Genomic DNA, 59,709 nt, shown 5'->3' with positions numbered 1-59,709 from the left:
TGCTCTGGGAAACCGTAGCCATAGCGAGACATGGCCCTGCTGTACCCTGCCGTGGTGGTTTTAAGCAGTTAACAACTGGATGGCAGGGAAGGGAACAGCTGCTATTTAGATTAGGCAGGGAACCTGCTGAGCCAGCCAGCTCCTTGGCCCCCCCACCTCTGTGATGAACTCTAGCCACACCCATCCCCAGGAGATGCTCTCCTGCCTTAGGGACATCTTCTGCCCACTCACTGAGCCCCCACCCTCCTCTCAGATTCCTGTTGTCCCCTGGATCCTTGAGCCTGGCCCTGAATCTGCATTGTTCCTTGTCCCTCCATGGGCCTCAACGCCATCTCTACCCTGATCATCCAGCTTTTGTTGTGTGCTTGAGTTAGATAAGGCTCCCTTATCACCCCAGGCATCCAGACTTCTGGGTGCACTTCCCCTCTCTGCTTTGGGCTGGTGTTTAACCCTCATCGGGCTGAAGGCAATGGAGGTGCTTCTGGTTACTACCTCTACCAGCACCCTGGAGGAGACCCTAAGCTTCCCTCAGAGGAGCCAAAGAGCCCCTCTCTCAGAAAGTGCTAGAAAGTCCTTTTTGGTGCTGGAGATCCAACCCAGGGCCTCACACACACCAGGTAAGCACTCTGCCACTGAGCCACACCCTAGCCCTGCTCCATCTATTTTTAAAAATTAAAAACAACATAAAAGAGCACGATCCCCCCACCATTATCAAACCACCTGCCACAGATCTAATTCTTTTCTGTTTCCTAATTGTACTTATGTGCAGGTAAGTAACCTGGCTGTGACTGACCAACGAGCTGTTTCCTATTATCTTTGCACAGAAGGTGTGGTATTTCTAATCACTGTTACTGGCTTGCCTCCAGCCCACACAGCTTGGGGTGAGCAAACCTCAGCACTGAGATTCATCCCTAGAGAATGTTCTAGATCCCCCTAGAATAGTCATCCCTCTGTGTGGCCTCCTCTCTCTGTGCTGGTCACTCCCCAGCCATCTCCTGGTTGGCCAAGGAATTGGATCATCTGTGGATAGAGCACTCACTACTGCCGAGCCCAGCTGAGCCTCGGTTCTGTCCTAATTGCATAATGATCCTCATTATAACCACTTCACAGATAGGGAAACTGAGGCTCAGGAAGACAAAGGAACTCTTGGCTTGAATTGATTAGAAAGGGCACTGCAGATTCAGAACCTGGGGGCCGGCCCTCAAGCCTCGTGAGCAGGGCCGAAGGTTTCTCCGATGTTGCCTGCAGATTCGGCTGATCCTGGGATGATGGAGGCTGGTTCAGCACCAACCACAGATAAAGCACCTGTCCCTGGAAGTCCCCATGTGGCAAGAAGCAATGTTCTCCCATTGCAAGAGGTCAAGGTACACAAGCTTCAGCTTTGTTAGCAACCCAGCACATGAGAAAAGAAGAAAAGGGGGATCTTTATGGCCCAAGTTTCTCTTTCCGGGTTCAAATTCTGATGATGCAGCAAGGGGAGCGGGGCGCTCTGCTCCACCCCTGCTGGCAAAGTGTCTGAGACTTGGTTTCCCACCTGTAAGATGGGCATACATGTATCAACCTCGGGGGTTATGTGCTGTTGAACTGCGACCAGCAGACACAGTACTTGGCAGGCATTTCTGGTTAACAGTTTGAAAAGTGGGAGACCCCAGGGCTGCGGTTGTAGCTCAGAGGTAGAATGCTTGCCTAGCATGTGTGAGGCACTAGGTTGGATCCTCAGCCCCACATAAAAAATAAAGGTAAAACTAGCACTTCCTGGAACAATTAAAAAAAAAAAGTGGGGCCCCCACCCCGAAACCTGCCTCCTCTCTGCAGACAAGGCTAGGAACAAATCTGGAGCCATGGTGCTGTGTGCTCTCCTTTAATTGACAGAGAAACTGGAGAGAAAGAGGAGAGTGGGCGAATAAAGGAGGGAACCCACGACCCCTGCAATTGCTCTTGCCTCCTGGTCAGGCCAGACTTTGGGTGACTGCGGATCAGACACCAGCTTGAGGTGGGAGCTCACACCCTGAAGAGAGAGGTTGGGGAGGAAGTGGCCAGAGATCAGCCTTTTTATCCAGAGAAGAGGAAGTACCAGGAGCTCCCATGATCTAAGGCTATTTCTACTATAAATGAGATAACCCCCAGTGCTAAAGTGAAAAATAGATCCACTTGGCATATGTGTACATACACCCCTGACTTGCCACGTATCCCCATTAGAAGGACATTTCCCTGTGTTACCTCAGCTTAGGAGCAGATCTCCCCACTAGTTATAATTCAAGCTACCCACAGGTTCACAATCAAGAAAGGGAAGGACCCCCCCACGCACACACTCTTCCTGGGCAAAATGGCTGCAGGTAGATTGGCTGTCAATCACTCTTAAAAAAAAAAAAAAACCCAATCCTGGTCCTCAGTTTCCACGTGCATGCAGCACACTGGAGTCACCTGTGAAGCTGTCAGGAGTACTGATGTCCACCTCCGAGACTGGTGTCATTGATTAACTTATTAATCCCCCACACCTGAGCCTCTGTACTCTCAAAGCTCTCTGTGTGGTCCAAACGTGCAGCCAACTTTGAGAACTGCTGGCTCTGCATGACTAATACAAACCAGGCTATCTTAGAGGCCATTGGAACTTCCCAAAAGCTTGTTAAATCACAGCTGAGCAGAGTTCTAGGTCTCACGGGCAAAAGAGATGCAAAGTCTTTCCACATTCTGACTTGTTCCTGCTGACACTTTCCCTGCAGAACATTTACAGGGGTCAGCCATACCTATGAGATAGATGAACAATTGTGTCATAGGTGACTAAAACTGGAACTCACCACCTCAGACAGGTCCCCTGGAACCAAGGGCTGAACTGAATTACTCCATTTGAACTAAAAGTTCCAGCAGTGGAAGCCACACAAGAGCCCTGTTAACCTGGACTGCCTGGTGCACCTCCTCCTAGGTGTGCCCTAACTACTGGGAAGTCTTTTGAGTCCAGGGATACAACATGCTCCCTTAGGATGTACTTCCTGTGTGTGCCCGACACTCATGATGCTGCCCTGCCCCTAGAAGACTTCAAGTCGGCTTCAATTTTCTGGCCAGAGTTGAGCTGTGCCTTCCTTGGTCCTTCAGGCCAGGTTAAAAAAAAAATTTAAGCCAGGCACAGTGGTGCATGCCTGTCATCCCAGCATCTTGGTAGGCGGAGGCAGGAGGATCACAAGTTCAAAACCAGCCTCAGTAAAATCGAGGCACTAAGCAACTCAGAGAGACCCTGTTGCTAAATTAAATACAAAATAGGGCTGAGGATATGGCTCAGTGGTTGAGTGCACCTGAATTCAATCCTGGGTACTCCCCACCCCGCCAAAAAAAGGTATGATGGCACACACCTGTAATACCAGCTCACAATAAAAAGGGCTGTTGGTGTAGCTCAGTGGTAGAGTGCTACTGAGTTCAATAGCCAATACAAAAAAAAAAAAAGTTTCCTACAAAAACTAAAGGAGGAAACATCTGGCTGAGACAGAAGGGTTTTTAAGGTTATGAAATTTGTTGTATGGTTATTGGAACTTCCTATAGATCAGCTCTAAAGGAAATAGGTAATTCTTTACTGACTTCATGGTTTTCTTATTTTCTTTAAGTTAAAAAGTAAGGATTGCTTGTGGTTTTAAATTTTGTTCTATATTTTGAATATATAATGCATCCACATGGTCAAGTTCTCTAAAGTGCCAGTCACCTTGATGCATTCTAGTTACTAGTTTCTTTTAGACCTTTCCAGAGACTGTATGCACTAACACAACATATTTATGCAATATTTCCCTTCATGCTTATACAAATGGGAGCATATTGATGTATTGTTCTGCATTTCAAGTTTTTGGAGATCTTGGAGATGTTGGAGATTTTTCTAGCAGCACATGAGTTGGCCTGTTCTTTTCATGGGTGCATAGTAGTTCATTTGTGTAGATGACCCATAATTTATTTAACTAACCTCCTTTCTATAGGCATTTGGGTTGCTTCCACTTTCTCAGTACTGCAAACAAAAATCTTATACATAGATCATTTATCCTCATGTGGGTGTATCTGTAGAACTGAATGCTTTCAAGTGGAAATGTTGGGCTGAAGATCAGCTGCAGTTGTGATTCTGGTAGACAATAATGCTCTGCTCTCCCCACAGGCATCTGTAATTTTTGATAATGTTAATTCTTCGGAAAGGAGCCAGCCTGACATAGCAGCAAATGCTCCTGAGAAAGAGTGAGATCTGACATTGAGTTCCACATCATAGTCACCTGCTCTGTGTCACTGGGAAGTCACCTGTGTTAGGTTCTTTACCTGAAAAGTGAGGGCACACTGTGGCTCTCCCAGGGCTCATCAGTGCCTGGCACAGAGGGTCCAATTCACACCAGTTAAAAGAAGTCAGATTGGCTCACAAAAGTATGGACGTCTGTGGGGAGACCAGGGATGCCCAGCACATGTATCTGCAGGGCAGGTGCCTCTTCCTGAGGTCAGGGGAGATTCTGTCCTCCCTGCCCAGAGCAAGCTGGGAACCCTTTTTGAAAGGAGTCCTGGTAAGTCCTACTTTTGGGAATTCAAGCTTGCTTGCCCACCAGCCTCTGCACCCACTTCCCAGTTCTGAGGAGGAAAGAGCAGCCACCACCCTGCGGGCCATCCCAGGCACTATGTGGGCAGCCCACAGTGCTGAGCTCTAGACCTAACTCATGAAGGCCATTCTGATACTTTTTACCTCCTTTTTGGAGACAGGGAGCAATTGGAAAAATAGCATCCATAGATCTGTAGGAGGAACATCTTTTCTCCTTTGCATCTGAAACTATAAGTTTATCCTACATCTGACTATTTTTTCTTATTGTGTATGTAAACACTTTAAGCAGAAAATAAAAAATTCCAATAAACCCTGTAATCTCTTCTCATGAAGCCATTCTTAGTGCTTGCCAGAGTACATGAGTGTTTTTTTTTTGTTGTTGTTGTTGTTGCATTGACTTTTATTTTTCCTCTGTAACCATCATCTTGTCTCTTCATTTTTAGTACATGAGTGTTTAACACGACACATAGTGATCAGAGCGCCTGTGGATCCGGCTGGGAGCCTGCCTTGTGGTCGTTGCCTGTATCCACCTATCTCAAATATTCCTGCTCATGGCTAAATGATGTTCTGTGTTTGCTTAACCATGTGACTCTCAGGCAACAAACTGATATTAGCAGTGATGCCATCAGGAGCCCTGTTACCCAAGCTGTGTGCTTTTTCTTTCCGATATTCCCCCCAGAGAGGATGAGGGGCTGCCACCTAAATAGCCTGCACTGAGGATAAACAGGGCTCACTGCCACATGCCTTCAGGTCAGATGATGGGGGACCCTGCTGAAGGCCAGAAAGGAGGACATGAAGCAGGGCAGAGGGGACAGGCACTCAACCAAGGCTCTCTGGATTCCTGCCTCAGCTTTATGACCAGTTGAGTGGATGTGGGGGGAGCTGAACCTAGGGAAATACTAGGACGGCTCTAGGATTTGCAGCAACAATCCTATGGAACCAATCTCATTGGAACTGGTGCAGCGAGTCCCTCCTCCAACCCTCACCTGATTCACCACTCCTCATCCTCTCCTTATCCAGGCCCAAAGAACCTAGAGCAGAGCTGGGCTGGCAAGGACAAGCTCGGTATTTCCTTGTTCAACCACCATAGCAATAATATTTTCGTATTTAATAGTGTTATACGTAGGGCTGGAGACATGGCTCAAGCGGTAGCGCGCTCGTCTGGCATGCGTGCGGCCCTCCTCAGCACCACATACAAAGATGTTGTGTCTGCCGAAAACTAAAAAATAAATATTAAAAAAAATTCTCTCTCTAAAAAAAAAAAATAGTGTTAACTGTAAATATTCCAATTTATCAGCAAACAGTTGTATTTAAAAATTCGGGGAAGCAGGCTGAGGCAGGAGGAGATCTCAAGTTTGAGGCCAGCCTGGGCAACTTAGGAAGACCCTTTGTCAAAATAAAAATGTTAAAAAGGCTGGGGAGGTAGTCTACTACTATTACTGGGGATGTAGTATATTACTAGTGAGGTTTCACCTTTTCATATGTTCACTGGCTCTTTAAGTTTCCTCTTCTGTGAATTACCAGCCAGTATGAATTCTGTTAGTTACCAAACAATATGCTTTGCTCAATTTTCTTTTGAGGTATTTTGCCTTTTTGTCAATAATGTATAATACCTGAAGAACTTTGAAAGAAAGGTAACTGTTCCAGGCCCACAGGACCTAACCACTCCCATGAGATAGCCACTAATCACTCTGGAGGGTGGTTCTCCCATGACCAATTACCGTCCACTGGGCCCCACTGCTTAAAGATTCCTCTGTTCTTCAAAATTGTTACACTGGGGACCAAGTTTCCAACACATGAACCTTTGAGGAACAAGCCACCTCCAAACCACAGTTAATGTACATAAAATTGCCCATTTTAATCATTTTGGAGCGTGCAGTTCAGTGATAGTAAGTACATGCAGGGCACTGTGCAATCATTACCACTATCCACTTCCAGAATATTTTCATTGTCCCCAACAAACTCTATATCTTTTAAACAATAACAGCCTGTTTCTTTCCCCCAGCACCTAGTAAAACTGCTCTGCTTTTTAACCCATCTGCCTATTCTAGGGACCTCAAATAAATGGGATCATAACATAGGTCCTTTTGTGTCAGGCTTATTTCACTTAGAGAAGTGTTTTCAAGGCCCGTCCACATTGAAGCATGTGTTAAATCTTCATTCCTTCTTATGGATAGTATTTAAAAAAAAAAAATATATATATATATATATATTATATATATATATATTTATCACAGCCTTTATCCTTTCACCTGTTGATGGATGTTGTTTTCACGTTTTAGCTATTCTGAATAATGCTGCAATGAGCACTGCTGTACTAATATTTGTTTAAGTACTTGTTTTCAATTCTTTGGGATATAGAATTGTCGCAAGAAGTAGAATTGTCAGGGGGCTGGGGATATGGCTCAAGCGGTAGTGCACTCGCCTGGCATGTGTGCTGCTCAGGTTCGATCCTCAGGACCACATACAAAGAAAGATGTTGTGTCTGCCGAAAACTAAAAAAAAAATAAATAAATATTAAAATTCTCTTTCTTAAAAAAAAAAAAGAATTGTCAGACTGTAGGAAAATTGGATCAGATGACAAATCCATCAAAATTTATCTTATTTTACTGCCTGTGTTTTTGGTGTCATATCCTTCCTAGAAATTGTTGCCGAATCCAAGGTCACAAAAATCTTTCCCCTCTTTGAAAAGTTTATTGTTTTAGCTTTTTTTTTTTTTTTTTTTGCTGTGGTACTGGGGATCCAACTCAAGGCCTTATACCATTGTTTTAACTTTCATGGCTTTGATCAATTTTTAATTTATTTTTTGTATACAAAGTAAGGTAAACATTCAGCTTTTTCATATAGATATAGTTTTCCCAGCACTATTTGTTGGAAAAAAATCATTTTCCCCATTGAATTGTATTGACACCTTTGTCAAATATTTTCTGGACTCCCTGTTATATCCCAATTGATCTATATCTCTGTCTTAATGATAGTACTACACTGTTTTGATTATATGGCTTTGCAGTAATTTTGGAATCAAGAATTGAGTCTTTCAACTCTGATCTTTTTCAACATTGTTTTGGCTACTCAGCTCTTGATATTCCATATGAATTTTAGGATGTCAATTTCTGCAAAAACACCATTGATACTTTCAGGGAATTGGATTGAATCTGTAAGTCACTTTGGGTGGTATGTCATCTTAACAATAGTCTTCCAATCCATGAACATGTAATGTATTTACATTTATTTATGTCTTCCCTAATTTCTTTCTGTAATCTTTTGTAGCTTTTAGTGCACAAGTCTTCCACCTCCTTGGTTAGATACATTTTTAAGTATCTTATTATTTTTGATGCCACTGTTGAGTTGAAAAAAAGTTCCTTTCAGCTTGCTCATTGTTAGTGTATAGAACCGGAACTGATTTTTTTTTTTTTTAAAGAGAGAGTGAGAGGAGAGAGAGAGAGAGAGAGAGAGAGAGAGAGAGAGAGAGAGAGAGAGAGAGAGAATTTTTAATATTTATTTTCTAGTTCTCGGCAGACACAACATCTTTGTTGGTATGTGGTGCTGAGGATCGAACCCGGGCCGCACGCATGCCAGGCAAGCGTGCTACCGCTTGAGCCACATCTCCAGCCCCGGAACTGATTTTTGAATGTTGCTTTTGTATGAGGCAACTTTGCTGAATTTCTTAATTCTAACATTTTAAGGAATCTTTAGGATTTTCCACATATTAAAATCATATCATCTGTAAAGAGAGATAATTTTACTTCTTTCTTTACAATTTAGACATCTTATTTCTTTTCTTTGACTAACTGCTCCAGTTAGGACTTCCAGAACTATGTGGAATAGAAGGAGTGAAAGCAGAAGTCCTTGTCTTGTTTCTGAGCTTAGGGGAAAAGCTTTCTGCCTTTCACCACTATAATGTTAGTGGTATATTGTACATATATTGCTTTTATCATGTTAAGGGAGTGTCCTTCTATTTCTAGCTATAGCTTTTTTTATTCTAACTATAGTTTTCTTCCATGAGAATGAACTGAAATTTGTTGTGTTGTAACCAGATGTTGAGGGTGACTCCAGCATGTGGGGATCAGGTGGGGCAATGGGGACTAAGGAGCTATCAACAGAGAGAACCCTTGTTGGAGTGGTAGATGAGGGCCAACCCCAGTTATCCAGAGCCGTGAGACTGTTGGAGAAGGAGAGGAGAGCCACAGAGGTACTGTGCCAGAGGAGGGGCCTAGACCAGCTTCCTCTGTCCTGGACAGGACATCAGGGCCCTCTCATCTACAAGGAGTGAATGAAGAAGCCCAGATGGGGATCAGGCTCAGAGGACTGGTAAAGGGTCAGGGGGAACCCCAGCAAAGAGCTGGAGCAGGTGAGTGCAGGTTAATGCTGTGCACGGAGAGAAAAATGGCAGTGCCAGACTATTCTGAGCTAGGAATTACATTCACAAGATATAAGTTAGCAAAAGAACTGAAGGGAAACAAAGGACAGAGGAGACCAAAGGGTGGGGCCAACCTTTGGCCCAGGTTTCTTTCCTGATATGGAAAATGAACGAGGGCTCCAAAATGAGGTCCAACTTTCCTCCTTGAGAGAATGGCCGAATGTCGAGCGCTGGCCTGGCAGACTCCAGAAGGAACACAGGCAGCAGAGCAGCCAGGCACTACCAGGCAGAACCTCCATGCTTGCCGCTCTCCACCTGCCCCACTCTAGAAGTTCAGCTCACCCTGGCTGCTCCCTCTAACTCCAGAAGGAAGGAAAGAATTAAGATTCCATTCTGATAGTTTTAACTTACAAAAAAAGTTATTTATTAACTCAGGTTTCCTTTTGCTTGCCATAATACATAAGCATGACATAGATGGCCTATAAGTCAGCACGGAGTTGTCAGAAAGCCCCACCAGTCACTGACACTAGAGGTTTGTGACGGCCTTGGACAACAGGACTATAGTTACAGTGTGATTTCAGGCACCATACATGAAGCTGAGCAACCCAGGAGCTCAGCATCCGCCCGGGCTCAGGAACATGAGAATCAAAACTTTACGCAGATGACTGAGGACACCTCCAAAAGAGCACTGCCACACTGCCTCTCCTCCTCACAGAAGCCACAGTTTCTGCACTCAGGGCTTGGAGATCGGAGGCTTGTTCCTTTGGGAGCAGGGCTGGCCCGAAGACCTGCCTGGTCTGGCATCACCCCACGGCCAACCGTAAGAAGGCTGCATACCCAGGTCCCCCTGGAAGCAATTCTGCACACCAACCCAAGGCTGGGCACCATGGTGGCCTTATCAGCTCTTCGTCCTGCCAGCTGGTGTCACTGCTGCTTGTGTGGAAGAGCCTTCCAGGTGGGCGGGAGCTTCCTGTGGATCAGGGTGAGCCCACAGAGAATGAGGAACACTCCTCCCCACCACAGGACTTCCTGGCACTCTCCATACAGCACGTAGCCCAGGAAAGCCTGCGCAGAAGAGATAGGGGTGAGGGACCTGCCCTCCATGGGTAGGCATAACACACTCTCCTTTGGCTGACATTCTCCCTGAAGGTGCCAGCGGCAAAGGTCTAGAGCCAGCATCCTGGGGCTTCGCACCTGGCCGTCACCTTCACCGCTCACTCCATTCACCTCTGACTCCCCAATAGAAGTGGGGTGTCGCCTCACTCACAGCATTAGACCCTAACAGAGAACGTGAGAAAGACCCAGCACAGGCTAGCAGGTGGACCTAACATAGAGATGGTTCCTGGCAGTCACTGACCCATGCTAAGCTACCACAGCCTTCCTCCCAGAACTTTAGGAATGACTGGGCTCAGCTCCGCCCTGTTAACTTCAGACCACCAGAAGGAACCTGGACCCTCCAGGGCTCATTCTCAAATTCATAGACCCCTAGGAGTCAGCTAGGCTACAGAGGGACTTCAGAAAGAAGTCCCCAGCCTGGAAGGAGCACCAAGCCAGGCTATATTCTTATCTAACTTGAGAAGTCCATCATATTTTTTTTTTTTTTTTTAGCTGTAGATTGACACAATATCTTTGTTTTTTACTTTTTTATTTTTGTATGTGGTGTTGAGGATCGAGCCCAGAGCCCAGAGCCTCACGCATGTGAGGCAAGCCCTCAGCCACTGAGGGCTTGCCAACCCGTCCATCATGTTTTTTAAAAATATTTTTTTAGTTGCAGATGAACCCAAAATATTTATTTATTTTTATGTGGTGCTGAGGATCGAACCCAGTGCTTCACACTTGCGAGGCAGGCACTCTACCATTGAGTTATAGCCCCAGCCCCAACCCTTCATATTTAATGGCTCCATGATTAGAGGAATAGCAAAGTGGGGGTCAGCCAGAGCCCAACCTCTGCTTCACATCCTGTCCTTTCCCCTGGGAAAGCAGGGGTCCCTCATGCACAACTCACCCAGAACCCAGGTTTAGTACAAGGGCACCAGACCCTCAGGCTACTCACTGAGCTGAGGATGTTTGAAAAAGTCACTGTGACAGATGCAATGGCTGAAGACATGGAGAAACTGAGGCCCCGACTGAAGAAGGTCCACATCAGGGAATTGGTGCTCGCCATCACAATAATGCCTAAGATGCATAAGCTCATGTTCACCTGTGGGAGAAAGTGTCGCTGCAGCCATGCCCATCCACCTGCAGCTCCCCTTACAGCTCACCCAGGGACATAACTGTGGCAGCCAGACCCCTACTAAGATGGCACCACAGCCCATGGAGACTCAAAACAATCTAGGGCAGATTTTCACTTAACCCTCAGTGGGCAGCAGACCCATCTTCCAGACGGAACAGTCAGAGAAGACTCTTGCTGGCTGTGAAACACTAACCCAGAATTAGTATTTTCCTGTGAACACAGACCTCTCTTACTGGTCCCACAGGAACCAACGCTTGCAGACCACAGGGCCTGGTAGTTATTACTTGGTATGTGCTTATAAGTGTGTGTGTGGGGGAGTCCTTACTTCCCAGGATCAGGTAAGGCACAAATTGGCCATACCTCCCTCCACGAGGCACCCCAATCCCCAAGTTACAAGTTCATTCAGGCCAGCTCCTCAGGGCATTCCTGGGCCTCTTTTGTGCTAAGACTTTACCTGTGCAGGTGTTTTCGGTGCATTCTTGCTTATTCCTTAACTTCATTTTACAGATAAAGAACCAGGGGCACTGCATAACTTGCCTAAAGTGCCTCAGTATGAGAGCCCATAGGATTCAACCCTAGACACTGTAGTTCCACGCTTTTAACCAGGACACAGTCCTGACTGGGGATACACCATCGGAAGTGATGTGAGTCATTCCAAGCATCACTTCAAGGACCTAAAGAATTTTTTCTTTCTTCTTCTTTTTTTTTTTTTTTTAAAGAAAAAACCTTGAGAGAAAAGGGAATCTTTAGAAGCCTCCTATACAAAACCTATATAGACCTTCTTGCTTGGCTGAGAATAAGGAAACTGCCTGCAGACATGCATGCCTCTTCCATGGATTGGGCCTATCTAGACCTCCTACTTATTTCTCTTAGGTTTACCAGAAGCTAAATATTTGAGAAAAGAGTGCCTTTTTTTTTGGTGGTGGTGGTGTTGGGGATTGAACTCAGGGCTTTGTGCATACAAGGCAAGCACTCTACTAACTGAGAGTGCTTCCTTAGAATTTACACAAGGCATCTTATGGTCCAGTGGCAGCCTGCTGACATACAAGGTTATGAAGGCTGGGTGGCAACTGATAAAGACTAAAAAACTTCCCAGTCCACAGAGTCATTTGTTTTACTTTGGACCACTTACCCCAAGAATCACACTCCACAGTACACCAACTGCAAGCGTGGCAGCTCCCACTGACTTAGCCCTAAACAGACGGTGGGGTTTGAGCCCAACTCTGGGTTGGGGATGCAATGAGACTCCTCTATCAAGCAGAGACTGGGGATGGGAGGCGAAGGGGATGCACCTGAGCCCTGGAGGGAGGCTGCTGGGGGGCAGGGTTCTCAGTTCAGGGGAATTTCCAGACGGTTCTTTCCAGTATCCCCGTATGCCTAGGGTACCCCACACGCCCAATTTTCCTGGCAATAGGGTAGACCGGCCAGAACACCCGATAATGACAGAAGAGCGATGGGCAGCGGGTTTCTCACCTTGGAATCGCGTGCAGAGAAAGTCTGAGGCACAGGGGACTTAAAATGAGAGGTGGGAGGTGGCGGTCTCCCCCAGAGCGGAACTAGCCCAACCGCAGGGAAGGTTTTAGACCTGTCAGGAGGAGGCCTCGTCCGCCGTCTCTTACCGCCCGCGCGGGACCCGGGTCGGCGCGACTCGGGAGGAGGCCGCTCCCGCCTGCCCGGCTCACTGCGGCGCCGGCTGCAGGCCCCCCGCCCGCCCCGGAGCCCGCGGCGCCCGCCCGCCGCCCCCCGCCGCCCGCCCCGGGCTGCACCTCGCTGCCGAAGGCCAGCTTAGCGGCGGCGGCGGCCAGGGCCCCGAACGCGCCGGCGCACAGGCAGTTGAACGCGCCCCAGAAGCGGCGCCGCATCGCGCCGGCCTGCAGGTGCGGGGGCACCTCGGCTGGCGTGTCGGGGTAGGCGGTGGCCGACACGGCGCCCCTAGGGGGCTGCGGCTGTGGCTGCGGCAGCGACCGCGCCGCCATGATGCCTGCCACCCGCTGCCCGCCGCCGGCTGTCAGCCGCGCGCCCGCCCGCCGGAGCCCGAGCGCTGAGGACGTGCCCACGTGACGGTCCACGCTCCGGAGGCGGCCACGTGACGTGCTTACGTGAGCCCGTCGTCCGCAGCTCCCGTCTTACGCAGGGTGGTGCCGGGCCCGCAGTGTAGACGCCAGGTCCGGGGCCCGCGTGGCGGCTGTGGGTGCGGAACGACAGCCGCTTGCAACCTGCGGCCTCAACCCCGGCCACACAGCGCTGCCCTGCACCGACCCGCGCAGCGTATTCATGCCCAGTCCTGACTCGTCGGAACCGCGAGTCACCTGCATTCCCACGCCTCCTCCCCGCTCACCTGTTCTTTCTAGGTCCAGACACGTACAGTGAAGAGCTGCTTCGACAGAGGGCGCTGGACGCCTCCGGACTGAGAAAGGAGGCTGGGGTGGAGAGAGGGTGGTGCGCCCTACGTGGGAAGTTAACCTGAGGGTAGGCAGTGAGAAGTCGTCCGTAGTCACTCTGCTCAGATCAACGTCACCTCTGATCTTCTATGCAATTATGTGTCTTTATAATGTCATTTAAAAATTGCATTTTCTTGAAATCATAGAACTGTTGGAATGTATGCTATTTCCACTCTCCAGGAAAATTAGTACTTTTTCTCTATGCATATTTAGTTATATAGAGTACAAATGTTTAAAGTATTTTATATATGGGATCCCCAGCCCACCCCATCCCCCAGCTTCCATGCTGAGAATTGAATCCCTCGCCTCCTCCTGGCATGCTCAGCAGGTGAGGTGAACTACCTCGCCAGCCTGGGACTTTTCTAAAACACAAATTATTTCACAGCACACATAATGTTCAACAGCATTCTGTTCCCTGTTCTGGGAGTTTTCATGGAAGTCTTTGTGTGCCACCTTGCTTCGCCCATAGAGTGGATTGTGGCTCAAATAAAATCATGGATGATCCCTGTAACTCCTATGAGGTACAGACTGTCCCATTTTGCAGATGAGAAAATTGAAGCTCAGAAAAAATAAAGTAAACCCCCGCTCAAAAAATGTTCCCCTTAAAATTCCTTTCTTTGAATCTTCAAGAAATCAAGTGGTGTCTGCCTGATCAAGACTACATAATGTACAAGGGGTTCTCTTAGAACAAACAATGTCTTTTCTAGGGCTAGCAGTTGAGCATCTTCAAGCCACCTGCTCTGAAATTTTCACCAGTCCTGTGGTGGTTCCTCTGGTTGTCTGTCTGTACTAGCCTGCCAGCTCCTTGAGGATAGTTAATTACACATTCAGTTGTTTTCAGATGTCTAAGGCCTAGTGCAGGGCATTGCATTGAAGCTATCTGGAGCTGGACTGAGGCTCTAACGAGCTCCTCCAAGACAGTAGCAGTGCTACTGGTTAAAGGACCACACTGAGGAGCAAAGCTTTAAGTAACTGTTGTTCTAAGTGCACATGGGCATCCTGCAGCATACATGTCTCCTCACAGGACTTTGTCAGGGCAGAAAAATACATGCCTTTTTCTGTTCCTGCTGCAGCACTGGATAGTGCGACCAACTCATCTGTGACCTTTCTACAGATGTTTGAATACACTGTGGACAAACTTACTAAAAAAACGATGCAAGCCAGAATTGCCTCAACTGGGTAAACGAGGGGAATCTCCCATTCCACATTTACTTAAAAAAAATTAAAACAAAACTTAAAGATGGCTTATAAGCAAAAAAATGATCCATTGAGTTCTGGGAAACCCTAGACTCCTCCTCACCTAGAAGAGCCAGATGTCATAATCTAAAAGGGGGCAAAGAGGGAATTTTAAAGCATGAAGCCCCTGGGGTGATGGTGGGGGCTGTGATGACCTGGGCAATGAGTGCCTTCTGCCACCCTTTTTTCTCCAGCCTTGCCTCAGTGTCGTTTCTTTTCATGGTGTCCATTCCTCTGTGCCTGTCTTTTCTTCTGTTCAAACAAATGAGCACATAATCTGGGCCAGGCCCTTCCTGTTCCAAGCATCATAGTAACCTGGATGCGTAAGACCAGATCCCTGTACTCCTTGGGTTCTCAATCCTAACTCCATGTCCTGAGGACTACCTTGTCTTCTTTCCTTGCTATGAGTGATGTTACGGGTTAAATTGTGTCCCCTAAAAAGATAGGTTAAGGTCTTAACTGCTGGTAGCTGTAAGCGTGACTTTATTTGGAAATAGGGTAATTGCACGTGTAATCGCAGTAATCTAATCCAATATGACTGGGTCCTCATAAGAAAAGCGGTGCAGGGGCGTGTGCAGCTTGGTGGTAGGGTGATTATCTAGCATGCATAAGGTCTTGGGTTTGATAAAAGGCGGGGAGCAGTAGGGAGAACCCCATGATATATGTGATACTGTGAATGGAGTGACACTTCTACAAGCAAAGGAATACAAAGGATTGTTGGCAACACCAGGAACTGAGAGAATGGCATGGGGCATATGCTCTTCCGGGCCAACACACCTTGATTTTGGACTTCTGGCCCCAGAACTGTGAGAAAATAAACTGTTGCTTTAAGTCACCCAGTCTGTCATTTGTTATGGCAGCCCTAGCTAACACAGGTGATAAGACCCAAGCCTCTTCACTACCAATGTCAGTACTCTACCTTCTCCCTCCAAGGCAGTTGCTACCTTTTAAATTCCTTTTACATACCCGGCCCTTAGGGATTTACTACTATTCCTTGAGACTTCAAACATACATTAAATTTAAACTTCTTTCTACAGCTTTATTAAGAGGTATAACTCAAAAACTGTAAAATTCACTTATTTCTTTTCTTTTTGGCAGTATTAGTGATTGAACCCAGGGCTTCTTACAGTCTAGGCAAGTGCTCTTCAACTGAGTTATAGCCCCAATTCTTTAAAAAAATTTTTTAAAATGTATGTGTTTGTTGGTACTTTGGATGAACCTAGGGGTTTTCTAACATTGAGCTTCATCCCCAGCACAATTTTTATTTTGAGATAGGGTCTTGATAAGTTGGCTCATGATGGTCATGAATTTGCAGTCCTCCTACCTCAGCTTCCCAAGTGTCTGGGTGTGTATGACCATGCTTGGCAAAATTCACTCAAGTGTACAATTCAATCTTTAGTCATTTAGAGTTGCATAGCCATGTCCACAAACTACATTTCTGCCACTTGAAAAAGTTCCCTCATGGCATACAGTCTTTCATACTCCAAGCCAAGCAACCAATGATCTGCTTCCCATTGTTTTGCATTTTCTGAACATTTCACATAAACTGTGGGGAGCCATTCTCACACGTGATCGGGTGCCTCCCGTTAAGGGTCTGAGGCACTTTGGCAAAAGTCGAAGTTTTTCCCGACCCTTTCCTGATGAGAGAGCCCATCCGTGTGCCTGACCACTGACCCCGGGGACCCAATCACTGACCCTGACCTTGGAGTGCAGCCCCCCCTCAACCTTCATTGGATGGAATTCTCCCCTGAATCTCTTGTTCCCTAATAAAAGGCTAGTCCCCAGCATGCTCTCTCTCTCTCTCTCTCTCTCTCTCTCTCTCTCTCCTGCTAGCCCTGAGTAATTCCTGCTGTCCTGCTGGGCAGTTTAGAGGAGCGAACCAGAGAGGGGAGCCATCTCGGACCTAGCAATAGAAATAAGGTAATTGAGTCTTGTGTTTTTATTTCGATCTCTTCTAACTAACGTTATGCCTAGAACCTCATTAATGAAACCACTGAGCAGGCCGCGTGGTAGAATTTCCTGTAGCCAGTAGAGGGCACTTGGAGACAGCAGAAAACTTGAAGGAATTGGCTCTAATGATGGAAGCACAAGATCAGGTATGTGGGGTTTGCTTTCCTAAGAAGAGATCCAGGGCAGGAGCTGAACCTCCCAACCCCTCTACACCACCACCTGCCAGGAAACAGTTTGTCATGGGTGCACGGTGGGAGGAAATGCCAATGGAGGAGACTCGGCCCCTCACATTCCGGATCCTTTCTAGAGCGTCAGTGGTTTCTGGAGGCTACAGTTGCCTGGGGGTAGGTGGGCAATGCCAGACCGGCAAGGACTCCCTAGGTTGCAGGTCTTCCCACCCGATTCAGGGTTCTTCCCACTCTTCCCACTCAGTCATATCTCAGTTCCATGCTCCTCTGGGGATCCAGAGAGGGCCTCCCTGTGCATGGGCAGTTGAACTGGTCATGGGCACATTTGAATGAGTCCCTCTGCTTTGGGGGCAGGAAGTTGGGAGGCCTGGTTGATGTCCTCCAGGTGAAGTGCAGGGAGGCATGTCTGGCCAAGAAGAACACTTACCCACGGGTGTGGATGGAAGAGAAGAAACATCACAGATTGAGAGGAAACCCCTTGCACACCCTCCTGCCATACCAGGATCAAAGGAAAGCATCTTAAAAAATAGTTTACAAAATGCTCTGTGTTATTAGAGTATTTCCCACCTTTTGAAATTAGCCCACCTAATTAATGCATCTTCCTTTTATACCCCCACCCCAAACATTTGCAAATAAGTTACAGGCATTATGACCCTTTTCCTCCTTAAGATTTAAATTTTTTTGTAGTTGTAGATGGATAGAATGCCTTTATTTTATTTATTTTTATGTGATGCTGAGGATGGAACCCAGTGCCTCATGCATGCTAGGCAGGCACTCGACCACGGAACTACAGCCCCAGCCCTCGCCTTAACATTTAGCCTGTATTTTCCAAGCCCCATAAAGCCCAGCACAGTGATTAAATCCAGGACTAAAATGTTTGTTGAATAGTATCTAGTATACACCATGCTAGGCTAATCTTGCTCTGAAGCCCCGAAGAACTTAAACCAGTGAGGGAAATCTGGACCTGTAGCTTAGATCAGCAACTTGGGGACCAGCAGCTCAGCAACGCATAGCAGATGAGACAAATCCAGGAAAAGGAAGCAAGAGAGGAACCTGGAACATGAAAGGCAAGGCAGAATCCACCAAGGTTTCCATGAGTTTCCAGGGAAGCCATTGGAAGAGGAGATTTCTGAACTCCAGCCAAAGGTTTAGGGACCTCTTTTTAGAAGAGAAAGAACAGAAAAGAGAGGTGTTGTTCTTCCACATCCCAAAATATATAAGCCCACAGTCCTCCTCGGGGCCTCTATTACCTGTGACACTAAGGCCTTGAATAGCTGTAGCCATATCCAACCCCTGCCTCTCCTGGGTGCCTGACCCCCAACAGTGGTGTCTCCTGCCACCCTCAGGCCCCAGAAAAAGCAACTGTACTGTATTCTCAGCTGTTCTGGTGTTCTGCAGAAACTGGAACCGACCAGCCAAAGCAGGTAAAGTTGCAGGGCTCAGGAACCAGGTAAGTAGGCCCCTCAGCCCATCAGCTGTGGTCTAGCCCCTGGTCTCTGTCAGTGGCTGTGCTCTCAAGGATGGAATCCCCACCCACCATAATTGTCCCAGGGATGAAGAGGGAAGGCTCAGCCAGATGACAACAGCCAGCCAAGCCTCGGGGGCTTTACAGACATATATGAGTGGTACTTCTCAACTCTCAGTGATAACTGGTTGGTCATATTTTGCATTTTTATCAATTCATCATGAGTCAATATTTTTATAAAATACCATAACACCAAATTATGAGAAAAAATAAAAGCAAAGGAAACTAAAATATAATATCAAATTTTATTGGATTCAACAGACATTAAATTGCATTTTAAAATATAGGAACAAACATAGGGAAAACTAAAAGCATTATGAAGACAGTACCCATTATTCATTGAAAATGTGCCTAGGGCATTTAGCATGGAGACTCGTTGTTAAATTCAACTTTCATAGTTCGGCAGCTATAACTAACCAAATAGTAAAAAGATAGGTAAGTGGTGATTTTCTGTACTAAACACTGAGACCCGCAATTTGAATGAATACTGTTTTATCAGTATTAAGGTTTATAATATAATAAATGAGTACGATTCTTTTAATTTTTTTTTCAGCTAGCTCAGGTTGATAACTGTCCCATTTACAAGGGATAATGTATAAGCTTCTCAGCTCTCTTTTACTAACACTCCAGATTGAAGCTGATATATCTAATTTCTTGACAAAAAATTTCCAGTGAGGTTTGTTTTCCAATCTATAATTCAGGCTGAAGGCTACACAATGCAAATTTTTATGCCTCCAAGTTAGATATTAATGTAAAGCTTTAAATTTTGAAAGACTTGATGAGAATTAACTTCATGGTAAAAGAAACAAATTAGAAAAATAAATATACACTTACAGTTGCTCAGATTTTTAGGCATTTTTGGCTAAAGATTGCCAAACAAACCTTAAAGCATCACTTGTGGTAATGTGATCATTAGTTAGTGGCTCATGCCACCTGCAACTCAACCCAAGTGTTCCATGACACTTGAGCGGACCCACATGCTTGGTCATGTGCTTGGACTTCATGACAATGTTAATTGTCCAAAATGCATCTGACCATTTACTCTCAATTTCCCTTCTTATCTCATTGTGGACAGTTTGCAGACTGATGTGGGCCCTCAGACCATTCTTCAGGTAGTGCTGGTGTGGGGACTTCTATGGTATAAAGCACCTTTTTGTTAAATTTAATGAATTTCTGGTTAAGTGTTGAAGCTTTTAAAATAATTTGTTATTTTTCCTTCTAGAAAAATCCCCCTCATGGCACAGATCAGTGGGGAGAAGTTGATGCCTTGGGATGGGCCCTTCTTCTCTTACTTAACCTCAAAACAAACATCATCAGTGAACATTTCCCTTGATGATACAGCCACCCCTCATGCAAAGAAACATAAATGCATGGTTTTCTTCAAACAGAAGTCCAGGATCTATAGGAGATGTCCAGGCCACATCTTGTCCTTCTTGACCCTGACTTGATGAACTAGAATCTGTGGTTGCATTGTAGTGTTAACTGTGGAATTGTTTAAGTAGGGGATGGAAGATTGAAAAAGCAAAAGAGAAAATTGAAAAAGCAATGGTACTGATAACCACGGGAATCAGAGCCCTCAATTCTGTAGGACTGGGGGAGCAAAGGAAATATGTGGCATTGTTTAGACAAACAAAAAATCAGGGGAAAATCTAATGATTAAGTTACTGTCTCTTAGCTCTGAATTCGCCATTATATACCCTGCTGAGGCTTCTGTGTCAGGTGCTGCAGATAGGGAGACCCCTGAGGGCAGGAGGAGAAGCAGGAGACCTGTTTCTTCCTGCCTGTGAGCTGTCTCCCTCAGCAGTGCTTCTCCACCCTGGCAACAGCATCGCTCTCCCTCATCCTAGACCTGCCTCAGCACAACACTCCTTCCTCCTGCTCAGGGAGGGAAGTGGAGACGCACCCTCCCCTCAGAGCTCTGGGTTCCCCTGCTCAGGACCCCCTGCTACGGCCTTCTCAGTTTATTTTATTCTAACCTGTTTCCTTTGCTCCCCAAGTCTTACAGAAGTGGGGGCTCTGATTCCTGTGGTTATCAGCACTATGTTTTCCCAACGTTCCCTTTTGCTTTTTCAATCTTCCATCCCCTTCTTAAGCAATTCCCCATATTCCCTCTGTTGAAAAAGAGACAGTCCTTCCTACTGGTTGATAATTGTGATGACATTCCTCCAGCACCTAGTTCAACTTTGTCCTCCATTGGTCGGAATTCTTTGTGAGAGTAATGAAAATTTTCATTTTAGCAAGATCCAAACCATATGTGGCCAGGCCTATTAGATGGGCTTTCCAGGGTCACAAATGCAGTGAAGGAAGGAAACCGTGATGATAAACCATGGTCCTGAGGCCTGTTTAGAAACAAAGACCCCAGCACATTGCTATGATGATGCATATAAACTCTAGAGTAGAGGCAGTCATATCAATTGTGGGGCTAGCACAATCATCCAGGAGATGGATAGTTGGTGGCTCCATCCCAGGTGGTGGTGGAGAAAGAGGTGAAGAGAGGGTTAATTTTTGAAGCGAATCTGACAAAGAGGTTTGCTGAGGATTAGATGGAAAGTTGAGAGGAGTCAAAGATCGTCCCAGGGCTTTTGACCTAAGCAGCTGGAAGGATGGAGTTGCCATCAGTAGAGTTGGGGAAGGTATTAGGTGGATAAAGTTTCAGGAGAAATCCATGAGTTGATGTATGCACAGTTGACTTTGAAATGTCACTAGGTGTCCAAGTGCAAATGATTCCACATCTTTGCTCTTTGACTTGATTTATCACTTCCCACTAGAATGAGGAAGCCTGATGTCAGTCCCTTTCAGCTCTCATTTCAGCATCTCTGGTGCGCAGCACAGTGCCTGGACCACAATCATCTCAGAAAATAGCATTTGAGTGAATGGATGAAAAAAAAAATGTATACCGCAGAGGTTCCAATTGAGGCCAAAGTTTGTCTTATTCAAGCTCCAACTCCACACTTGTTTTCCAGTCAGGAAGAGAATAACCATTTGGTTCTGTAAACTGCAGCGTCTAGTGTTCACTGGAAACCCATCTTCCTAGCTCATCACTTGTAAGTTGAAGTCCTTCTTCCCCAAAGTAGAGAGAAACCTCTCAGAGAGAGACACAGGAGCGTTCTGTCCTTCTTTTATAAGTGTGGCCCAGCCTGGATTCTGCTGGAGACTTATTCAGTCAGAAGACAGGGCTTTGACAACATCTCAGCTCTAGGAGGGGCCGAGGGACTGAGGTGGAGCAGGAGATGCCTCCTCCTGGCTTCTTTCTTTGTGTGTGGATGTGCTGTTTGTGTTGTGCCCCCATCTCCTAGGAAACCTGAGGAACATTCTAGAACAAGTTTTCTGGGAGCTTCCCTCTCTGCTCAAGTTCAAATCCAAGTCATTACAGACTGTCTGTTGGACACTTGTCAGGGGACCACAGCCAGGTGCCTCCTTTGCCTGGTGTCCAGCACAGAATAGGAGGAGCCCTTCTGGACACTCTGTACTTTCACCTTAATTCAGCCAGCTCGGCCTTCTGCACCAGTGTGACTCTATAATGAGCTGCCTATCCAGCACCTGACCTCTGGTGTCACCTTCTTCATGGAGGTTTTCTTAACTCCCCATTTGAGTTTATGACCTGGGCAGTGCTAGGGGAATTGTGAGTTCTGGGTCATTCTGAAAGCAAATGACAGAATCTGTTACCTGTGGGTTGCACTGAGAGAGAGAGAAGCCCAGAAAACTTTCAGGATTCCTGACAACACTTGATAGACCAGCCTTTTGACTTTAATTACTTCAATGAAGGCATATATGTCACTTTCTTTCTAGCTTACACATGTTCAAATTGGAATTTTTCAAAGTGATTAACCAAATAAACCCTAACAGAATGTCATTAAATTCTTCCAGAAGACTCTAGATGAATCTAGAAAAGACATTGAGCTGATCTTGCATCCCCACTCCCCTACCCCAGTCTCTGAAGGTGAGCCTGAGTTTGTAGAATGACCCATCTCAGTTGCCCCTAGAATGGGAAGCTTTCTACTCAGGGCCCTGGGAGCAAGGGTCTGTGGTCACCCTATGCCCCAGATAGTTACCCTTTACTCTTCCTGGATCTCCCAGATCCACATGCTGCAAAGCTCTGTGTGATAAGGGGACAGACCCTGAAAAAGATGAATTGACCCAGTGCTGTCATCCTTGTAACATTTCTGAGTCACCACCTTTGAAGGAAGGACATTCATCTTTGTGATTCACAATGTTCATCTGCAGAGACTCCAACACTCCCCACAAAAACACAAGGCAGGAAGGAGCCAAGGTTCTTGGTGGTGTCTCCCATCCCCTGGCTAATTTCTGACAGCTGTGGTCAAGAGACTTGAATTGGCCTGACTTTTCTTTTTCCTTTGTTGTCAACTTCCAAGGAGTCATAGGTAAAGTTGACAATGGTTTAGCATTTAGATTTATTTATGGTTTGATTTTTTTTAAGCAATTAAGTTACCGGATTAAGTTTGTGCAAAAATGAAGATGCTTATCTATGTAGTATCTACACCGTCAACCAAGGGCAACTGGCTGTGTTAGCCATCCTACCCCTGTCCTAGTGGCCATCTGGCAGGCAGGTGTCCTTGAAGAATAGTATCTGAGTGACTTGTGCTGAAAGGGTAGACAGTGCCCTCCCCACAGCTTTACAGGTAGAAGGTGAATCCAGGAAGTTCAAGGACCACCACTGGGTGCATCTTTGAGAAGTTGAACAGAAGCTATCATGCTGACAAACAACTTCTCTTGGAGGTCCGAGGGAGAGAGGGAACTGGTGATGGGACTAAAGTCCCAACCATAAGCACTGGCTTACGTAAAAAGGAAGGGAGCAGCTCCTGGTGGAAAGGAGCCAGGAAACTAGTCATGAGGACTAAAAAGTCACCATAGGCAGTGACCGTTCTTCCTAGGCCCTCCTTACTGAAACCTGCAGCAAATCCACCCCAGCAATGTTATTTGAGGTGAGGCATGCACAGTTACAGTTGAAACTGTAGAAGGGTCAGGCTCAAGATATGTGAATTCAAAAAGGAATTATCTAGGTTGTTAAAATTAATTTAGGGATGGTCTCATTGTTTGAATGACCTAGAGTTCTTTTGAACTTGTTTTCCTGATAAGACTCATCTCTAAAAGCTCATCAGAGGGGGAAGGATGTACTCTGATTTGGCTCTTTTTTTCTCTGTTGGGAATGACAGAACCATTTTGATGTTTGGAATGTGGGAAGCATTTTACTCTGTACATAAATCATCCTCGAGGCTCCAGGTGGCTCTCTGTATACAACCAGTGAGTCACAGGCAGACAGATGAGCCTCGGTGGGAAGACTTGGGGCATCCTCTGTTTGGGGATTTGTATCCATCTGGTCTGGTCTCTGCTTTGGTCCATCATCCACACTTAGCCACAGTCCTGGGATCCACCATTCTCTCCAGGAAAATTTCATAGGGAGAAATTTTGAAAACAAATTGATTAACCCTTTTTCTTAACAACTGGTGTGATGGGCAAACTGGGAAGACTTGTATTTTAGGCACTTTTGTCTAGAGCCTGCTGTCCCATGTCAGGGGTGGGGGGAGTTTTGAGCACTGAAAAAATTTTATTAATATATTTTAATGTGTTATTTGAAGTATCACTTGGTGATTTTTTAAAATCCAATGTCTTTAAAATGATCCATGTTATTGTATTGTAAATAATTTAGATGATTAAAATGGATTGTTTTAAACAATATTTAGATTATAGTTTTACTTTATTTCAGTGACATGTTTTTTGTTCTAATTCACATAAGAAATGCACGTGATTAGAAACAGTCCATATCTTGTCCTGACAGTGTTCTGTATTTTAGATTTTTATGTGTAGGGAAGAGCCTCTATGTGGCAGACGATTAAGAGTTAAGTTCACACAGTTAAGTCAGTAGTTGGCTGGCCGGATGGACCATTCAGGTGAATTATCTTGGATGCCTAGATCCTTAAAGGTGAAGAAAGTGTGAGATTAAAGCTAGGCCCACAGAAGATGTTGCAGGTCAGTCTATTCAGCATTTATACACATGGAGCCCTTTTACCTGGGGAAATATCTGGAATCATGCAGTCCTTGGCATCTGATCTGGTAGTGAGTGACCCTGTGTGTGCTTATGTGTGATATGTTTTCAGAAGAAAAAACCTGCAAGCCAACTACCTACAGTTTGCCAGCGTAGAAGAGTTTGAATAATCGAGGATTAACTGAATTTAAAACTTACCAAATTCTATATCAGCATCAGAATTCAGGGAGAGGAATAGCAATTGAATATAAGAAAAGTCTGGGGCTCTTTATTGGTAAATGTAAATTAATACATTTTAATCCCTGCACATTAATCGCATCTCAGCCTTTTGACTGAGATCAAGTGTAATACCTCCCCCATCCACTGTAGCACCCAGGAACTTTCTGGTCAGGTTGAGAGAGAGGAAGAATTTAAGTAGAGAAAGCATTAATTCTAAGAAGTCCTGTCCTTCATGTCCCCAAAGTGAGCAGCATGAGATGAACCCACATTACCATTCTCTGAAAAGAACTTGTTTAGAGGGGCAGGGGCTTTGGTGTGTGAAATAGTCTTGGTGACTTCCGGAGTGAACCCTCACCCTGAGCCCCTGCTGCCTGCCAAGAAGAAGGTTTTACGTGTCTCTTGGTTTGGGAATCTCCTCTCTTCCTGCACCCAGGGCTGTCGCAAGCATCCCTTTGCTTCTCTGTGGCAAGCAGGAGGAGCTCTGGCAAGCCCATCCCCAGGTGACTCACTGTCTCTGTGTTGTGTCATCCCAAGGAAGGGAGGTGCAGCAGCGGCCAGGCCATCCATGGTGACACGGGAGAGCTCCCGCATCCAGGCATCCCAGTGGTATTTTGGAGGGGCCGAATCTCCCGCTTTGGCACTTTTGACCCTCGTTGATCTTCCTTGGTCTTCTAAAGCTATCCATTGCTCTGGGGAGTGGTGACTTCTGAATTTTTAGCAGCCTTTTCTTATCCCCAAAACCCATTTGTTTAAGATGGGTTTTGCTTCTGTTGATGCAACTGTATCTCTAAAACATCCTTCTTACCCTACCTGTTGTGATCAAAGATCTAATACTTAATGGGGTGGAGGAGAAAGTGTGCATTTGTGACCTTTTCATTTGATCTTCTGGCCATGTGTTTTGATGGGGGTATATTTCTAATGTTAAATTCAGCCTTGCCTTATTTTTTTTTTTTTTAATGTTCTCTCTCTTTCAACTGTTTTGTCTTAATTCTACCTGTTGACTGCTTTTCCCCCCTCTCCTTCCTGAATAACCCATCATCCCTGATATTTGCGATGGCTTTTCCAGGCCTTCTGTTGCTTCTGTTTCTAGACCTTATCGCAGCAAGAGAATCGTGATTGTTCGGTTGCCTTCTCTTCATAGCTTCGTCCATTTTTGTTTGGCTTGCAGCAATTTCTCGGTTATCTGAGTTCCTGAACCATTTCATTTATTGCTTGAGGAACAAAGATTCATAAAGCCTATTTTAAATGTTTTTTTCCCCCTCTCCCTCCCATTTGCCTGGAGCTCCCAGTGGCTGTGAGGCTGCTTGCCGTACCAGGCGCCACGGGAGCCTCCTTTGACACACAGAGCCCCACCAGACCACAGTTGGGGCATCGCAGTCTTGCCTTGCTCCTCTGGCCCCGCTCACCATTTTTGTGCTTTGGCTTTGTCCTCACTTCCTTCAATGTATGTGCCTCCCATTTTTTTTTTTTTTTGTTTTTTTGGTTATCATTTGTTGTTTGTTTCATCTGGTTCCTGGTTTTCTTTTATGACATAGTCAGCTGTGTGTGGATCTGTAGGGTTTGGGGCACCAATCAGTTATGTTTTGTTTGCCTTTTTCTTTTCTTTTTTTTTGTCAAACCCGAGAGAAAACGTCCCATAAGGAGCTAGAAGTTTCTAGTTCACAGCCTTTGGAATCTTCCTGGCCTTTGACTCCTCATGGCCCCTGAGATCCTAATCCGTTTTCTCCCAGGAGGTCTCTGGGGGGCTGAGCTGCTGCAGGGGCACAGGTGGGTGGGGAGGGTCGGGGGATCATCCCAGGACATCATTGTGCATGCTTTTTGGTGCAGCCTCTTTTTTTTTTTTTCTCTTTTTCTTTTTTTTCCCCTAATGCTTGAGTTATGAATGAGGATGACCTCTACAATCATGATGTCTCATGATTACTTGTTCCTTCACCAGCTTTCTGATGCATGGTCTTAATACCTGTGATTTTACTTTGCTCCAGACCACAATCTTTAGCCGCCTCAACAACCACCTGTTAGAACATTAAAAGGAAATAAATTGAGGATCCCTTGTTGCTCTCTCGACTTCACTTGAAATCAGACATCCTAGAAATGGCAAGAAAGGAGCCAGGGGGAGGTGTCAAGGAGGGAGCAGTGATGCCACTTGCACCACTGTGTGTCAGACACTGTCCTGGAGCTGGGGCACCCCAGAGGGCCCTGATCTCTGGAACTCTTGCCAGGTTGCTGTTGAGGCTGCTGAGATGGCCACCTCCCACCATGTCAATCACAGGTGGACAGTAGTGGAGCCAGCTTCCCGCGCCCCTTTTTGTGTGAGCAGAAAAGGGAGCAGCACAAGCCTTGCCTAACTGCCAGGTGCCAAGTGCCTCTCCCCGCCCGCTCCATCCCCTCCCCTGGGCCGAGTTTTGGCACCTGTTTGCCCATGTAAAGCAACAAAAGAAGAAAGCAGATCCTGACCTCTGTGCAGGAAAACCAAATTTACCCCCAAGACCCATTAGCACCTCCCCCTGGAACTGGATCCACTACTGGCCCAGGAATATGATGAGGAACCCTGGCTGGATTGGGCCGGAAGCTGGGATCCGATGTTCTGCAGACCAGTGCTCAAAAATGTGGTCGTTTTTTGAGGGACCACCTTCCTCACCCAGATCCAGTTAACAAGGTAGCTCATCACTTCTTGCATCTGCTCAGGGCTGTGCTGGAGTTTTGTTTTTATCGTGGTATACTTGGATGCAAGGAATATGTTTTGTTCCCCGATTTAGCGCACCAGCCTGGGAAGTGCATGTCACAGACCAACTCCACCTTAAAAAGTATTTTTTGAGACCCTCAGGCTACTCACTGAGCTGAGGATGTTTGAAAAAGTCACTGTGACAGATGCAATGGCTGAAGACATGGAGAAACTGAGGCCCCGACTGAAGAAGGTCCACATCAGGGAATTGGTGCTCGCCATCACAATAATGCCTAAGATGCATAAGCTCATGTTCACCTGTGGGAGAAAGTGTCGCTGCAGCCATGCCCATCCACCTGCAGCTCCCCTTACAGCTCACCCAGGGACATAACTGTGGCAGCCAGACCCCTACTAAGATGGCACCACAGCCCATGGAGACTCAAAACAATCTAGGGCAGATTTTCACTTAACCCTCAGTGGGCAGCAGACCCATCTTCCAGACGGAACAGTCAGAGAAGACTCTTGCTGGCTGTGAAACACTAACCCAGAATTAGTATTTTCCTGTGAACACAGACCTCTCTTACTGGTCCCACAGGAACCAACGCTTGCAGACCACAGGGCCTGGTAGTTATTACTTGGTATGTGCTTATAAGTGTGTGTGTGGGGGAGTCCTTACTTCCCAGGATCAGGTAAGGCACAAATTGGCCATACCTCCCTCCACGAGGCACCCCAATCCCCAAGTTACAAGTTCATTCAGGCCAGCTCCTCAGGGCATTCCTGGGCCTCTTTTGTGCTAAGACTTTACCTGTGCAGGTGTTTTCGGTGCATTCTTGCTTATTCCTTAACTTCATTTTACAGATAAAGAACCAGGGGCACTGCATAACTTGCCTAAAGTGCCTCAGTATGAGAGCCCATAGGATTCAACCCTAGACACTGTAGTTCCACGCTTTTAACCAGGACACAGTCCTGACTGGGGATACACCATCGGAAGTGATGTGAGTCATTCCAAGCATCACTTCAAGGACCTAAAGAATTTTTTCTTTCTTCTTCTTTTTTTTTTTTTTTTTTAAAGAAAAAACCTTGAGAGAAAAGGGAATCTTTAGAAGCCTCCTATACAAAACCTATATAGACCTCCTTGCTTGGCTGAGAATAAGGAAACTGCCTGCAGACATGCATGCCTCTTCCATGGATTGGGCCTATCTAGACCTCCTACTTATTTCTCTTAGGTTTACCAGAAGCTAAATATTTGAGAAAAGAGTGCCTTTTTTTTTTTGGTGGTGGTGGTGTTGGGGATTGAACTCAGGGCTTTGTGCATACAAGGCAAGCACTCTACTAACTGAGAGTGCTTCCTTAGAATTTACACAAGGCATCTTATGGTCCAGTGGCAGCCTGCTGACATACAAGGTTATGAAGGCTGGGTGGCAACTGATAAAGACTAAAAAACTTCCCAGTCCACAGAGTCATTTGTTTTACTTTGGACCACTTACCCCAAGAATCACACTCCACAGTACACCAACTGCAAGCGTGGCAGCTCCCACTGACTTAGCCCTAAACAGACGGTGGGGTTTGAGCCCAACTCTGGGTTGGGGATGCAATGAGACTCCTCTATCAAGCAGAGACTGGGGATGGGAGGCGAAGGGGATGCACCTGAGCCCTGGAGGGAGGCTGCTGGGGGGCAGGGTTCTCAGTTCAGGGGAATTTCCAGACGGTTCTTTCCAGTATCCCCGTATGCCTAGGGTACCCCACACGCCCAATTTTCCTGGCAATAGGGTAGACCGGCCAGAACACCCGATAATGACAGAAGAGCGATGGGCAGCGGGTTTCTCACCTTGGAATCGCGTGCAGAGAAAGTCTGAGGCACAGGGGACTTAAAATGAGAGGTGGGAGGTGGCGGTCTCCCCCAGAGCGGAACTAGCCCAACCGCAGGGAAGGTTTTAGACCTGTCAGGAGGAGGCCTCGTCCGCCGTCCCTTACCGCCCGCGCGGGACCCGGGTCGGCGCGACTCGGGAGGAGGCCGCTCCCGCCTGCCCGGCTCACTGCGGCGCCGGCTGCAGGCCCCCCGCCCGCCCCGGAGCCCGCGGCGCCCGCCCGCCGCCCCCCGCCGCCCGCCCCGGGCTGCACCTCGCTGCCGAAGGCCAGCTTAGCGGCGGCGGCGGCCAGGGCCCCGAACGCGCCGGCGCACAGGCAGTTGAACGCGCCCCAGAAGCGGCGCCGCATCGCGCCGGCCTGCAGGTGCGGGGGCACCTCGGCTGGCGTGTCGGGGTAGGCGGTGGCCGACACGGCGCCCCTAGGGGGCTGCGGCTGTGGCTGCGGCAGCGACCGCGCCGCCATGATGCCTGCCACCCGCTGCCCGCCGCCGGCTGTCAGCCGCGCGCCCGCCCGCCGGAGCCCGAGCGCTGAGGACGTGCCCACGTGACGGTCCACGCTCCGGAGGCGGCCACGTGACGTGCTTACGTGAGCCCGTCGTCCGCAGCTCCCGTCTTACGCAGGGTGTTGCCGGGCCCGCAGTGTAGACGCCAGGTCCGGGGCCCGCGTGGCGGCTGTGGGTGCGGAACGACAGCCGCTTGCAACCTGCGGCCTCAACCCCGGCCACACAGCGCTGCCCTGCACCGACCCCCGCAGCGTATTCATGCCCAGTCCTGACTCGTCGGAACCGCGAGTCACCTGCATTCCCACGCCTCCTGCCCGCTCACCTGTTCTTTCTAGGTCCAGACACGTACAGTGAAGAGCTGCTTCGACAGAGGGCGCTGGACGCCTCCGGACTGAGAAAGGAGGCTGGGGTGGAGAGAGGGTGGTGCGCCCTACGTGGGAAGTTAACCTGAGGGTAGGCAGTGAGAAGTCGTCCGTAGTCACTCTGCTCAGATCAACGTCACCTCTGATCTTCTATGCAATTATGTGTCTTTATAATGTCATTTAAAAATTGCATTTTCTTGAAATCATAGAACTGTTGGAATGTATGCTATTTCCACTCTCCAGGAAAATTAGTACTTTTTCTCTATGCATATTTAGTTATATAGAGTACAAATGTTTAAAGTATTTTATATATGGGATCCCCAGCCCACCCCATCCCCCAGCTTCCATGCTGAGAATTGAATCCCTCGCCTCCTCCTGGCATGCTCAGCAGGTGAGGTGAACTACCTCGCCAGCCTGGGACTTTTCTAAAACACAAATTATTTCACAGCACACATAATGTTCAACAGCATTCTGTTCCCTGTTCTGGGAGTTTTCATGGAAGTCTTTGTGTGCCACCTTGCTTCGCCCATAGAGTGGATTGTGGCTCAAATAAAATCATGGATGATCCCTGTAACTCCTATGAGGTACAGACTGTCCCATTTTGCAGATGAGAAAATTGAAGCTCAGAAAAAATAAAGTAAACCCCCGCTCAAAAAATGTTCCCCTTAAAATTCCTTTCTTTGAATCTTCAAGAAATCAAGTGGTGTCTGCCTGATCAAGACTACATAATGTACAAGGGGTTCTCTTAGAACAAACAATGTCTTTTCTAGGGCTAGCAGTTGAGCATCTTCAAGCCACCTGCTCTGAAATTTTCACCAGTCCTGTGGTGGTTCCTCTGGTTGTCTGTCTGTACTAGCCTGCCAGCTCCTTGAGGATAGTTAATTACACATTCAGTTGTTTTCAGATGTCTAAGGCCTAGTGCAGGGCATTGCATTGAAGCTATCTGGAGCTGGACTGAGGCTCTAACGAGCTCCTCCAAGACAGTAGCAGTGCTACTGGTTAAAGGACCACACTGAGGAGCAAAGCTTTAAGTAACTGTTGTTCTAAGTGCACATGGGCATCCTGCAGCATACATGTCTCCTCACAGGACTTTGTCAGGGCAGAAAAATACATGCCTTTTTCTGTTCCTGCTGCAGCACTGGATAGTGCGACCAACTCATCTGTGACCTTTCTACAGATGTTTGAATACACTGTGGACAAACTTACTAAAAAAACGATGCAAGCCAGAATTGCCTCAACTGGGTAAACGAGGGGAATCTCCCATTCCACATTTACTTAAAAAAAATTAAAACAAAACTTAAAGATGGCTTATAAGCAAAAAAATGATCCATTGAGTTCTGGGAAACCCTAGACTCCTCCTCACCTAGAAGAGCCAGATGTCATAATCTAAAAGGGGGCAAAGAGGGAATTTTAAAGCATGAAGCCCCTGGGGTGATGGTGGGGGCTGTGATGACCTGGGCAATGAGTGCCTTCTGCCACCCTTTTTTCTCCAGCCTTGCCTCAGTGTCGTTTCTTTTCATGGTGTCCATTCCTCTGTGCCTGTCTTTTCTTCTGTTCAAACAAATGAGCACATAATCTGGGCCAGGCCCTTCCTGTTCCAAGCATCATAGTAACCTGGATGCGTAAGACCAGATCCCTGTACTCCTTGGGTTCTCAATCCTAACTCCATGTCCTGAGGACTACCTTGTCTTCTTTCCTTGCTATGAGTGATGTTACGGGTTAAATTGTGTCCCCTAAAAAGATAGGTTAAGGTCTTAACTGCTGGTAGCTGTAAGCGTGACTTTATTTGGAAATAGGGTAATTGCACGTGTAATCGCAGTAATCTAATCCAATATGACTGGGTCCTCATAAGAAAAGCGGTGCAGGGGCGTGTGCAGCTTGGTGGTAGGGTGATTATCTAGCATGCATAAGGTCTTGGGTTTGATAAAAGGCGGGGAGCAGTAGGGAGAACCCCATGATATATGTGATACTGTGAATGGAGTGACACTTCTACAAGCAAAGGAATACAAAGGATTGTTGGCAACACCAGGAACTGAGAGAATGGCATGGGGCATATGCTCTTCCGGGCCAACACACCTTGATTTTGGACTTCTGGCCCCAGAACTGTGAGAAAATAAACTGTTGCTTTAAGTCACCCAGTCTGTCATTTGTTATGGCAGCCCTAGCTAACACAGGTGATAAGACCCAAGCCTCTTCACTACCAATGTCAGTACTCTACCTTCTCCCTCCAAGGCAGTTGCTACCTTTTAAATTCCTTTTACATACCCGGCCCTTAGGGATTTACTACTATTCCTTGAGACTTCAAACATACATTAAATTTAAACTTCTTTCTACAGCTTTATTAAGAGGTATAACTCAAAAACTGTAAAATTCACTTATTTCTTTTCTTTTTGGCAGTATTAGTGATTGAACCCAGGGCTTCTTACAGTCTAGGCAAGTGCTCTTCAACTGAGTTATAGCCCCAATTCTTTAAAAAAAATTTTTTAAATGTATGTGTTTGTTGGTACTTTGGATGAACCTAGGGGTTTTCTAACATTGAGCTTCATCCCCAGCACAATTTTTATTTTGAGATAGGGTCTTGATAAGTTGGCTCATGATGGTCATGAATTTGCAGTCCTCCTACCTCAGCTTCCCAAGTGTCTGGGTGTGTATGACCATGCTTGGCAAAATTCACTCAAGTGTACAATTCAATCTTTAGTCATTTAGAGTTGCATAGCCATGTCCACAAACTACATTTCTGCCACTTGAAAAAGTTCCCTCATGGCATACAGTCTTTCATACTCCAAGCCAAGCAACCAATGATCTGCTTCCCATTGTTTTGCATTTTCTGAACATTTCACATAAACTGTGGGGAGCCATTCTCACACGTGATCGGGTGCCTCCCGTTAAGGGTCTGAGGCACTTTGGCAAAAGTCGAAGTTTTTCCCGACCCTTTCCTGATGAGAGAGCCCATCCGTGTGCCTGACCACTGACCCCGGGGACCCAATCACTGACCCTGACCTTGGAGTGCAGCCCCCCCTCAACCTTCATTGGATGGAATTCTCCCCTGAATCTCTTGTTCCCTAATAAAAGGCTAGTCCCCAGCATGCTCTCTCTCTCTCTCTCTCTCTCTCTCTCTCTCTCCTGCTAGCCCTGAGTAATTCCTGCTGTCCTGCTGGGCAGTTTAGAGGAGCGAACCAGAGAGGGGAGCCATCTCGGACCTAGCAATAGAAATAAGGTAATTGAGTCTTGTGTTTTTATTTCGATCTCTTCTAACTAACGTTATGCCTAGAACCTCATTAATGAAACCACTGAGCAGGCCGCGTGGTAGAATTTCCTGTAGCCAGTAGAGGGCACTTGGAGACAGCAGAAAACTTGAAGGAATTGGCTCTAATGATGGAAGCACAAGATCAGGTATGTGGGGTTTGCTTTCCTAAGAAGAGATCCAGGGCAGGAGCTGAACCTCCCAACCCCTCTACACCACCACCTGCCAGGAAACAGTTTGTCATGGGTGCACGGTGGGAGGAAATGCCAATGGAGGAGACTCGGCCCCTCACATTCCGGATCCTTTCTAGAGCGTCAGTGGTTTCTGGAGGCTACAGTTGCCTGGGGGTAGGTGGGCAATGCCAGACCGGCAAGGACTCCCTAGGTTGCAGGTCTTCCCACCCGATTCAGGGTTCTTCCCACTCTTCCCACTCAGTCATATCTCAGTTCCATGCTCCTCTGGGGATCCAGAGAGGGCCTCCCTGTGCATGGGCAGTTGAACTGGTCATGGGCACATTTGAATGAGTCCCTCTGCTTTGGGGGCAGGAAGTTGGGAGGCCTGGTTGATGTCCTCCAGGTGAAGTGCAGGGAGGCATGTCTGGCCAAGAAGAACACTTACCCACGGGTGTGGATGGAAGAGAAGAAACATCACAGATTGAGAGGAAACCCCTTGCACACCCTCCTGCCATACCAGGATCAAAGGAAAGCATCTTAAAAAATAGTTTACAAAATGCTCTGTGTTATTAGAGTATTTCCCACCTTTTGAAATTAGCCCACCTAATTAATGCATCTTCCTTTTATACCCCCACCCCAAACATTTGCAAATAAGTTACAGGCATTATGACCCTTTTCCTCCTTAAGATTTAAATTTTTTTGTAGTTGTAGATGGATAGAATGCCTTTATTTTATTTATTTTTATGTGATGCTGAGGATGGAACCCAGTGCCTCATGCATGCTAGGCAGGCACTCGACCACGGAACTACAGCCCCAGCCCTCGCCTTAACATTTAGCCTGTATTTTCCAAGCCCCATAAAGCCCAGCACAGTGATTAAATCCAGGACTAAAATGTTTGTTGAATAGTATCTAGTATACACCATGCTAGGCTAATCTTGCTCTGAAGCCCCGAAGAACTTAAACCAGTGAGGGAAATCTGGACCTGTAGCTTAGATCAGCAACTTGGGGACCAGCAGCTCAGCAACGCATAGCAGATGAGACAAATCCAGGAAAAGGAAGCAAGAGAGGAACCTGGAACATGAAAGGCAAGGCAGAATCCACCAAGGTTTCCATGAGTTTCCAGGGAAGCCATTGGAAGAGGAGATTTCTGAACTCCAGCCAAAGGTTTAGGGACCTCTTTTTAGAAGAGAAAGAACAGAAAAGAGAGGTGTTGTTCTTCCACATCCCAAAATATATAAGCCCACAGTCCTCCTCGGGGCCTCTATTACCTGTGACACTAAGGCCTTGAATAGCTGTAGCCATATCCAACCCCTGCCTCTCCTGGGTGCCTGACCCCCAACAGTGGTGTCTCCTGCCACCCTCAGGCCCCAGAAAAAGCAACTGTACTGTATTCTCAGCTGTTCTGGTGTTCTGCAGAAACTGGAACCGACCAGCCAAAGCAGGTAAAGTTGCAGGGCTCAGGAACCAGGTAAGTAGGCCCCTCAGCCCATCAGCTGTGGTCTAGCCCCTGGTCTCTGTCAGTGGCTGTGCTCTCAAGGATGGAATCCCCACCCACCATAATTGTCCCAGGGATGAAGAGGGAAGGCTCAGCCAGATGACAACAGCCAGCCAAGCCTCGGGGGCTTTACAGACATATATGAGTGGTACTTCTCAACTCTCAGTGATAACTGGTTGGTCATATTTTGCATTTTTATCAATTCATCATGAGTCAATATTTTTATAAAATACCATAACACCAAATTATGAGAAAAAATAAAAGCAAAGGAAACTAAAATATAATATCAAATTTTATTGGATTCAACAGACATTAAATTGCATTTTAAAATATAGGAACAAACATAGGGAAAACTAAAAGCATTATGAAGACAGTACCCATTATTCATTGAAAATGTGCCTAGGGCATTTAGCATGGAGACTCGTTGTTAAATTCAACTTTCATAGTTCGGCAGCTATAACTAACCAAATAGTAAAAAGATAGGTAAGTGGTGATTTTCTGTACTAAACACTGAGACCCGCATTTGAATGAATACTGTTTTATCAGTATTAAGGTTTATAATATAATAAATGAGTACGATTCTTTTAATTTTTTTTTCAGCTAGCTCAGGTTGATAACTGTCCCATTTACAAGGGATAATGTATAAGCTTCTCAGCTCTCTTTTACTAACACTCCAGATTGAAGCTGATATATCTAATTTCTTGACAAAAAATTTCCAGTGAGGTTTGTTTTCCAATCTATAATTCAGGCTGAAGGCTACACAATGCAAATTTTTATGCCTCCAAGTTAGATATTAATGTAAAGCTTTAAATTTTGAAAGACTTGATGAGAATTAACTTCATGGTAAAAGAAACAAATTAGAAAAATAAATATACACTTACAGTTGCTCAGATTTTTAGGCATTTTTGGCTAAAGATTGCCAAACAAACCTTAAAGCATCACTTGTGGTAATGTGATCATTAGTTAGTGGCTCATGCCACCTGCAACTCAACCCAAGTGTTCCATGACACTTGAGCGGACCCACATGCTTGGTCATGTGCTTGGACTTCATGACAATGTTAATTGTCCAAAATGCATCTGACCATTTACTCTCAATTTCCCTTCTTATCTCATTGTGGACAGTTTGCAGACTGATGTGGGCCCTCAGACCATTCTTCAGGTAGTGCTGGTGTGGGGACTTCTATGGTATAAAGCACCTTTTTGTTAAATTTAATGAATTTCTGGTTAAGTGTTGAAGCTTTTAAAATAATTTGTTATTTTTCCTTCTAGAAAAATCCCCCTCATGGCACAGATCAGTGGGGAGAAGTTGATGCCTTGGGATGGGCCCTTCTTCTCTTACTTAACCTCAAAACAAACATCATCAGTGAACATTTCCCTTGATGATACAGCCACCCCTCATGCAAAGAAACATAAATGCATGGTTTTCTTCAAACAGAAGTCCAGGATCTATAGGAGATGTCCAGGCCACATCTTGTCCTTCTTGACCCTGACTTGATGAACTAGAATCTGTGGTTGCATTGTAGTGTTAACTGTGGAATTGTTTAAGTAGGGGATGGAAGATTGAAAAAGCAAAAGAGAAAATTGAAAAAGCAATGGTACTGATAACCACGGGAATCAGAGCCCTCAATTCTGTAGGACTGGGGGAGCAAAGGAAATATGTGGCATTGTTTAGACAAACAAAAAATCAGGGGAAAATCTAATGATTAAGTTACTGTCTCTTAGCTCTGAATTCGCCATTATATACCCTGCTGAGGCTTCTGTGTCAGGTGCTGCAGATAGGGAGACCCCTGAGGGCAGGAGGAGAAGCAGGAGACCTGTTTCTTCCTGCCTGTGAGCTGTCTCCCTCAGCAGTGCTTCTCCACCCTGGCAACAGCATCGCTCTCCCTCATCCTAGACCTGCCTCAGCACAACACTCCTTCCTCCTGCTCAGGGAGGGAAGTGGAGACGCACCCTCCCCTCAGAGCTCTGGGTTCCCCTGCTCAGGACCCCCTGCTACGGCCTTCTCAGTTTATTTTATTCTAACCTGTTTCCTTTGCTCCCCAAGTCTTACAGAAGTGGGGGCTCTGATTCCTGTGGTTATCAGCACTATGTTTTCCCAACGTTCCCTTTTGCTTTTTCAATCTTCCATCCCCTTCTTAAGCAATTCCCCATATTCCCTCTGTTGAAAAAGAGACAGTCCTTCCTACTGGTTGATAATTGTGATGACATTCCTCCAGCACCTAGTTCAACTTTGTCCTCCATTGGTCGGAATTCTTTGTGAGAGTAATGAAAATTTTCATTTTAGCAAGATCCAAACCATATGTGGCCAGGCCTATTAGATGGGCTTTCCAGGGTCACAAATGCAGTGAAGGAAGGAAACCGTGATGATAAACCATGGTCCTGAGGCCTGTTTAGAAACAAAGACCCCAGCACATTGCTATGATGATGCATATAAACTCTAGAGTAGAGGCAGTCATATCAATTGTGGGGCTAGCACAATCATCCAGGAGATGGATAGTTGGTGGCTCCATCCCAGGTGGTGGTGGAGAAAGAGGTGAAGAGAGGGTTAATTTTTGAAGCGAATCTGACAAAGAGGTTTGCTGAGGATTAGATGGAAAGTTGAGAGGAGTCAAAGATCGTCCCAGGGCTTTTGACCTAAGCAGCTGGAAGGATGGAGTTGCCATCAGTAGAGTTGGGGAAGGTATTAGGTGGATAAAGTTTCAGGAGAAATCCATGAGTTGATGTATGCACAGTTGACTTTGAAATGTCACTAGGTGTCCAAGTGCAAATGATTCCACATCTTTGCTCTTTGACTTGATTTATCACTTCCCACTAGAATGAGGAAGCCTGATGTCAGTCCCTTTCAGCTCTCATTTCAGCATCTCTGGTGCGCAGCACAGTGCCTGGACCACAATCATCTCAGAAAATAGCATTTGAGTGAATGGATGAAAAAAAAAATGTATACCGCAGAGGTTCCAATTGAGGCCAAAGTTTGTCTTATTCAAGCTCCAACTCCACACTTGTTTTCCAGTCAGGAAGAGAATAACCATTTGGTTCTGTAAACTGCAGCGTCTAGTGTTCACTGGAAACCCATCTTCCTAGCTCATCACTTGTAAGTTGAAGTCCTTCTTCCCCAAAGTAGAGAGAAACCTCTCAGAGAGAGACACAGGAGCGTTCTGTCCTTCTTTTATAAGTGTGGCCCAGCCTGGATTCTGCTGGAGACTTATTCAGTCAGAAGACAGGGCTTTGACAACATCTCAGCTCTAGGAGGGGCCGAGGGACTGAGGTGGAGCAGGAGATGCCTCCTCCTGGCTTCTTTCTTTGTGTGTGGATGTGCTGTTTGTGTTGTGCCCCCATCTCCTAGGAAACCTGAGGAACATTCTAGAACAAGTTTTCTGGGAGCTTCCCTCTCTGCTCAAGTTCAAATCCAAGTCATTACAGACTGTCTGTTGGACACTTGTCAGGGGACCACAGCCAGGTGCCTCCTTTGCCTGGTGTCCAGCACAGAATAGGAGGAGCCCTTCTGGACACTCTGTACTTTCACCTTAATTCAGCCAGCTCGGCCTTCTGCACCAGTGTGACTCTATAATGAGCTGCCTATCCAGCACCTGACCTCTGGTGTCACCTTCTTCATGGAGGTTTCCTTAACTAAAGATTGCCAAACAAACCTTAAAGCATCACTTGTTGTAAGGTGATCATTAGTTAGTGGCTCATGCCACCTGCAACTCCACCCAAGTGTTCCATGACACTTGAGCGGACCCACATGCTTGGTCATGTGCTTGGACTTCATGACAATGTTAATTGTCCAAAATGCATCTAACCATTTACTCTCAATTTCCCTTCTTATCTCATTGTGGACAGTTTGCAGACTGACATGAGCCCTCAGACCATTCTTCAGGTAGTGCTGGTGTGGGGACTTCCATGGTATAAAGCACCTTTTTGTTAAATATAATGAATTTCTGGTTAAGTGATGAAGCTTTTAAACATAATTTGTTATTTTTTGCTTCTAGAAAAATCCCCCTCATGGCACAGAGCAGTGGGGAGAAGTTGATGCCTTGGGATGGGCCCTTCGTCTCTTATTTAACCTCAAAACAAACATCATCAGTGAACATTTCCACTTGATGATACAGCCACCCCTCATGCAAAGAAACATAAATGCATGGTTTTCTTCAAACAGAAGTCCAGGATCTATAGGAGATGTCCAGGCCACATCTTGTCCTTCTTGACCCTGACTTGATGAACTAGAATCTGTGGTTGCATTGTAGTGTTAACTGTGGAATTGTTTAAGTAGGGGATGGAAGATTGAAAAAGCAAAAGAGAAAATTGAAAAAGCAATGGTACTGATAACCACGGGAATCAGAGCCCTCAATTCTGTAGGACTGGGGGAGCAAAGGAAATATGTGGCATTGTTTAGACAAACAAAAAATCAGGGGAAAATCTAATGATTAAGTTACTGTCTCTTAGCTCTGAATTCGCCATTATATACCCTGCTGAGGCTTCTGTGTCAGGTGCTGCAGATAGGGAGACCCCTGAGGGCAGGAGGAGAAGCAGGAGACCTGTTTCTTCCTGCCTGTGAGCTGTCTCCCTCAGCAGTGCTTCTCCACCCTGGCAACAGCATCGCTCTCCCTCATCCTAGACCTGCCTCAGCACAACACTCCTTCCTCCTGCTCAGGGAGGGAAGTGGAGACGCACCCTCCCCTCAGAGCTCTGGGTTCCCCTGCTCAGGACCCCCTGCTACGGCCTTCTCAGTTTATTTTATTCTAACCTGTTTCCTTTGCTCCCCAAGTCTTACAGAAGTGGGGGCTCTGATTCCTGTGGTTATCAGCACTATGTTTTCCCAACGTTCCCTTTTGCTTTTTCAATCTTCCATCCCCTTCTTAAGCAATTCCCCATATTCCCTCTGTTGAAAAAGAGACAGTCCTTCCTACTGGTTGATAATTGTGATGACATTCCTCCAGCACCTAGTTCAACTTTGTCCTCCATTGGTCGGAATTCTCTGTGAGAGTAATGAAAATTTTCATTTTAGCAAGATCCAAACCATATGTGGCCAGGCCTATTAGATGGGCTTTCCAGGGTCACAAATGCAGTGAAGGAAGGAAACCGTGATGATAAACCATGGTCCTGAGGCCTGTTTAGAAACAAAGACCCCAGCACATTGCTATGATGATGCATATAAACTCTAGAGTAGAGGCAGTCATATCAATTGTGGGGCTAGCACAATCATCCAGGAGATGGATAGTTGGTGGCTCCATCCCAGGTGGTGGTGGAGAAAGAGGTGAAGAGAGGGTTAATTTTTGAAGCGAATCTGACAAAGAGGTTTGCTGAGGATTAGATGGAAAGTTGAGAGGAGTCAAAGATCGTCCCAGGGCTTTTGACCTAAGCAGCTGGAAGGATGGAGTTGCCATCAGTAGAGTTGGGGAAGGTATTAGGTGGATAAAGTTTCAGGAGAAATCCATGAGTTGATGTATGCACAGTTGACTTTGAAATGTCACTAGGTGTCCAAGTGCAAATGATTCCACATCTTTGCTCTTTGACTTGATTTATCACTTCCCACTAGAATGAGGAAGCCTGATGTCAGTCCCTTTCAGCTCTCATTTCAGCATCTCTGGTGCGCAGCACAGTGCCTGGACCACAATCATCTCAGAAAATAGCATTTGAGTGAATGGATGAAAAAAAAAATGTATACTGCAGAGGTTCCAATTGAGGCCAAAGTTTGTCTTATTCAAGCTCCAACTCCACACTTGTTTTCCAGTCAGGAAGAGAATAACCATTTGGTTCTGTAAACTGCAGCGTCTAGTGTTCACTGGAAACCCATCTTCCTAGCTCATCACTTGTAAGTTGAAGTCCTTCTTCCCCAAAGTAGAGAGAAACCTCTCAGAGAGAGACACAGGAGCGTTCTGTCCTTCTTTTATAAGTGTGGCCCAGCCTGGATTCTGCTGGAGACTTATTCAGTCAGAAGACAGGGCTTTGACAACATCTCAGCTCTAGGAGGGGCCGAGGGACTGAGGTGGAGCAGGAGATGCCTCCTCCTGGCTTCTTTCTTTGTGTGTGGATGTGCTGTTTGTGTTGTGCCCCCATCTCCTAGGAAACCTGAAGAACATTCTAGAACAAGTTTTCTGGGAGCTTCCCTCTCTGCTCAAGTTCAAATCCAAGTCATTACAGACTGTCTGTTGGACACTTGTCAGGGGACCACAGCCAGGTGCCTCCTTTGCCTGGTGTCCAGCACAGAATAGGAGGAGCCCTTCTGGACACTCTGTACTTTCACCTTAATTCAGCCAGCTCGGCCTTCTGCACCAGTGTGACTCTATAATGAGCTGCCTATCCAGCACCTGACCTCTGGTGTCACCTTCTTCATGGAGGTTTCCTTAACTAAAGATTGCCAAACAAACCTTAAAGCATCACTTGTTGTAAGGTGATCATTAGTTAGTGGCTCATGCCACCTGCAACTCCACCCAAGTGTTCCATGACACTTGAGCGGACCCACATGCTTGGTCATGTGCTTGGACTTCATGACAATGTTAATTGTCCAAAATGCATCTAACCATTTACTCTCAATTTCCCTTCTTATCTCATTGTGGACAGTTTGCAGACTGACATGAGCCCTCAGACCATTCTTCAGGTAGTGCTGGTGTGGGGACTTCCATGGTATAAAGCACCTTTTTGTTAAATATAATGAATTTCTGGTTAAGTGATGAAGCTTTTAAACATAATTTGTTATTTTTTGCTTCTAGAAAAATCCCCCTCATGGCACAGAGCAGTGGGGAGAAGTTGATGCCTTGGGATGGGCCCTTCGTCTCTTATTTAACCTCAAAACAAACATCATCAGTGAACATTTCCACTTGATGATACAGCCACCCCTCATGCAAAGAAACATAAATGCATGGTTTTCTTCAAACAGAAGTCCAGGATCTATAGGAGATGTCCAGGCCACATCTTGTCCTTCTTGACCCTGACTTGATGAACTAGAATCTGTGGTTGCATTGTAGTGTTAACTGTGGAATTGTTTAAGTAGGGGATGGAAGATTGAAAAAGCAAAAGAGAAAATTGAAAAAGCAATGGTACTGATAACCACGGGAATCAGAGCCCTCAATTCTGTAGGACTGGGGGAGCAAAGGAAATATGTGGCATTGTTTAGACAAACAAAAAATCAGGGGAAAATCTAATGATTAAGTTACTGTCTCTTAGCTCTGAATTCGCCATTATATACCCTGCTGAGGCTTCTGTGTCAGGTGCTGCAGATAGGGAGACCCCTGAGGGCAGGAGGAGAAGCAGGAGACCTGTTTCTTCCTGCCTGTGAGCTGTCTCCCTCAGCAGTGCTTCTCCACCCTGGCAACAGCATCGCTCTCCCTCATCCTAGACCTGCCTCAGCACAACACTCCTTCCTCCTGCTCAGGGAGGGAAGTGGAGACGCACCCTCCCCTCAGAGCTCTGGGTTCCCCTGCTCAGGACCCCCTGCTACGGCCTTCTCAGTTTATTTTATTCTAACCTGTTTCCTTTGCTCCCCAAGTCTTACAGAAGTGGGGGCTCTGATTCCTGTGGTTATCAGCACTATGTTTTCCCAACGTTCCCTTTTGCTTTTTCAATCTTCCATCCCCTTCTTAAGCAATTCCCCATATTCTCTCTGTTGAAAAAAAAAGCCAGTCCTTCCTACTGGTTGATAATTGTGATGACATTCCTCCAGCACCTAGTTCAACTTTGTCCTCTGTTGGTCGGAATTCTTTGTGAGAGTAATGAAAATTTTCATTTTAGCAAGATCCAAACCATATGTGGCCAGGCCTATTAGACGGGCTTTCCAGGGTGGAAAATTCAGAGAAGGAAGGAAATCGTGATGATAAACCATAGCTCTGAGGCCTGTTTAGAAACAAAGATCCTAGCACATTGCTATGATGATGCATATAAACTCTAGAATAGAGGCGGTCATATCAATTGGGGGGCTAGCACAATCATCCAGGAGACGGATAGTTGGTGGCTCCATCCCAGGTGGTGGTGGAGAAAGAGGTGAAGAGAGGGTTAATTCTAAATGCATTTTGAAGCGAATCTGACAAAGAGGTTTGCTGAGGATTAGATGGAAAGTTGAGAGGAGTCAAAGATCGTCCCAGGGCTTTTGACCTAAGCAGCTGGAAGGATGGAGTTGCCATCAGTTGAGTTGGGGAAGGTATTAGGTGGATAAAGTTTCAGGAGAAATCCATGAGTTGAAGTATATGCACAGTTGACTTTGAAATGTCACTAGGTGTCCAAGTGCAAATGATTCCACATCTTTGCTCTTTGACTTGATTTATCACTTCCCACTAGAATGAGGAAGCCTGATGTCAGTCCCTTTCAGCTCTCATTTCAGCATCTCTGGTGCGCAGCACAGTGCCTGGACCACAATCATCTCAGAAAATAGCATTTGAGTGAATGGATGAAAAAAAAAATGTATACTGCAGAGGTTCCTATTGAGGCCAAAGTTTGTCTTATTCAAGCTCCAACTCCACACTTGTTTTCCAGTCAGGAAGAGAATAACCATTTGGTTCTGTAAACTGCAGCGTCTAGTGTTCACTGGAAACCCATCTTCCTAGCTCATCACTTGTTAGTTGAAGTCCTTCTTCCCCAAAGTAGAGAGAAACCTCTCAGAGAGAGACACAGGAGCGTTCTGTCCTTCTTTTATAAGTGTGGCCCAGCCTGGATTCTGCTGGAGACTTATTCAGTCAGAAGACAGGGCTTTGACAACATCTCAGCTCTAGGAGGGGCCGAGGGACTGAGGTGGAGCAGGAGATGCCTCCTCCTGGCTTCTTTCTTTGTGTGTGGATGTGCTGTTTGTGTTGTGCCCCCATCTCCTAGGAAACCTGAGGAACGTTCTAGAACAAGTTCTCTGGGAGCTTCCCTCTCTGCTCAAGTTCAAATCCAAGTCATTACAGACTGTCTGTTGGACACTTGTCAGGGGACCACAGCCAGGTGCCTCCTTTGCCTGGTGTCCAGCACAGAATAGGAGGAGCCCTTCTGGACACTCTGTACTTTCACCTTAATTCAGCCAGCTCGGCCTTCTGCACCAGTGTGACTCTATAATGAGCTGCCTATCCAGCACCTGACCTCTGGTGTCACCTTCTTCATGAAGGTTTTCTTAACTCCCCATTTGAGTTTATGACCTGGGCAGTGCTAGGGGAATTGTGAGTTCTGGGTCATTCTGAAAGCAAATGACAGAATCTGTTACCTGTGGGTTGCACTGAGAGAGAGAGAAGCCCAGAAAACTTTCAGGATTCCTGACAACACTTGATAGACCAGCCTTTTGACTTTAATTACTTCAATGAAGGCATATATATCACTTTCTTTCTAGCTTACACATGTTCAAATTGGAATTTTTCAAAGTGATTAACCAAATAAACCCTAACAGAATGTCATTAAATTCTTCCAGAAGACTCTAGATGAATCTAGAAAAGACATTGAGCTGATCTTGCCTCCCCACTCCCCTACCCCAGTCTCTGAAGGTGAGCCTGAGTTTGTAGAATGACCCATCTCAGTTGCCCCTAGAATGGGAAGCTTTCTACTCAGGGCCCTGGGAGCAAGGGTCTGTGGTCACCCTATGCCCCAGATAGTTACCCTTTACTCTTCCTGGATCTCCCAGATCCACATGCTGCAAAGCTCTGTGTGATAAGGGGACAGGCCCTGAAAAAGATGAATTGACCCAGTGCTGTCATCCTTGTAACATTTCTGAGTCACCACCTTTGAAGGAAGGACATTCATCTTTGTGATTCACAATGTTCATCTGCAGAGACTCCAACACTCCCCACAAAAACACAAGGCAGGAAGGAGCCAAGGTTCTTGGTGGTGTCTCCCATCCCCTGGCTAATTTCTGACAGCTGTGGTCAAGAGACTTGAATTGGCCTGACTTTTCTTTTTCCTTTGTTGTCAACTTCCAAGGAGTCATAGGTAAAGTTGACAATGGTTTAGCATTTAGATTTATTTATGGTTTGATTTTTTTTAAGCAATTAAGTTACCGGATTAAGTTTGTGCAAAAATGAAGATGCTTATCTATGTAGTATCTACACCGTCAACCAAGGGCAACTGGCTGTGTTAGCCATCCTACCCCTGTCCTAGTGGCCATCTGGCAGGCAGGTGTCCTTGAAGAATAGTATCTGAGTGACTTGTGCTGAAAGGGTAGACAGTGCCCTCCCCACAGCTTTACAGGTAGAAGGTGAATCCAGGAAGTTCAAGGACCACCACTGGGTGCATCTTTGAGAAGTTGAACAGAAGCTATCATGCTGACAAACAACTTCTCTTGGAGGTCCGAGGGAGAGAGGGAACTGGTGATGGGACTAAAGTCCCAACCATAAGCACTGGCTTACGTAAAAAGGAAGGGAGCAGCTCCTGGTGGAAAGGAGCCAGGAAACTAGTCATGAGGACTAAAAAGTCACCATAGGCAGTGACCGTTCTTCCTAGGCCCTCCTTACTGAAACCTGCAGCAAATCCACCCCAGCAATGTTATTTGAGGTGAGGCATGCACAGTTACAGTTGAAACTGTAGAAGGGTCAGGCTCAAGATATGTGAATTCAAAAAGGAATTATCTAGGTTGTTAAAATTAATTTAGGGATGGTCTCATTGTTTGAATGACCTAGAGTTCTTTTGAACTTGTTTTCCTGATAAGACTCATCTCTAAAAGCTCATCAGAGGGGGAAGGATGTACTCTGATTTGGCTCTTTTTTTCTCTGTTGGGAATGACAGAACCATTTTGATGTTTGGAATGTGGGAAGCATTTTACTCTGTACATAAATCATCCTCGAGGCTCCAGGTGGCTCTCTGTATACAACCAGTGAGTCACAGGCAGACAGATGAGCCTCGGTGGGAAGACTTGGGGCATCCTCTGTTTGGGGATTTGTATCCATCTGGTCTGGTCTCTGCTTTGGTCCATCATCCACACTTAGCCACAGTCCTGGGATCCACCATTCTCTCCAGGAAAATTTCATAGGGAGAAATTTTGAAAACAAATTGATTAACCCTTTTTCTTAACAACTGGTGTGATGGGCAAACTGGGAAGACTTGTATTTTAGGCACTTTTGTCTAGAGCCTGCTGTCCCATGTCAGGGGTGGGGGGAGTTTTGAGCACTGAAAAAATTTTATTAATATATTTTAATGTGTTATTTGAAGTATCACTTGGTGATTTTTTAAAATCCAATGTCTTTAAAATGATCCATGTTATTGTATTGTAAATAATTTAGATGATTAAAATGGATTGTTTTAAACAATATTTAGATTATAGTTTTACTTTATTTCAGTGACATGTTTTTTGTTCTAATTCACATAAGAAATGCACGTGATTAGAAACAGTCCATATCTTGTCCTGACAGTGTTCTGTATTTTAGATTTTTATGTGTAGGGAAGAGCCTCTATGTGGCAGACGATTAAGAGTTAAGTTCACACAGTTAAGTCAGTAGTTGGCTGGCCGGATGGACCATTCAGGTGAATTATCTTGGATGCCTAGATCCTTAAAGGTGAAGAAAGTGTGAGATTAAAGCTAGGCCCACAGAAGATGTTGCAGGTCAGTCTATTCAGCATTTATACACATGGAGCCCTTTTACCTGGGGAAATATCTGGAATCATGCAGTCCTTGGCATCTGATCTGGTAGTGAGTGACCCTGTGTGTGCTTATGTGTGATATGTTTTCAGAAGAAAAAACCTGCAAGCCAACTACCTACAGTTTGCCAGCGTAGAAGAGTTTGAATAATCGAGGATTAACTGAATTTAAAACTTACCAAATTCTATATCAGCATCAGAATTCAGGGAGAGGAATAGCAATTGAATATAAGAAAAGTCTGGGGCTCTTTATTGGTAAATGTAAATTAATACATTTTAATCCCTGCACATTAATCGCATCTCAGCCTTTTGACTGAGATCAAGTGTAATACCTCCCCCATCCACTGTAGCACCCAGGAACTTTCTGGTCAGGTTGAGAGAGAGGAAGAATTTAAGTAGAGAAAGCATTAATTCTAAGAAGTCCTGTCCTTCATGTCCCCAAAGTGAGCAGCATGAGATGAACCCACATTACCATTCTCTGAAAAGAACTTGTTTAGAGGGGCAGGGGCTTTGGTGTGTGAAATAGTCTTGGTGACTTCCGGAGTGAACCCTCACCCTGAGCCCCTGCTGCCTGCCAAGAAGAAGGTTTTACGTGTCTCTTGGTTTGGGAATCTCCTCTCTTCCTGCACCCAGGGCTGTCGCAAGCATCCCTTTGCTTCTCTGTGGCAAGCAGGAGGAGCTCTGGCAAGCCCATCCCCAGGTGACTCACTGTCTCTGTGTTGTGTCATCCCAAGGAAGGGAGGTGCAGCAGCGGCCAGGCCATCCATGGTGACACGGGAGAGCTCCCGCATCCAGGCATCCCAGTGGTATTTTGGAGGGGCCGAATCTCCCGCTTTGGCACTTTTGACCCTCGTTGATCTTCCTTGGTCTTCTAAAGCTATCCATTGCTCTGGGGAGTGGTGACTTCTGAATTTTTAGCAGCCTTTTCTTATCCCCAAAACCCATTTGTTTAAGATGGGTTTTGCTTCTGTTGATGCAACTGTATCTCTAAAACATCCTTCTTACCCTACCTGTTGTGATCAAAGATCTAATACTTAATGGGGTGGAGGAGAAAGTGTGCATTTGTGACCTTTTCATTTGATCTTCTGGCCATGTGTTTTGATGGGGGTATATTTCTAATGTTAAATTCAGCCTTGCCTTATTTTTTTTTTTTTTAATGTTCTCTCTCTTTCAACTGTTTTGTCTTAATTCTACCTGTTGACTGCTTTTCCCCCCTCTCCTTCCTGAATAACCCATCATCCCTGATATTTGGGATGGCTTTTCCAGGCCTTCTGTTGCTTCTGTTTCTAGACCTTATCGCAGCAAGAGAATCGTGATTGTTCGGTTGCCTTCTCTTCATAGCTTCGTCCATTTTTGTTTGGCTTGCAGCAATTTCTCGGTTATCTGAGTTCCTGAACCATTTCATTTATTGCTTGAGGAACAAAGATTCATAAAGCCTATTTTAAATGTTTTTTTCCCCCTCTCCCTCCCATTTGCCTGGAGCTCCCAGTGGCTGTGAGGCTGCTTGCCGTACCAGGCGCCACGGGAGCCTCCTTTGACACACAGAGCCCCACCAGACCACAGTTGGGGCATCGCAGTCTTGCCTTGCTCCTCTGGCCCCGCTCACCATTTTTGTGCTTTGGCTTTGTCCTCACTTCCTTCAATGTATGTGCCTCCCATTTTTTTTTTTTTGTTTTTTTGGTTATCATTTGTTGTTTGTTTCATCTGGTTCCTGGTTTTCTTTTATGACATAGTCAGCTGTGTGTGGATCTGTAGGGTTTGGGGCACCAATCAGTTATGTTTTGTTTGCCTTTTTCTTTTCTTTTTTTTTGTCAAACCCGAGAGAAAACGTCCCATAAGGAGCTAGAAGTTTCTAGTTCACAGCCTTTGGAATCTTCCTGGCCTTTGACTCCTCATGGCCCCTGAGATCCTAATCCGTTTTCTCCCAGGAGGTCTCTGGGGGGCTGAGCTGCTGCAGGGGCACAGGTGGGTGGGGAGGGTCGGGGGATCATCCCAGGACATCATTGTGCATGCTTTTTGGTGCAGCCTCTTTTTTTTTTTTTCTCTTTTTCTTTTTTTTCCCCTAATGCTTGAGTTATGAATGAGGATGACCTCTACAATCATGATGTCTCATGATTACTTGTTCCTTCACCAGCTTTCTGATGCATGGTCTTAATACCTGTGATTTTACTTTGCTCCAGACCACAATCTTTAGCCGCCTCAACAACCACCTGTTAGAACATTAAAAGGAAATAAATTGAGGATCCCTTGTTGCTCTCTCGACTTCACTTGAAATCAGACATCCTAGAAATGGCAAGAAAGGAGCCAGGGGGAGGTGTCAAGGAGGGAGCAGTGATGCCACTTGCACCACTGTGTGTCAGACACTGTCCTGGAGCTGGGGCACCCCAGAGGGCCCTGATCTCTGGAACTCTTGCCAGGTTGCTGTTGAGGCTGCTGAGATGGCCACCTCCCACCATGTCAATCACAGGTGGACAGTAGTGGAGCCAGCTTCCCGCGCCCCTTTTTGTGTGAGCAGAAAAGGGAGCAGCACAAGCCTTGCCTAACTGCCAGGTGCCAAGTGCCTCTCCCCGCCCGCTCCATCCCCTCCCCTGGGCCGAGTTTTGGCACCTGTTTGCCCATGTAAAGCAACAAAAGAAGAAAGCAGATCCTGACCTCTGTGCAGGAAAACCAAATTTACCCCCAAGACCCATTAGCACCTCCCCCTGGAACTGGATCCACTACTGGCCCAGGAATATGATGAGGAACCCTGGCTGGATTGGGCCGGAAGCTGGGATCCGATGTTCTGCAGACCAGTGCTCAAAAATGTGGTCGTTTTTTGAGGGACCACCTTCCTCACCCAGATCCAGTTAACAAGGTAGCTCATCACTTCTTGCATCTGCTCAGGGCTGTGCTGGAGTTTTGTTTTTATCGTGGTATACTTGGATGCAAGGAATATGTTTTGTTCCCCGATTTAGCGCACCAGCCTGGGAAGTGCATGTCACAGACCAACTCCACCTTAAAAAGTATTTTTTGAGACCCTCAGGCTACTCACTGAGCTGAGGATGTTTGAAAAAGTCACTGTGACAGATGCAATGGCTGAAGACATGGAGAAACTGAGGCCCCGACTGAAGAAGGTCCACATCAGGGAATTGGTGCTCGCCATCACAATAATGCCTAAGATGCATAAGCTCATGTTCACCTGTGGGAGAAAGTGTCGCTGCAGCCATGCCCATCCACCTGCAGCTCCCCTTACAGCTCACCCAGGGACATAACTGTGGCAGCCAGACCCCTACTAAGATGGCACCACAGCCCATGGAGACTCAAAACAATCTAGGGCAGATTTTCACTTAACCCTCAGTGGGCAGCAGACCCATCTTCCAGACGGAACAGTCAGAGAAGACTCTTGCTGGCTGTGAAACACTAACCCAGAATTAGTATTTTCCTGTGAACACAGACCTCTCTTACTGGTCCCACAGGAACCAACGCTTGCAGACCACAGGGCCTGGTAGTTATTACTTGGTATGTGCTTATAAGTGTGTGTGTGGGGGAGTCCTTACTTCCCAGGATCAGGTAAGGCACAAATTGGCCATACCTCCCTCCACGAGGCACCCCAATCCCCAAGTTACAAGTTCATTCAGGCCAGCTCCTCAGGGCATTCCTGGGCCTCTTTTGTGCTAAGACTTTACCTGTGCAGGTGTTTTCGGTGCATTCTTGCTTATTCCTTAACTTCATTTTACAGATAAAGAACCAGGGGCACTGCATAACTTGCCTAAAGTGCCTCAGTATGAGAGCCCATAGGATTCAACCCTAGACACTGTAGTTCCACGCTTTTAACCAGGACACAGTCCTGACTGGGGATACACCATCGGAAGTGATGTGAGTCATTCCAAGCATCACTTCAAGGACCTAAAGAATTTTTTCTTTCTTCTTCTTTTTTTTTTTTTTTTTAAAGAAAAAACCTTGAGAGAAAAGGGAATCTTTAGAAGCCTCCTATACAAAACCTATATAGACCTTCTTGCTTGGCTGAGAATAAGGAAACTGCCTGCAGACATGCATGCCTCTTCCATGGATTGGGCCTATCTAGACCTCCTACTTATTTCTCTTAGGTTTACCAGAAGCTAAATATTTGAGAAAAGAGTGCCTTTTTTTTTGGTGGTGGTGGTGTTGGGGATTGAACTCAGGGCTTTGTGCATACAAGGCAAGCACTCTACTAACTGAGAGTGCTTCCTTAGAATTTACACAAGGCATCTTATGGTCCAGTGGCAGCCTGCTGACATACAAGGTTATGAAGGCTGGGTGGCAACTGATAAAGACTAAAAAACTTCCCAGTCCACAGAGTCATTTGTTTTACTTTGGACCACTTACCCCAAGAATCACACTCCACAGTACACCAACTGCAAGCGTGGCAGCTCCCACTGACTTAGCCCTAAACAGACGGTGGGGTTTGAGCCCAACTCTGGGTTGGGGATGCAATGAGACTCCTCTATCAAGCAGAGACTGGGGATGGGAGGCGAAGGGGATGCACCTGAGCCCTGGAGGGAGGCTGCTGGGGGGGAGGGTTCTCAGTTCAGGGGAATTTCCAGACGGTTCTTTCCAGTATCCCCGTATGCCTAGGGTACCCCACACGCCCAATTTTCCTGGCAATAGGGTAGACCGGCCAGAACACCCGATAATGACAGAAGAGCGATGGGCAGCGGGTTTCTCACCTTGGAATCGCGTGCAGAGAAAGTCTGAGGCACAGGGGACTTAAAATGAGAGGTGGGAGGTGGCGGTCTCCCCCAGAGCGGAACTAGCCCAACCGCAGGGAAGGTTTTAGACCTGTCAGGAGGAGGCCTCGTCCGCCGTCTCTTACCGCCCGCGCGGGACCCGGGTCGGCGCGACTCGGGAGGAGGCCGCTCCCGCCTGCCCGGCTCACTGCGGCGCCGGCTGCAGGCCCCCCGCCCGCCCCGGAGCCCGCGGCGCCCGCCCGCCGCCCCCCGCCGCCCGCCCCGGGCTGCACCTCGCTGCCGAAGGCCAGCTTAGCGGCGGCGGCGGCCAGGGCCCCGAACGCGCCGGCGCACAGGCAGTTGAACGCGCCCCAGAAGCGGCGCCGCATCGCGCCGGCCTGCAGGTGCGGGGGCACCTCGGCTGGCGTGTCGGGGTAGGCGGTGGCCGACACGGCGCCCCTAGGGGGCTGCGGCTGTGGCTGCGGCAGCGACCGCGCCGCCATGATGCCTGCCACCCGCTGCCCGCCGCCGGCTGTCAGCCGCGCGCCCGCCCGCCGGAGCCCGAGCGCTGAGGACGTGCCCACGTGACGGTCCACGCTCCGGAGGCGGCCACGTGACGTGCTTACGTGAGCCCGTCGTCCGCAGCTCCCGTCTTACGCAGGGTGGTGCCGGGCCCGCAGTGTAGACGCCAGGTCCGGGGCCCGCGTGGCGGCTGTGGGTGCGGAACGACAGCCGCTTGCAACCTGCGGCCTCAACCCCGGCCACACAGCGCTGCCCTGCACCGACCCGCGCAGCGTATTCATGCCCAGTCCTGACTCGTCGGAACCGCGAGTCACCTGCATTCCCACGCCTCCTCCCCGCTCACCTGTTCTTTCTAGGTCCAGACACGTACAGTGAAGAGCTGCTTCGACAGAGGGCGCTGGACGCCTCCGGACTGAGAAAGGAGGCTGGGGTGGAGAGAGGGTGGTGCGCCCTACGTGGGAAGTTAACCTGAGGGTAGGCAGTGAGAAGTCGTCCGTAGTCACTCTGCTCAGACCAACGTCACCTCTGATCTTCTATGCAATTATGTGTCTTTATAATGTCATTTAAAAATTGCATTTTCTTGAAATCATAGAACTGTTGGAATGTATGCTATTTCCACTCTCCAGGAAAATTAGTACTTTTTCTCTATGCATATTTAGTTATATAGAGTACAAATGTTTAAAGTATTTTATATATGGGATCCCCAGCCCACCCCATCCCCCAGCTTCCATGCTGAGAATTGAATCCCTCGCCTCCTCCTGGCATGCTCAGCAGGTGAGGTGAACTACCTCGCCAGCCTGGGACTTTTCTAAAACACAAATTATTTCACAGCACACATAATGTTCAACAGCATTCTGTTCCCTGTTCTGGGAGTTTTCATGGAAGTCTTTGTGTGCCACCTTGCTTCGCCCATAGAGTGGATTGTGGCTCAAATAAAATCATGGATGATCCCTGTAACTCCTATGAGGTACAGACTGTCCCATTTTGCAGATGAGAAAATTGAAGCTCAGAAAAAATAAAGTAAACCCCCGCTCAAAAAATGTTCCCCTTAAAATTCCTTTCTTTGAATCTTCAAGAAATCAAGTGGTGTCTGCCTGATCAAGACTACATAATGTACAAGGGGTTCTCTTAGAACAAACAATGTCTTTTCTAGGGCTAGCAGTTGAGCATCTTCAAGCCACCTGCTCTGAAATTTTCACCAGTCCTGTGGTGGTTCCTCTGGTTGTCTGTCTGTACTAGCCTGCCAGCTCCTTGAGGATAGTTAATTACACATTCAGTTGTTTTCAGATGTCTAAGGCCTAGTGCAGGGCATTGCATTGAAGCTATCTGGAGCTGGACTGAGGCTCTAACGAGCTCCTCCAAGACAGTAGCAGTGCTACTGGTTAAAGGACCACACTGAGGAGCAAAGCTTTAAGTAACTGTTGTTCTAAGTGCACATGGGCATCCTGCAGCATACATGTCTCCTCACAGGACTTTGTCAGGGCAGAAAAATACATGCCTTTTTCTGTTCCTGCTGCAGCACTGGATAGTGCGACCAACTCATCTGTGACCTTTCTACAGATGTTTGAATACACTGTGGACAAACTTACTAAAAAAACGATGCAAGCCAGAATTGCCTCAACTGGGTAAACGAGGGGAATCTCCCATTCCACATTTACTTAAAAAAAATTAAAACAAAACTTAAAGATGGCTTATAAGCAAAAAAATGATCCATTGAGTTCTGGGAAACCCTAGACTCCTCCTCACCTAGAAGAGCCAGATGTCATAATCTAAAAGGGGGCAAAGAGGGAATTTTAAAGCATGAAGCCCCTGGGGTGATGGTGGGGGCTGTGATGACCTGGGCAATGAGTGCCTTCTGCCACCCTTTTTTCTCCAGCCTTGCCTCAGTGTCGTTTCTTTTCATGGTGTCCATTCCTCTGTGCCTGTCTTTTCTTCTGTTCAAACAAATGAGCACATAATCTGGGCCAGGCCCTTCCTGTTCCAAGCATCATAGTAACCTGGATGCGTAAGACCAGATCCCTGTACTCCTTGGGTTCTCAATCCTAACTCCATGTCCTGAGGACTACCTTGTCTTCTTTCCTTGCTATGAGTGATGTTACGGGTTAAATTGTGTCCCCTAAAAAGATAGGTTAAGGTCTTAACTGCTGGTAGCTGTAAGCGTGACTTTATTTGGAAATAGGGTAATTGCACGTGTAATCGCAGTAATCTAATCCAATATGACTGGGTCCTCATAAGAAAAGCGGTGCAGGGGCGTGTGCAGCTTGGTGGTAGGGTGATTATCTAGCATGCATAAGGTCTTGGGTTTGATAAAAGGCGGGGAGCAGTAGGGAGAACCCCATGATATATGTGATACTGTGAATGGAGTGACACTTCTACAAGCAAAGGAATACAAAGGATTGTTGGCAACACCAGGAACTGAGAGAATGGCATGGGGCATATGCTCTTCCGGGCCAACACACCTTGATTTTGGACTTCTGGCCCCAGAACTGTGAGAAAATAAACTGTTGCTTTAAGTCACCCAGTCTGTCATTTGTTATGGCAGCCCTAGCTAACACAGGTGATAAGACCCAAGCCTCTTCACTACCAATGTCAGTACTCTACCTTCTCCCTCCAAGGCAGTTGCTACCTTTTAAATTCCTTTTACATACCCGGCCCTTAGGGATTTACTACTATTCCTTGAGACTTCAAACATACATTAAATTTAAACTTCTTTCTACAGCTTTATTAAGAGGTATAACTCAAAAACTGTAAAATTCACTTATTTCTTTTCTTTTTGGCAGTATTAGTGATTGAACCCAGGGCTTCTTACAGTCTAGGCAAGTGCTCTTCAACTGAGTTATAGCCCCAATTCTTTAAAAAAATTTTTTAAAATGTATGTGTTTGTTGGTACTTTGGATGAACCTAGGGGTTTTCTAACATTGAGCTTCATCCCCAGCACAATTTTTATTTTGAGATAGGGTCTTGATAAGTTGGCTCATGATGGTCATGAATTTGCAGTCCTCCTACCTCAGCTTCCCAAGTGTCTGGGTGTGTATGACCATGCTTGGCAAAATTCACTCAAGTGTACAATTCAATCTTTAGTCATTTAGAGTTGCATAGCCATGTCCACAAACTACATTTCTGCCACTTGAAAAAGTTCCCTCATGGCATACAGTCTTTCATACTCCAAGCCAAGCAACCAATGATCTGCTTCCCATTGTTTTGCATTTTCTGAACATTTCACATAAACTGTGGGGAGCCATTCTCACACGTGATCGGGTGCCTCCCGTTAAGGGTCTGAGGCACTTTGGCAAAAGTCGAAGTTTTTCCCGACCCTTTCCTGATGAGAGAGCCCATCCGTGTGCCTGACCACTGACCCCGGGGACCCAATCACTGACCCTGACCTTGGAGTGCAGCCCCCCCTCAACCTTCATTGGATGGAATTCTCCCCTGAATCTCTTGTTCCCTAATAAAAGGCTAGTCCCCAGCATGCTCTCTCTCTCTCTCTCTCTCTCTCTCTCTCTCTCTCCTGCTAGCCCTGAGTAATTCCTGCTGTCCTGCTGGGCAGTTTAGAGGAGCGAACCAGAGAGGGGAGCCATCTCGGACCTAGCAATAGAAATAAGGTAATTGAGTCTTGTGTTTTTATTTCGATCTCTTCTAACTAACGTTATGCCTAGAACCTCATTAATGAAACCACTGAGCAGGCCGCGTGGTAGAATTTCCTGTAGCCAGTAGAGGGCACTTGGAGACAGCAGAAAACTTGAAGGAATTGGCTCTAATGATGGAAGCACAAGATCAGGTATGTGGGGTTTGCTTTCCTAAGAAGAGATCCAGGGCAGGAGCTGAACCTCCCAACCCCTCTACACCACCACCTGCCAGGAAACAGTTTGTCATGGGTGCACGGTGGGAGGAAATGCCAATGGAGGAGACTCGGCCCCTCACATTCCGGATCCTTTCTAGAGCGTCAGTGGTTTCTGGAGGCTACAGTTGCCTGGGGGTAGGTGGGCAATGCCAGACCGGCAAGGACTCCCTAGGTTGCAGGTCTTCCCACCCGATTCAGGGTTCTTCCCACTCTTCCCACTCAGTCATATCTCAGTTCCATGCTCCTCTGGGGATCCAGAGAGGGCCTCCCTGTGCATGGGCAGTTGAACTGGTCATGGGCACATTTGAATGAGTCCCTCTGCTTTGGGGGCAGGAAGTTGGGAGGCCTGGTTGATGTCCTCCAGGTGAAGTGCAGGGAGGCATGTCTGGCCAAGAAGAACACTTACCCACGGGTGTGGATGGAAGAGAAGAAACATCACAGATTGAGAGGAAACCCCTTGCACACCCTCCTGCCATACCAGGATCAAAGGAAAGCATCTTAAAAAATAGTTTACAAAATGCTCTGTGTTATTAGAGTATTTCCCACCTTTTGAAATTAGCCCACCTAATTAATGCATCTTCCTTTTATACCCCCACCCCAAACATTTGCAAATAAGTTACAGGCATTATGACCCTTTTCCTCCTTAAGATTTAAATTTTTTTGTAGTTGTAGATGGATAGAATGCCTTTATTTTATTTATTTTTATGTGATGCTGAGGATGGAACCCAGTGCCTCATGCATGCTAGGCAGGCACTCGACCACGGAACTACAGCCCCAGCCCTCGCCTTAACATTTAGCCTGTATTTTCCAAGCCCCATAAAGCCCAGCACAGTGATTAAATCCAGGACTAAAATGTTTGTTGAATAGTATCTAGTATACACCATGCTAGGCTAATCTTGCTCTGAAGCCCCGAAGAACTTAAACCAGTGAGGGAAATCTGGACCTGTAGCTTAGATCAGCAACTTGGGGACCAGCAGCTCAGCAACGCATAGCAGATGAGACAAATCCAGGAAAAGGAAGCAAGAGAGGAACCTGGAACATGAAAGGCAAGGCAGAATCCACCAAGGTTTCCATGAGTTTCCAGGGAAGCCATTGGAAGAGGAGATTTCTGAACTCCAGCCAAAGGTTTAGGGACCTCTTTTTAGAAGAGAAAGAACAGAAAAGAGAGGTGTTGTTCTTCCACATCCCAAAATATATAAGCCCACAGTCCTCCTCGGGGCCTCTATTACCTGTGACACTAAGGCCTTGAATAGCTGTAGCCATATCCAACCCCTGCCTCTCCTGGGTGCCTGACCCCCAACAGTGGTGTCTCCTGCCACCCTCAGGCCCCAGAAAAAGCAACTGTACTGTATTCTCAGCTGTTCTGGTGTTCTGCAGAAACTGGAACCGACCAGCCAAAGCAGGTAAAGTTGCAGGGCTCAGGAACCAGGTAAGTAGGCCCCTCAGCCCATCAGCTGTGGTCTAGCCCCTGGTCTCTGTCAGTGGCTGTGCTCTCAAGGATGGAATCCCCACCCACCATAATTGTCCCAGGGATGAAGAGGGAAGGCTCAGCCAGATGACAACAGCCAGCCAAGCCTCGGGGGCTTTACAGACATATATGAGTGGTACTTCTCAACTCTCAGTGATAACTGGTTGGTCATATTTTGCATTTTTATCAATTCATCATGAGTCAATATTTTTATAAAATACCATAACACCAAATTATGAGAAAAAATAAAAGCAAAGGAAACTAAAATATAATATCAAATTTTATTGGATTCAACAGACATTAAATTGCATTTTAAAATATAGGAACAAACATAGGGAAAACTAAAAGCATTATGAAGACAGTACCCATTATTCATTGAAAATGTGCCTAGGGCATTTAGCATGGAGACTCGTTGTTAAATTCAACTTTCATAGTTCGGCAGCTATAACTAACCAAATAGTAAAAAGATAGGTAAGTGGTGATTTTCTGTACTAAACACTGAGACCCGCATTTGAATGAATACTGTTTTATCAGTATTAAGGTTTATAATATAATAAATGAGTACGATTCTTTTAATTTTTTTTTCAGCTAGCTCAGGTTGATAACTGTCCCATTTACAAGGGATAATGTATAAGCTTCTCAGCTCTCTTTTACTAACACTCCAGATTGAAGCTGATATATCTAATTTCTTGACAAAAAATTTCCAGTGAGGTTTGTTTTCCAATCTATAATTCAGGCTGAAGGCTACACAATGCAAATTTTTATGCCTCCAAGTTAGATATTAATGTAAAGCTTTAAATTTTGAAAGACTTGATGAGAATTAACTTCATGGTAAAAGAAACAAATTAGAAAAATAAATATACACTTACAGTTGCTCAGATTTTTAGGCATTTTTGGCTAAAGATTGCCAAACAAACCTTAAAGCATCACTTGTGGTAATGTGATCATTAGTTAGTGGCTCATGCCACCTGCAACTCAACCCAAGTGTTCCATGACACTTGAGCGGACCCACATGCTTGGTCATGTGCTTGGACTTCATGACAATGTTAATTGTCCAAAATGCATCTGACCATTTACTCTCAATTTCCCTTCTTATCTCATTGTGGACAGTTTGCAGACTGATGTGGGCCCTCAGACCATTCTTCAGGTAGTGCTGGTGTGGGGACTTCTATGGTATAAAGCACCTTTTTGTTAAATTTAATGAATTTCTGGTTAAGTGTTGAAGCTTTTAAAATAATTTGTTATTTTTCCTTCTAGAAAAATCCCCCTCATGGCACAGATCAGTGGGGAGAAGTTGATGCCTTGGGATGGGCCCTTCTTCTCTTACTTAACCTCAAAACAAACATCATCAGTGAACATTTCCCTTGATGATACAGCCACCCCTCATGCAAAGAAACATAAATGCATGGTTTTCTTCAAACAGAAGTCCAGGATCTATAGGAGATGTCCAGGCCACATCTTGTCCTTCTTGACCCTGACTTGATGAACTAGAATCTGTGGTTGCATTGTAGTGTTAACTGTGGAATTGTTTAAGTAGGGGATGGAAGATTGAAAAAGCAAAAGAGAAAATTGAAAAAGCAATGGTACTGATAACCACGGGAATCAGAGCCCTCAATTCTGTAGGACTGGGGGAGCAAAGGAAATATGTGGCATTGTTTAGACAAACAAAAAATCAGGGGAAAATCTAATGATTAAGTTACTGTCTCTTAGCTCTGAATTCGCCATTATATACCCTGCTGAGGCTTCTGTGTCAGGTGCTGCAGATAGGGAGACACCTGAGGGCAGGAGGAGAAGCAGGAGACCTGTTTCTTCCTGCCTGTGAGCTGTCTCCCTCAGCAGTGCTTCTCCACCCTGGCAACAGCATCGCTCTCCCTCATCCTAGACCTGCCTCAGCACAACACTCCTTCCTCCTGCTCAGGGAGGGAAGTGGAGACGCACCCTCCCCTCAGAGCTCTGGGTTCCCCTGCTCAGGACCCCCTGCTACGGCCTTCTCAGTTTATTTTATTCTAACCTGTTTCCTTTGCTCCCCAAGTCTTACAGAAGTGGGGGCTCTGATTCCTGTGGTTATCAGCACTATGTTTTCCCAACGTTCCCTTTTGCTTTTTCAATCTTCCATCCCCTTCTTAAGCAATTCCCCATATTCCCTCTGTTGAAAAAGAGACAGTCCTTCCTACTGGTTGATAATTGTGATGACATTCCTCCAGCACCTAGTTCAACTTTGTCCTCCATTGGTCGGAATTCTCTGTGAGAGTAATGAAAATTTTCATTTTAGCAAGATCCAAACCATATGTGGCCAGGCCTATTAGATGGGCTTTCCAGGGTCACAAATGCAGTGAAGGAAGGAAACCGTGATGATAAACCATGGTCCTGAGGCCTGTTTAGAAACAAAGACCCCAGCACATTGCTATGATGATGCATATAAACTCTAGAGTAGAGGCAGTCATATCAATTGTGGGGCTAGCACAATCATCCAGGAGATGGATAGTTGGTGGCTCCATCCCAGGTGGTGGTGGAGAAAGAGGTGAAGAGAGGGTTAATTTTTGAAGCGAATCTGACAAAGAGGTTTGCTGAGGATTAGATGGAAAGTTGAGAGGAGTCAAAGATCGTCCCAGGGCTTTTGACCTAAGCAGCTGGAAGGATGGAGTTGCCATC

The 59,709-nt window shown here is 46.4% G+C and overlaps 3 protein-coding genes across 4 annotated transcripts; all 3 read right to left on the bottom strand.

Moving 5' to 3' along the window:
- Positions 1 to 9,348: 9,348 nt before the first annotated feature.
- Positions 9,349 to 13,166, bottom strand: Tmem42 (transmembrane protein 42). The gene is made up of 3 exons (XM_077795685.1): positions 12,912 to 13,166; positions 10,966 to 11,112; positions 9,349 to 9,977 (listed from the first exon to the last, which is right to left on the bottom strand). The coding sequence occupies exons 1-3, from the start codon at positions 13,119 to 13,121 to the stop codon at positions 9,837 to 9,839; spliced, it is 498 nt and encodes a 165-aa protein (XP_077651811.1). The 5' UTR covers positions 13,122 to 13,166; the 3' UTR covers positions 9,349 to 9,836.
- An 11,569-nt stretch (positions 13,167 to 24,735) lies between these two features.
- LOC144253529 (transmembrane protein 42-like) lies at positions 24,736 to 29,746 on the bottom strand. Its single transcript, XM_077795684.1, has 3 exons — positions 29,492 to 29,746; positions 27,542 to 27,688; positions 24,736 to 26,720 (listed from the first exon to the last, which is right to left on the bottom strand). Exons 1-3 carry the CDS (start codon positions 29,699 to 29,701, stop codon positions 26,610 to 26,612), a joined length of 468 nt encoding a protein of 155 aa, XP_077651810.1. The 5' UTR covers positions 29,702 to 29,746; the 3' UTR covers positions 24,736 to 26,609.
- A 17,022-nt stretch (positions 29,747 to 46,768) lies between these two features.
- Positions 46,769 to 51,774, bottom strand: LOC144253528 (transmembrane protein 42-like). 2 transcript variants are annotated; one of them, XR_013343305.1, is made up of 3 exons: positions 51,227 to 51,452; positions 49,573 to 49,719; positions 46,769 to 48,751 (listed from the first exon to the last, which is right to left on the bottom strand). XR_013343305.1 is itself a non-coding variant. In XM_077795683.1 (3 exons), exons 1-3 carry the CDS (start codon positions 51,727 to 51,729, stop codon positions 48,641 to 48,643), a joined length of 468 nt encoding a protein of 155 aa, XP_077651809.1. In that variant the 5' UTR covers positions 51,730 to 51,774; the 3' UTR covers positions 46,769 to 48,640. The 2 variants fall into 2 exon arrangements, 1 of the variants encoding a protein (XP_077651809.1); XM_077795683.1 differs by lacking the exon at positions 51,227 to 51,452 and adding an exon at positions 51,520 to 51,774.
- Between the last annotated feature and the right edge of the window lie 7,935 nt (positions 51,775 to 59,709).

This window comes from Urocitellus parryii, chromosome 3 (assembly GCF_045843805.1).
Source record: "Urocitellus parryii isolate mUroPar1 chromosome 3, mUroPar1.hap1, whole genome shotgun sequence".
Lineage (NCBI taxonomy): Eukaryota > Metazoa > Chordata > Mammalia > Rodentia > Sciuridae > Urocitellus > Urocitellus parryii.
Note: the sequence above shows the minus strand (reverse complement) of the source record. Positions and strands in the feature narration are given on the sequence as shown.

Coding starts and splice junctions, on each gene's coding strand:
- LOC144253529 (XM_077795684.1), bottom strand. CDS start 29,701: ATGGCGGCGCGGTCGCTGCCGCAGCCACAGCCGCAGCCCCCTAGGGGC. Junction 27,689..29,491: donor AGCTGGCCTTCGGCAGCGAG/GTGCAGCCCGGG, acceptor TTTCTCCCACAG/GTGAACATGAGCTTATGCAT. Junction 26,721..27,541: donor TTTCAAACATCCTCAGCTCA/GTGAGTAGCCTG, acceptor ATGTTCTAACAG/GTGGTTGTTGAGGCGGCTAA.
- Tmem42 (XM_077795685.1), bottom strand. CDS start 13,121: ATGGCGGCGCGGTCGCTGCCGCAGCCACAGCCGCAGCCCCCTAGGGGC. Junction 11,113..12,911: donor AGCTGGCCTTCGGCAGCGAG/GTGCAGCCCGGG, acceptor TTTCTCCCACAG/GTGAACATGAGCTTATGCAT. Junction 9,978..10,965: donor TTTCAAACATCCTCAGCTCA/GTGAGTAGCCTG, acceptor TCTTCTGCGCAG/GCTTTCCTGGGCTACGTGCT.
- LOC144253528 (XM_077795683.1), bottom strand. CDS start 51,729: ATGGCGGCGCGGTCGCTGCCGCAGCCACAGCCGCAGCCCCCTAGGGGC. Junction 49,720..51,519: donor AGCTGGCCTTCGGCAGCGAG/GTGCAGCCCGGG, acceptor TTTCTCCCACAG/GTGAACATGAGCTTATGCAT. Junction 48,752..49,572: donor TTTCAAACATCCTCAGCTCA/GTGAGTAGCCTG, acceptor ATGTTCTAACAG/GTGGTTGTTGAGGCGGCTAA.